This window comes from Amphiura filiformis, chromosome 4 (assembly GCF_039555335.1).
Source record: "Amphiura filiformis chromosome 4, Afil_fr2py, whole genome shotgun sequence".
In the NCBI taxonomy this organism is placed as follows: domain Eukaryota; kingdom Metazoa; phylum Echinodermata; class Ophiuroidea; order Amphilepidida; family Amphiuridae; genus Amphiura; species Amphiura filiformis.
The window spans coordinates 61,182,501-61,254,589 of NC_092631.1; the positions used below are offsets into that span (position 1 = coordinate 61,182,501).

At 37.0% G+C, this 72,089-nt stretch overlaps 1 protein-coding gene across 2 annotated transcripts; it reads right to left on the reverse strand.

Moving 5' to 3' along the window:
- Positions 1–9,464: 9,464 nt before the first annotated feature.
- Positions 9,465–56,594, reverse strand: LOC140151164 (endonuclease V-like). 2 transcript variants are annotated; one of them, XM_072173384.1, is made up of 9 exons: positions 56,534–56,594; positions 42,833–42,902; positions 41,102–41,276; positions 37,158–37,292; positions 35,733–35,772; positions 34,361–34,473; positions 15,441–15,509; positions 13,519–13,647; positions 9,465–10,348 (listed from the first exon to the last, which is right to left on the reverse strand). In XM_072173384.1, exons 2-9 carry the CDS (start codon positions 42,877–42,879, stop codon positions 10,151–10,153), a joined length of 906 nt encoding a protein of 301 aa, XP_072029485.1. In that variant the 5' UTR covers positions 42,880–42,902; positions 56,534–56,594; the 3' UTR covers positions 9,465–10,150. The 2 variants fall into 2 exon arrangements, with proteins under 2 accessions (XP_072029485.1, XP_072029486.1); XM_072173385.1 differs by having other exon boundaries at positions 56,530–56,557.
- Between the last annotated feature and the right edge of the window lie 15,495 nt (positions 56,595–72,089).

Here is a 72,089-nt window from a genome sequence, read left to right on the forward strand (position 1 = left end):
GATCAGTGTAAATTGGTAAAAGAACTGTACAATCAATGAAGATTTGTAAAAGAAGTTAGAGCTTGTGTGACTAGCTTTATCATGAGAGTAACAACTAGAAAGATCATGAGTAAATAATCAAAGACAATATGTCGTGGCGAGTCGTTTTTGAAAAAGCAGTATAGAATAAGCATATAGATCTAATGGTTGCTTCGAACTCCTTCCTTGATCCAGTTTTTCATGTGGTAGCTATTGGAAACACCTATCAGAACACTGTTGCACACATTACCACACCCCCGGACCACACCAGATGGATATCAGGAAAGTAGGAGGATATAGGCCCACAAACAAATATAGACCTCGACTTCGCTGATGACATATCTCTATTGGCCAACAGTTCGCCAGAGACTGCCAAAGAGCTACTCCAAGTCCATCTTGTTGAAGCTGCAGCACTTAATTACATTCGGTCTCTCAGCATGAACGCCGAGAAAACAAAGGCTATGATTTGCAATATGGCCCATCCCCAATACAAAGTTGATATTGTAACATTTCAATAGAATTGTATTTCCTTTCCACAAAATGTTAGTCATTTATTTTGACCTGAACAAATGAGGTGAAGGACAGAAAATTGCTATTTTATTTCGTATGCCGATGTGTTTATGACATGTGTAGATACTGTGTTATAATATGAAAATGTGCAGAAATAAATTCTGCTTCCAACGCATTTTACAGATTTGTAATACAATCACCCGTGTTTGAATAATGGTCATTAATTAAGGGGGGTTAGTTACTTTTTTTGAGATGTTTATGATCCTTGTAATGAGTAGGCTAATTGAAAGATGATCAAAAGAGATCAGTGTAAATTGGTAAAAGAACTGTACAATCAATGAAGATTTGTAAAAGAAGCTAGAGCTTGTGTGACTAGCTTTATCATGAGAGTAACAACTAGAAAGATCATGAGTAAATAATCAAAGACAATATGTCGTGGCGAGTCGTTTTTGAAAAAGCATTATAGAATAAGCGTATAGATCTAATGGTTGCTTCGAACTCCTTCCTTGATCCAGTTTTTCATGTGGTAGCTATTGGAAACACCTATCAGAACACTGTTGCACACATTACCACACCAGATGGATATCAGGAAAGTAGGAGGATAGGCCCACAAACAAATATAGACCTCGACTTCGCTGATGACATATCTCTATTGGCCAACAGTTCGCCAGAGACTGCCAAATAGCTAAGCCGCAGCACTTCATTACATTCGGTCTCTCAGCATGAGCGCCGAGAAAACAAAGGCAATTATTTGCAATATGGCCCATCCCCAATACAAAGTTAATATTGTAACATTTCAATAGAATTGTATTTCCTTTCCACAAAATGTTAGTCATTTATTTTGACCTGAACAAATGAGGTGAAGGACAGAAAATCGCTATTTTATTTCGTATGCCGATGTGTTTATGACATTCCCATGTGTAGATACTGTGTTATAATATGAAAATGTGCAGAAATAAATTCTGCTTCCAACGCATTTTACAGATTTGTAATACAATCACCCGTGTTTGAATAATGGTCATTAATTAAGGGGGGTTAGTTACTTTTTTTGAGATGTTTATGATCCTTGTAATGAGTAGGCTAATTGAAAGATGATCAAAAGAGATCAGTGTAAATTGGTAAAAGAACTGTACAATCAATGAAGATTTGTAAAAGAAGTTATACTAAAATGCAGCAAACCTTTTACGAGCGCGACTACCGTGATGTTGCAAATTCGGCGCTAACAACGCGTACGGCGCACAGTTCATTCATAAATTTCATCTCAGCAACAACATATCGCCTTAGCAGCCAATCAGAGACAAGTACGTGCAACGCAGTATATACGCGATGTATCCTTACAATACGCGCTCGTCTAAGGTTTTCTGCATTTTAGTATAGAGCTTGTGTGACTAGCTTTATCATGAGAGTAACAACTAGAAAGATCATGAGTAAATAATCAAAAACAATGTCGTGGCGAGTCGTTTTTGAAAAAGCATTATAGAATAAGCATATAGATCTAATGGTTGCTTCGAACTCCTTCCTTGATCCAGTTTTTCATGTGGTAGCTATTGGAAACACCTATCAGAACACTGTTGCACACATTACCACACCAGATGGATATCAGGAAAGTAGGAGGATAGGCCCACAAACAAATATAGACCTCGACTTTGCTGATGACATATCTCTATTGGCCAACAGTTCGCCAGGGACTGCCAAAGAGCTACTCCAAGTCCATCTTGTTGAAGCTGCAGCACTTTTAAGTTACATTCGGTCTCTCAGCATGAACGCCGAGAAACAAAGGCAATGATTTGCAATATGGCCCATCCCCAATACAAACACTTGATGGTATAGTACTAGTAGTGACCTTGAAATATAGTTGATGATTAAAAATATCTTGGGGCTTGCATTGGTAGCAGTGAAAATTACTTACACATCAGGAAATCATGTAACAGCTAGCATGAGCAAGATCTGGAACAGCAGCTTGCCTTGAAATCTAAGAATCAAGATTTCACCACTACAGTTGAATCACGCAGTCCTGATGTATAGAGCATATCATACATTGTGCCATGATCCGTCACCTTTCTGAACACAAGACCCTTTCAGACAGCCAGCATGGATTCAGGAGGCGGCGCTCCTGCGACACGCAACTTCTCGTCACACTACAAGACCTAGCCAAAGGACTGGACGACAAATCACAAACTGACGTCATCCTACTGGACTACGAGAAGGCTTTTGACAAAGTTTCACATCGTCATCTGCTGTTAAAAGTCGAGCATTATGGAGTAAGTGGGCCAACCTTGGAATCAGTGGATTCGGGACTTCCTACACAATCGCTCCCAGCAAGTCCTCCTAGATGGTCAACGCAGCAGTGAGGCTACAGTATCATCTGGCGTCCCTCAAGGCAGCGTCCTGGGGCCGTTACTGTTTCTCATCTACATAAACGACCTGCCCAACTGCGTTTCCAACTCAACCACTAGATTGTTCGCAGACGACAGCGTAGTGTACAGGGACATATCTTCACCAGCTGACTCTGCACTCCTTCAGGAAGACCTCGACTCCCTTCAAGCATGGGAAGACAAGTGGCTGATGAAGATCAACGCATCTAAATGCCAGGTCCTGCAGGTCACCAACAAACGCAATCCAATCCCTCCATCCTACACCATCCATGGACACAGCCTGGAGAATGTGAGCTCGGCAAAATATCTTGGAGTGCACTTGGACTCACGACTTAGCTTTAATGCCCATGTTGATGCCATCACCAGGAAGGCTAACTCCACCCGGGCCTTCTTGAATCGCAACCTTAGTCACTGTAGCCGTAAGATCAAGGCAGCTGCATACACAACCTTTGTGAGACCAATCGTCGAGTACGCTGCAACCTCCTGGGATCCCCACACCCAGCGTAACATCCGCAAAGTTGAACAGATTCAGCGAACCTCTGCACGTTTCGTCACCAGTGACTACAGTCGTGAGAGCAGTGTGACTGCCATGCTGAAACACCTGGAATGGCCATCACTACAAGAGAGACGCCAACAAAGCCGCCTTGTAATGATGTATAAGATCCACCAAGACTTAGTCGACATTGATTGGACCAACTACCTTACCCAATCCACATCTCGGACAAGAGGACACAAGTCTCGCTTCTTGTACCCTCAGACCAGCTCATCAGTCTATGCCAATTCCTTCTTCCCACGTACCATCAAGGATTGGAACATCGTGAAGAAGGATCCAGCTGAGTACTCATCCCTCGACGCCTTCAAGATTGCGCTGAGGGATCGTCTCCTGATGTAGCTCCGCACCACCCAGTTTTTAAACCTGGACAATTACATTAAGTTTAGGAAGGCGCTTGATGGTTGCAGCAACACAAAAGCATTTTATGTTTACCTGACAGTCACACACACCACTAGAAGTCTGTACGGCAATCTCTCCCCAATCTCCGAAACATTGAAAACAAAAAAGACAGAGATTTGCTGGACAGAGGCAGGTTTCGGAGTATTGCTGTGGCAGCCTACACTTGGTAAAAGATGAAAACCACGGAAGGACTACATTATGCAACTAACTGCGGATACTGGGATAAAGAGACATTACTAAACTGGCCTCAAAAAGAAACTTATAATTTTTCACAAGGTCATATCTTAAAATTCTGTCCATGAAAATGAACAAAAATTACACACAGGATTACTTCAATACTCTACACCAAACACATGTCAGTAACCAAGCAGTTGTCCAACTGACACAACGGTAAAATGTACTGACACGGTACAACTTCTGGGACCACATTCACAGGCGAATAATTGGAACCCAGCAAAATAAATATGTGAGAATGCGTACAAGATCCATACACAGGTGATTATTTCAAAAGAGTAAGTGGAATAGTGTGGAACGGGGCTGCTGCTGCTTTTCACACACTTTTTTTAAGAAACAGGTCTTGTTCCACATTATTCCATTTACTCACAGATTTCTTGTGTTGGGTGCCAATTATTGGGCTGTGAATGTGGTCCAGGAAGCCGTTCCATGTCAGTGCATTTTGCTGTTGTGTCAGTTCGACAACTGCTTGGTTACTGACCATTGTTTAGAGTAGAGTATTTAAGTATCCCTGTGTGAAATTTTTGTTCATTTTTATGGACAGGATTTTAAGATATGACCTTGTGAAAAATTATAAGTTTCTTTTTGAGGCCAGTTTATATATTCCAGAAAAAAACAGCACTAAGTTTTTGGGATTAAAAAAATATTATCCTGTTTTGTCAAGTGAAATATAGCTAAATCCTAATCCTTTAGCTATTTTTAACTGGCAATAAAGGTTAAGTTTGAATATTTTTGCAATCTGAGAGAAATAAGGCCAAAAGCATGCATTTTTTACAATTGTAGTCAAAATATTCTAAGACTTGGCACAAGTCTAAGGAATCAAAATCTTGAGTAATGGGTGAAGACTTCGCTCATAATTTTAATATTGTATGTTATTTTTGATAATTGGTTATGAAAAAGATTAGAAAATGTGTTTTCCTAAAATTAGAATGCATAACTTGAAATTAGTCTTTTTACAAGTCTTTGGGCTTGACTGTCGTACAGCATATAAAAAACGACTTAAAAATGCATGTTTTGGCCCTTATTTCCAAATTTTACAAATTATTAAATTTGACTTTGACTTGGATTAGGATTTAGCTTTGTTTCATTTGGCTACAAGCCACTGGGGAGGGCTAATTAGCGTAATATAATAATTATAATAATAATAATAACAATATTATTTAACAAAAGCAGTGATTTATAATGCAGTACGTACATTATACAGGCACAACTCCTAGACGTTGATCCACAACCCTCGATGAATAAATCATTACTAAATAGTCTGGTCAGTACAAAAAGCACACAGTTTTTATTCATTTTTTTTTTAATTAAAAGAACCACTTTTTATTCAAGTTACACAGCTGAAGTTGTGATAGTATTGAGATGGTATAAACAAGAATATGTTCGTTTGGTAAATAGTTCTATTACCCTTAAACTATAATTGTGCTATCATCTGGGCTGATGATAATAATTTGCACCACAACTCTGTTCTCAGGTTGCAAAAGAAACAACTCACTCATTAGCACATGCTAGCCAACTGTTTTCATCACTTAAAACATTGAAAACTCACAATTTGTAAATTCTCCCACTTCTGATTTTTATGTGTCAATTTTGGTCTGCTTCCCCACAACCTCCTTGATCAAAATACTTAGCTATCAACTGCGATGTGCATATAAACTATAACACTTGTAATGCAGGTGATATCCATCTATTAACACACAAATCCAAGGTGCATTATTACTATGCATATGTGTAGATCCCAGTGGATGTGGGATAACACCCCTGAATATTTGCTTGGGGGGGATGGTCCATTCAATCATCATCCACAATGCTGATGCCTGTGTGTGGGTTACTGATAATAAAAATAATTAACCTCGTATGTGAGTGAACACTACGAATGAACCGTAAACTCGGCAAATTGTATTTTTCCCCCCATCCAGTTGGCTAAAATCTGTACACAAAAAAGGAGGGCGCACTGTAAAATTGTGGTTTTTCCACTTCAGTGCTTTAAAACAAAAAAAGTCTCAGGTCATCACATATGTTGAAATTTTGGTCATTTAGGGATTCATCCTTCTACTCTTAATTGAGGATAATGTCATTTCACTGTTAATTAAGATTAAAATGGTAATTTTGGCATGATTAAAAGCTTAGTGACGTAGGACTATAGGCCTGGTATCACACATGCAGATAAACGTGCTGTACTATACAGATTGGAGACTGGTCAGACATAGAGACCTATTATAGTCCTATGTGACTTTTGGCATCACACATGCAGATATAATGTGCTGCAGTATATAAACATGATAAATTAGAGACTGGTCAGAGATAACAGGCCTATGCTCTGGCCTGACCCTATGGCCTAAGCCTAGCTAGGTATGGCCTGGCCTTGCTGCATGTGATCCTGTGGCTACTGGATAAGCCTAATAAAAAAGGATAGAAAGATGCTAATTTTCAAGTGTGATTGTCTTTGCAATCGATATTATCAACAAACATTAAAATTAAAGAATGCACATTGCCATCTTTTAAGTTTGTTTATAAGCAAATATTTGACATTGTATCTCTTCTGCTGTCTGTTTGTTTTTCTGACCCAGATAACAAAACAAGTGAAGAAAATGGAGGCCCAGGCTACCCACCCAGATCCACTGTGGTTTGTCCAGGTTCAGATTACAATGCATAGACTGTCCAAGAAGCACAAGAAAACAGATTGCAGAATTTGGAAAGGACCTCGAAAACCACCAACGAGAGCGGGTAAAGCTAAAGCTCCCCGGAGATACTAAAAGAAAGAAGCACATCGCATTGCACCGGCTGCTGGAAGACCAGCCTGGGCAGAATAAACATGTTTCACACAGGTGCCATAACACTCTGTGTGTAAATCCAAAACACCTCAGCCTTGAGGACCCGGCAGTGAACAATACACGTGTACACGGTGTTTGAGAAGTAAGGGGTGTTTAGGCCAAGGTGAAAAAGAGGAATGCATTTTCTATGGTAAGAACTATGTTCATTCAGAGCATTAACAACATGATCAGAATATTGAATACATGTGTTATTATCAATATATCACACATAGGTGAAGATATCAGCAAATTTAAAGCATCAACTTTGATAAGATATAAGGTCTACTATAGGCCTATTCACCATTTTTTTCTATAGGCCTATTCACCATTTTAGCCCCTAAAGTGCAAAATTGTCAGCGCTTCACGCCAATTTATTCCACTTTTGCAGCATATTTCATCAAAAAATTTTCCAACCCCATCCCCCAATGTCAAAAAGAATCCTACGCCACTGTTACTTTATAATAATTTACCATCAACTCTGAAAAATGCATCATCAGTTGCTGTTTTTAAACAACACATGAAAAGAACATTTCTTTTGGAAAATATCTGCCAAGCGATTCGGAACTTCCATCATGTTTCATTGGTACTAATGGTCTATATTGTATTTTGCTGTCATGTCAGCATTTGTTGTCGGCACCCTCATTTTGTGGTACATTATAGTTTTATATTTCATATTACATGTCATTCCACTGTAAATTGTACAGCATTTGGCCATAGCACTTTGGCTTTTCACTATTTCGTCCATGTGTACTGAGTGCAAAATTTTTAGTGTAAGATTGATGCTTGATGGCACTAGAACTGTGTTCATTTTTAAGCGAAGTTGAACACTGGCGCTATTTATCTTAAATCTTGTTTGCATCATTACGAGGGGTAGACACTTGTATAGTGGATTAAAACATCATGAACATGAGTTGCATATAGCAAGGAAATTTTCCAACTACTTATCATGAAATGAAAGGAATGACTCATAATATTGGGCTAAATTTAATTAAAAATATATGTAAATAGCATCCTCAATTTGCACACAAATATACAGTTCATAGAATAAAAATTACCACAAAAATACAGAAAAATATGAAACACTTCATAAAGAAAATAAAATCCAAGTTAAAAAGAGTAAAAATATATACACACATGTATGTGTATATCAGTGTGATAGCTGTTGGTATTGTTCAGATTTCACACCACCAAATAGAATTATATGGTTGTACGCCCTTAATTTCACTTCTCAGAAAAACCCATGCAATTCAAGCATTAAAATGAGCAGAAATTTGCATAATTTTAGCCAAATTTGGATTAGTCATGATTAGTAATATTAATTCCTGCAAGCGTACCACAGATGGGAGAGATCAAATAACTTTTAATGATTTTAAGCAGCCTTTTCTTTACAGAAATAGTAAACCTATATTTTTTCCCAGCTAGAGGGATCAGGCAAGGGCTGATTTCAACCATCATAGCTGTCGCTAAAACTGAGTCGCTCCTATGAAGAAAAAACTGATGTTTTCTTAAGGCAAATTTAGCACATATCTCTATGGGACTCTGATTTGGTGGTGTGAGATCTGAAGGCCTAAAATTGACAATTACGTGATGTTTTGTTAGAAACATTAATAGATGATCATATCAAACAAAGTTCTGTGTTGTATCGTAAAAACTATTTTTTTGTATTTTTTCCTTCTTTGTAGTAAAAACTTAAAACCACAGGCACTGCACCTACTGATCCATCATTTTGCTTATTAATATTTTCATTAAAAAAATAATTGCTTTTCTCATTGTATATAAAAATATATTTGTATTTGCTATTTTTATTGCTATTGTTGCATGATGAATGGATAAAATACAATTGATTGATGGAGTATGATGCAGGCCCAAGACCACGCCCCACCCTCTTTGACTATACACAGGAGACAAAAAATCTCTGATCGGGTGAAAAATCTGTAATCCAACACAGATTTGTCACAGATTTGTCAACCGATCACAGATTTTTCACAGAAAAATGTCTCCTAGTGATACATGGCTCTTATGTATATGATCATATCTTATTCTCTATAAATAAACCTAATAGCAGGTCCATCCCAGGAAAAAACTATCACCTTTTCCTACCAGAACCACACTTGGCAGATATGTTGCTTGGGTTTATATTTATAGGCTAAAAAAGCCCACGGCCCACCTCAATTTTTCCCTAAATCCAAGATGGCACCCAAAATCACCACAAGTACAAAAAATCATTAAAATAACATGTTTTGCCTAAAATGTATCCAGATATAAGCAAAATATACACACTGATTAATTTCAGTCAATATCTCATCATTTGAGTTTGAAATAATCAAAATGGCTGCCATTTGCACAGTATAAAGGTTAATAATCATTGAATCATGTTTTGACATCTTTATGTGAAGTAAATGCCACCATTTTTGCCTAAAATGTATAAGCAAAATATAAAAACAAACTGGACTTCAGTCAATGCCTCATCACTAGACCTTAAAATATTCAAGATGGCTGCCATTTGTACAGTATAACGGTTAATAATCATTGAAAATATAGTGCTTCTACATCTTTATTCCCCCTGAAATGTATAAGCAAAATATACAAACAGATTAACTTCAGTCAATGTCTCATCACTTGACATTGAAATATTCAATATGGCTGCCATTTGCACTGTATCGGGTAAAAATCATTGAAAAATGTTTTGACATCTTCATGTGATGTAAATGCCACCATTTTTGCCTAAAATGTATAAGAAAAATATACAAACAGATTAAAATCTGTTAATGTCTCATCACTTGATCTTGAAATATTCAAAGTGGCTGCCATTTGCAATGTTCATGTTGAAAATCATTAAAAGAAATGTTTTGACATCTTTATGTGAAGTAAAATGTATCTGTTTGTACTATTTGCTTACACATTTTAGGCGAAAATGGTGGCATTTACTTCACATAAATATATCAAAACATTGTTTTTTTCAATGATTTTAACCTGTACAGTGCAAATGGCAGCCATTTTGAATAGTCCAAGGTCAGGTGATGAGATATTGATCAGTTTGTATATTTTGCTTATATCTGGATACATTTTTAATAGTGAAAATGGTGTCATTTGATTCCCATAAAACTGTCAAAACATGCTATTTTGTACACATGGTGATTTTGGGTGCCATTTTGATTTTAACCCAAGCAACATATGTGCCAAGTGTGGTTCTGGAAAAAGTGTTAGTTTTTTCCTGTGATGGACCTGCCTATAACAGTTTTAATGACTCAAGATCTTAAGCAATTATAAATTGCTACAATAATCATATAAATTACAACTAACAACACTCCTTTCATTAGAAAGCTCTTCCTTACACTGCTTATCATGGTATTTAATATTGATGATTTTGATTTCCTTATTTTCTTTGTATCTTCTTCTGTCGCTGGAACATTAAGTCGAAGAAATTCACGAGATCTGATATCCGCCTGTTTAAAAAAAAAACAAAACAAAAAAAAACAAAAAACGTAAAAGCAGGAAATCAGAATTGAATTCTCGCTATTCGCAATAAGGGCGCCACCAGCGGTTTGCGATGTAATCGTGATGTATCATGGGAAAAGGTCGACATCCAAGTCCGCGCAATACGAATATTACCATGCTATTACATAGGAACATGTGACAATATTTTTATAGAATAAAAAAATAAAGGTGTTACACGCGAATCGATACTCAATAATACTTAATAATGTGATTTGAAATGTGCACAATTAATTTTTTCTTTTTTTTTTTGCGTGTAATACCGTTCAATATTGACAAACTAAAAAATATTGTCACGTGTTCCTATGTAATAGCATGGTAATATTCGATTATGCTGGACTTGATGTCGAATTTTCCCATGATACATCACGATTTTCCCATGATACATCACGATTACATCGCAAACTGGCGGCGCTTCTTATTGCGAATAGCAAGAATTGCTAATTAATTCTTCTCTATTATTGGTCACATTTTCTATTTCTTGAGATGGCTAAGGAAGAAAAAAACATTGACTGCACTGGCATTGCTAGCAGACAGGGTCAGATTTACCTTTTGGGGGCCCTGGGTCAGGCCAAGTCTGGAGGACCCATAACTTACTGTGAGGAAGGCATGTGCATTAAAGTGGCTAAGTTTTGGTTAAGGTACGTATATGTATAAGATCGACAGTGGCGGCGGGAGTATTACAATTTAGGAATAGACGAGCATAGATTTTGCTTGGATCTTGCGAAGCGTGCAACATTTGGTGATTTTACCTTATTTGGGCCCAAAACATGTAGTTTATAAGGCTAAAAAGGAAGATGCAAGGGTAATTTGGGGGCCCCAAAATTTGGGGGCCCTGGGCCCATATATGGCCCAATAGTAAATCCAGCCCTGCCAGCAGAGATCTTGGAAAAGACTTAGGGCTGCGCCACTGGATCAAAGTTACAATTTCACTCATGTCATGTGTGCCTTCATGTAGTGGCGCATGATATTGCATCCAGAAAGTATCCAAACACCAAAAAATGGCAATTTTAAAACTAAACCATAGTTAATTTTTTTTAATAGATGAAGGATGTGTATTTATTTAAAAAAAATAATACCTCAATATGGTTTAGTTTTAAAATTATGAACTTTTTCCAGTCACAGTATACATACATATGTAACAACATTTGTAATGTACCATTACAATGAGCTCAAAGTGCTAACAGATAGACCATCCAAATAATTATATGGAGTGAATACAAAACATAATGCAGCTCTGACCAAGTATAATATCAAATGATAATTTGAATCCAATGCCTAAACTTATTGGTCGACCAATTAATTTAGTATTGGTTTTAGATCCAATTTTATCATTATTGTGTTCATTTGCCTCTTGCATACACCAGGCACAAAAAGAAACTCGTCAGTTATATTCATCCTTGCTGTTCAATAGCTTGATAATATTGGATTATTCTGAAATATACATTTTGTTAATTGGACTTTGCTTTCTCATTTGGCACCCTGTTCGTGAAAAACAAACAAGAATTGACCAAGATATGCGTCTCCAAACCCGCAAACCCCAAAAACAAAAGTCGCATTTTCAACGATTTTCAATGGGAACGCATCGTTGTATTCCACACAAGCACCACGGGCCAATCAATAAAGCACACAGTGTACAGGCACAATTGAATCGTTAAAATTGCAACTTTTCATTTTGGGGTTTGAGAGTTTTGAGGCGCATATCTTGGTCAATTCTTGCTCAATGTTTACGAACAGGGTGTCAAATGAGAAAGAAAAAACCAATTAATAAAATGTACATTTCAGAATAATCCAAAATTATCAAGTTATTGAACAGCAAGGATGAATATAACTGACGAGTTTCTTTTTGTGCCTGGTGTATATTGACATGTGAATTCCAAGTTTTGTCAAAACAATCTATTTTGGAAATCTGTACAATTACTAACCGCTTCAGCACTCAGTTATTTGGAAAAGTTATGCAGGTATTTTGTTGCATCCTGTTCTTAATTCTATAAAGAGTTGTTATTGAAATAGATATGGTTCCTAGTGATTAAGATGATTTTCATGTTGCTGCATGTAGGAAGTGTGTCACATCTAGTTTTTTCCATATTTCATAATCAATTTGGCCCACATCAGGCTTATGCACCGCCAGATTACGTTCAAATCACCTATATTGCTAGCAGGCATCACATTTAAAAGCATACAAGTAGTATTTTATGTGTGATGTACTGAGCCCATGTCAAAACAGACAAACACACAGCATAATGTATAAATAATTAAATAATAGATTTGCTGGTGAAGAAATGGATACATTGTCAAAGCCATGTGTTTCTGTTCAGATATGGCTGACATTTACAGAGATCATGCCAAGTTTCAGGCTTGATACTAAGCAATCACCAAAACTGAATAAATTGAATTACATTTGCAAATGCATTTTTTTACTTCACTGAGGCAACTTCTTAATTTTTGTTAAAATTGAGATTAGGCCAAAAATAAATAAACTAGTCTGTTTCCAGAGGCAGGTCTGAAAATACTTTTTCTTGAAATTGATACAACAAAATTATACTGCTGCTGTCTGGAAATATATCTTCACAGTTGTGATGCACACTGTTCACTGCTCAGTGTAGTGAGGTGAGAAATGATCATTATGATCTGATGTCACCTGTCAAACTTGGATTGTGGTTTGTTTTAGATTTGTTGTGATGATTGAAATACAGAATGCACTGGAATATAACTGTGTGGCCTATGATCAGTTTTCCTCTTTCATACATATTATATATGATCGGTTTACCCAATGATCGTAAGTGAGGGTATTCCGTGAAACTTTAAGTAACGGTTGCCTTGCCAGAGGTCTATACTTTGAATTTGTTTATATATATATATATATATAATATATAACCTCTGTTGCACATAGCCTTTTTGTGTGGTATCTTCAAGAGATATTGAAACAATGTTTATTTATGGGTCTTATCTGATGAGACGAGAAAAACCATGCAAATGACCATCCCCAAACCACATTATAAGCTAGGTTTAAAAATGAAATATTGGTTGCTATATATATGCAAGCTACAAAGTAAGAAAAACATTATTAAGAAAGCTAATTAGATTATTTAGGGACTGTGAAGTTGACTTAAATACATACCTGTCTTATTGGTTCTGGGATTCTATACAAGCTGCATTGATATGTTAACCCTACCGCTGTCTCCAGATGAATCCGATGACCAACTGATACATATATAGGATTGCTGGATTTATCACAGCTTCTGACAGCCTGTAACCATGTACATGCATACAAGAAAACAATTAAAAATGTAAGAGAGACTGAAAGTCATGTTGCACATATTATACATTGATATGACCCAGTTGCCAGTGAGTGACACATTAAAATCTGTTTGTATTACATCAGCTAAAAATAACCTTCATAAACAACTTTTCCACGGTGGATCAGCGATTCCAAAGCATAGTAAAAGCAGATATTCTTCAAAATGTAACACACACAAAGCTTCATAGTCTCTTGTAAACATATCACAACAAAACTAGGCCATATAAGGAAGTTGTTCCTGATTTCAAGAGATTTGATCAAACTGCTATTTAACGGAAATGACCAAAAATATATGTAATGTGACAAGAAAAGAAGAGTGTTTTCAATAAGTTCTATAAGTCAGGTTGATTAAACAGATTTTCAGTGATTTAGCAATACAAAACAACCTCTTGATGCTTTGATTATAAGCCTAAATTATTTCAGATTTGGTTGTTACCAAAAAGAAATGTTAGATAAAACCAAGTGAAAGAACTGCTTAGTTTTAAAATGACACCATTATAGTTAAGGGTCCTCAAATATGGATGTCGGATGCAGAACAGTGATTTTGTGTGGCTATATTATATATAGGATAATAACTGCTTATCACTTGTTGGGAGTGAAATTGTACAAAACAGTGCATGTGTATTGATATATTGATATGTCTATAATGCACAAGTCCTGTAAGGGGAGTGCATTGGACGCATCAACATCTCAGTACAAGTGCATTATTCTGTACAAGTGCTGTACTATTTTTATAACAAAATTGTCACTAAAATGTTGGAAAATCCAACCAATTTACCATAAATGCATCAACCTGCAAGAAAAATTAACGCATCTGAATGCACTGTGTGTGCGTAGTAAGGGGACTACGGGGAGTGCGTGTCTGTGCATTATACACAATCAATGCATGGTTCTCATTTGTCTAACATTTGCTCTGATTGGTTCTTGCTATCTAAGTGTGTATGAACATATGACAATATTTACTTTCTAAGCCATGGGTGGGCAGGGGTTAGTCGGACTGTCACTAGAAACCCACAAAGTCTAGAAAATAAAAATTTTAGCTGACGGTCTAGAAAAGCAGTGCTTGTCACTGAAGCAGTATAACCCTCAATAAAGAAAGAATAAATAATAATAATAATAATAATAATATAGCATTAACCTAGGCCTGTCACCCCAAAGATATGCAATTTCCCGCCAAAAATACAAAATCTAGAAGAAAAACAATTAAAAATGGATTGGTTTTCTACACATTTCTATATCTTGAATAGATTTGGTAAACTTCTTGCAAAGTTTTTCAAAATCAATTTTGAATGATTGCAGCATTTGGCTTTAGATCCAGGGACTGCCAAAAAGAAAAAAAAAATTTCTGGGAGTGCCACTCCTGCGGATTTTGAGACTGTGGAAAAGTCCAAAAAGGGCATTAGGCAAAAAAATATTGTTCTGTTGCCCTGAAGTGGGAAGAATGGGAAAGTTGGGTTGGTCGGTCGGATTTCTTGGTCTTAAATAGGTGAGAATAGTCTAGGAAAGTGCAAGTAAATAGCTGTAAATTGATATTCAGCTCACTTAGACATTCTATAGATCTGTGTCTGCAAGATAAAGTAGCACCCTAGTTATTAAATATAATATTGGATAAAGAACAACCCAATTTAAAAAGTTACTAAAACCACCATACATTATGGCTTCATTGGAATACAAGCCCAAACCCCACAGAGGGATATGGCTCTCTTACGTATATTGCTAGGTGAAGCAAAATGGAAACCCACCTTTCCCCATATCTTGCCAGAATCTCCTATCAGTGGAAAACTGTCTCCTGCTTTTATCAGTTCAGCAATCTGCAATAAACAATCAAACATACAGAGATTCTTTAGTTATATTATTTACATTAAGCCATGTGTATGGGTATGGGGGTATCAAAATTCAAACATTTGAATGTACCAACAACAAAATGATGATATGATAGACATGTGTTCTAATGTCATCAAACATATGTCACATCAAGGATCCCCCATACCAGAGGGTGCAACATCTTATATCCCTTAAGGGATGTTGGCTACCATGATAGATTACCTTTTTTGCCCATTTTTGTCAGATTCTTTGATCCCCCTGAAAGTCAACTCCACCCTCCCCTTTAGCAAAATCCTTGCTTCGCAACTGAGTAGGCATACTCATGGCTACTTGTGTTATTTGAATAGATTGCTACATAGTACTCCTAGTCTCCTATGCACTATTTGCGCAATTGTCAGTTTTAATGCATTCATGAAGTCAAGTATTAAGTGACATTCACACTTCTTCGCTGGTCTCAAAGCCCTGTCTAGCAACAACATGCATGCAATTTATTCTCATCAAAAAGTTTGGCAAACAATGTATCTGCATGTCTTTAAATAAATACAGCAGTCCATCAAATTAGGTCATTCCTAATTTACTAATCAAACAAGAACATACATCTATGTGTGTTTTTTATTTGATTACTAAAGTTCCTTCATACTGACTCCGCTAAATCTCCCTAAGCGTCTAATTCATTAGATCAAATTTGCTCGGTACATAATGCAATTTTTTTGCGCGCCTTCATAATCAGAAATACATGTTACTTAATAAAGCAAAGATAACCGTGCAACTTTATGGTTATGTTTAACATTCATGTATCGGTTACTCCTTCAATATTGCAATAATTTACTGTCTTCTATCTGTTATTAAACAAAGTTATAATTTTCTGAAAAGCTCATACAAATTGGATTTACAATTGATTATGAAGCACTATAATAGCTATTATAGTTCTGTGTTTCTTTTACAGAATATATAGCAAATTAAATTCAACATTTAGAGCCGAATCTCAATATCCATTTCATTACATTCCTTTAGAATGCATCTTTACCCGCCTATGACCAATTTGGGAAATAAAACATCTCAGTAAATTTGATATTATTTTACACACATATTTTTATGGTATTTAAAATCTCAACAAATTTGCAGCAAACATAATTAAATTTGTTAAATTAAAGAACAAAGGTATTGTTTTTAGCTGCTGTCGTATAACATGGGTGACATCATTATTTTAAAACAATGAGGCGAAGCCAAGTTGTTTAAAGCCAAAAATAATGATGTCGCCAGTGTTATATTATACAAATAATGAATGTTTATGAGTGCAATGGTAAGAATATTTTCATGAGTTGAAAAATGGAATGTTCCATTCAACGAAGCGAAGCTGAGTTGAATGGAACATTCCATTTTCAACTAATGAAAATATTCTTTCCATTGCACGCGAAAAACATTCATTATTTGTTTTATATGACACCTAAGTAGATCTTTGTTATTTGATTGGTTGATTGTAATGGCTTTGCAGGAGTTAAAAATATTGTACCTACGAATCGTAGACAAATATGGCTTTTTTTAGCAATACATTCTTGTATCACCCCCAAAATAAGCCATTAAAAGTATTATTTCAAGGGCCCGGTCTATTATTATTAATACCAGGCATTTGCTACGCAGTAAAATAGAATTTAAGCTTACCTAGCCACCGGGCCTAACCAATGCGTATGGTAAGCTTACCTTTTCACTTTCTTGTTTTCTACTTTTTCTTTCCCCAAAGAAAAAATAGGAATATGGCTATTCGGGGCTTTACTTTTAGACCTTTAGATTATATTTCTTCAAATAATATTCATCTAGAATTGCCGCAAATTAAGTTTGTTGTTTTAAATATCCCGTAACACGGTAGGGCCTATGTTATACTGTTCACCGATCGGACTGAAAAAAACATGCAATCTAGCCATGCAATAGAACGTCACGAAATATAACATAAATGCACGGTGCATATAACTAAAATGCACGGCTAATATAACCAAATTCCACGGTAGTGACGTAGGCAGTAAAATAGTTTATTTATTGAATGACATGTGACCAACAATCAACCAATCAAATGACAAGGATCTACTTAGGTGTTATATAATAGATAATAGATGCACGACAGCGACTAAAAACATTACCTTTATTCTCATTCTTATACACTTCAATTCAAATAAAAATATTAATTTTAATATAATTCCTACATTTTACAAGGACTTGCCTATATACAACCAGTATCCTCACTACTTCAGGGTCATTTATGAAATCATCTTACCCCAGAGAAAAAGCTTCCCACAATTTATTTCTTCCCTAGCCTGATTTGCTTTTCATGCTATAGTGTGACAAGAAATACCTCAATAGCAAGATCTGGATAAGCTCTGTGAGATATATTTTTGTCACTATCGACCCATGTTGTGCTGAATAGCAAATCAGAGCAGGGAAGAAACTAATTGTGGGAAGTGTCATTACGTTTTGTTACCTGGAGAGATTTGATCATGTCTCACCTCCTTTTTCAACCAAATCGACGGTAATAACTCTTGTAGTGAGGGATCAACAGTTTAATTACCACAAATTGCCTCAGGCAAAAGTCTCTTCCTGGGAACCAAATACCACACAAGGTCATTTTTATGTAATTCATTGAGCCATTTGTGTTATATACTGCCTCTAGCTATAATGACATCCTTGTGATCTGGTCAACTCATTGACAGATACGAACCTCAGGAGGGAATTCAATTTTTGATAAATTCTCTCCAGGTAATGAAACGTAATGTAAGATATCTTCTCTGATGCGACGTACCCTGCCTACTATCATTTCTTTGCATCTTCAAAGCCACAATTACCCTATTTCAAACAGAATAACTTGTGTTATCACCAGCAAATGAAAACCCCAAAAGTAATTTAACACTTTCATTCAATAAAAATTACCTGATAATATCTGCTCTTTAGATATCAGTACCTTAGAATATAAAACAGATTTCAGATTAACCATGTTAACTTCTTGTCAACAAGCCCATACATACAAAATTGAATTTCATAACTTAGAAAAAGATTTTTAAAAAAGCCCATCGTATTAGGAATACCCATCAGCTAGTAATACCAAATGTATTAAATTCTAGGTACATGTAAATGCGTATCACTTGCTAAGAGAGAAATTGGACTCAAAAATGCATGTGCCCTGAGATGCATCAACTTTCAGCACAAGTTCATTCTGCCCAACTATATAGGTAGCTAGATTTGCCAGCCTTTTGGTGTGGAGGTTGGGCAAGGCCAAATCTTGGTCCCCATTTGTTATTTTTTTCTCCCAATTTTAGTCATTTTAATGACAATTTACTATTTGCTGTCCCCATTTTATTCCGGTAAATATTTGGGGGGGGGGGGGCAACATTTTCCCCAGCTCTCCTGGCTATGCCACTGCAAATAGAAGTTATGAAATTTAGGTTTAATATATAAATACCATTTCCATTCCTATATATATGATATATTTGATCAACTTTTCTGAAATAGGAGAAAAAGAGGGCGCAATGAGGGTTCTGGTTTTTTTTGGGACACCCTGTATAATCCTATCTTGTTGGGGGTTGGTGTTGGAGCCATGGACGGAAAAGATAACAGGCTGCGTACAAGCAGTAAAAGTCTGATCAGCATCACCCAATAATAAGGGCCGATTGTTCCATGAAATGCGACAGGCAAAAATGCTACACACTTACTGCATATTTTTACCATTTATCGCTTAATCGCGATGGCACACAAAGCTCTATCACGTGTATATACGCAAAGGCACGCAACGCTGGCGTGATTGTTAGACACGGTACGATCGAACAAACAGTCCTCATGAATATACGAGAATTCACAGCTTACGATACACGGGGACTTGGACTGTTGATACACGGTTACATAGTAGTCTGTGGTTGGAGCATAACTATGGAACATACAAGCTGATTAAAAAAGAAACAAGCAGACTGCCTAATGTGTCTTACCCTATTTTGTGCGGTTTGTATTGCAAGGAGATCAGTGGCTTGTGCGATGCTATTTTGTGTGGTTTACATTGCAAGGAGATCACTGGCTTGGGGTATGGAAGTTAAAACATTATTGTATTATCTTGGAAAACCGGGTATCTTTCCTAAGCCTCTCTCTGCTAGATTGATTAATGAGTGGGATCCAGGGCCCACCTGTGAGGGTCCAGGGGCACAGTGTGGCGAGCGCCACGCAAAGCTACTTGAAATTAGAATGTATAAATTGCCCAGACAAGCTGATTTGCAACATATTTTGGTCACAAAGGAATACATTTTAAAATCCAGGTTTGTACACTACCCAGGTTCACTATGTCTATGAATCTCATTAACATAAAGATTTTCACTTTGTAGACATACCAACAGCTCTTTCTTCTGCTTTGGCATTTTTATGTGTTTTTTTAAGGAAATCTGAATAAAACTTTATGTTCATCATCTGTGGACTAGACATGGGATTGATGGCACCATATCCCACAATGCAAATTGATTAAGGTAACTTTCAGGTGCAGGTGATGTTTACATTTGGCAAAATATCCCGAAAACACCCACTGCATGATGGGATCATCAGAATTTAGATTCCTAAATATTTAGGTATTATTATATGTTACAACTTTCCAACAAGTTTGCCTGGCCTAATTAGATGTAATATTAGCTCTCATTCTGTATACTCAGAGAAAGTTTATGACTACGGTACTTTATAACAATAGGTGCTAATAACTTGTAGAGGCAGAGTGTTTACTCAATTGAATGGCTAGACATGGGATTGATCATCAGAATTTAGATTCCTTGCTGGTATTATTATAATGTTACAACTTTCCAACAAGTTTGCCTGACCTAATTAGGTGTATTAGCTCTCATTTTGTTTACTCAAAGAGTATTAAGTTTATGACTACTTTTTAACAATAGGTACTAGTAACTTGTAGATACAATGTGTTTACTCATTTGAAAAATCAGGAACAATTATATACAGTGTTTCTAAATCAATGGTATAGTTTAACAGTTTTTTCCAACTAAAAGAAACTTTAACTATTAACACCAATTAACAAAATGATTATAACATCAAAAGTAAAACATAATCCGATATAATTTTGTCACACAATGATATCAAATTTATTACATTTATTCCTGTTTAATAGCGACTGCAAACACAGATTTGGGAATGTGGATAGGCCTATAATTTCACAGGAACAAATGGACAGACAATGGTGTTCTTACAGTCTTACAGCTATTCTATAGCGTAAGACAATAAACTCATATTTGAGGGGCTGTAACTACAGATCTATAAGGAATCAGCTGTAAATGGATACATCTATGGAGAGAGCAAATTCAAAATGTCTAAATAAAAAAATAATTGTTTTAATTGTTCATAGCAAACCCAAGTTATACTCATTTGAACAAAACCACCCAGTTTTGTAGGTCCTATAGTTTGATCAGGTCCTATATGTAATAGGTAGGAAATGTTAGGCTATTACCACCACACCGAAAAGTAGACCCACATTAAGAGTGCTATTACATGTAGTTCACCTCTGTGCTCTTTATTTTGTATGTTAAAGAAAGTAGACAAATAGGACATCAATTAATAATTTGTGATGCGTCTGGCGAGATGTCAAAAGAAAATTCTCAAATTTTTTTAAATATTAATCCAAATTGTTATAAGGGCTGCCGATTATGAGCTAATCAAAGTATAGTGTGTTGATTGGTAAGTATCTGACCCCGCTGGAATATCTTATGTGGTTGCATCAAGTTCTAGATATATTCTTAAGGCCCAAATCCAAGTCTTCAAGCATTTTAAAGGCATTTGTTGCACTCATGAGGGATAGGGCAAGAAGATGAATCAACCACCTAGACCTTCAGATTGAAGGCAGAGCCGAACAATAACCGACTTTTGTTAAGTGAACTGAAATCAAATCTGAATGAAGCAAATGGAACACAGTTTTCGATTTAGTGAAACTTGCAAAGCAGCAAATTTGATTTTTTTTTCAAATCTGGTAGCTCTCTCAGCCTTTCCCTCAAGTTATTCTCCAGGTTTTCTAAATAACAATTATGGATTGTTCAAGTTGTGGAATTGTTTTCCCAACATTATGACTGAATGCATGTGTAAAGAAGAAAGTAATATAAAAAGAATCTAAACAAGTGTTTCAATTTCTTTTTTAATCAATACTGAAAAAAAAAAAAAAATGAATATAGGTAGATACACCAATCCGAGAAGCGTTTACTCTATTTGGCCCTCCTTTGACGGAACCACAGCGGCAATCAATTCATGATCGTATATTGAAAATCACTGTTGCATACAATTCTGTATATAGCAGACTAACAAGTAATTGATGGAACCCCCGACCTTGGGACACCACAGTCGACAGGGACACCGCAGTAATGGCCTAGTCAGATTGGTGTATAGATAACATTAGTGTTTTATACAAGACATAGAGAAGAAAGAGGAATCCAACCCAGCTAGATCTTCTGTTTGGCGTGCCACCAAACTGGCTGAGAAGGAAGGGCTAGAGATCCTGGACAAAGCACATCTCCAACGTCTCATCCAGATCAGGACAGAAGCTGGGTGCTCTGAGGAGAGTTTCAAATAAACTTGATGGCAGAGGTAGAGCAACCGTTTACAAAAGGCTCAAGTTTGCAGTGTGATGGAATACGTCTTACTGTCTTTATGAGTGCCAGCGCCACAAACATAGGATCTCATTCCAAAGGAATGCCCTTCGAATCATAGGTATGAGTGAAGAAGAAGCAAAAACAGAGCTGAACATCACATCTCTCCATCAAACTGTCAAGTGGCTGCAGCAACAGTCCTCTACAAAATGCACACCAGTTTGTGCCAACCAGATCTGATGGCACTGCTACCAAAGCCATTTGCAGTCAGAAGAGCTACATGCTTCAGCTTGTCCATGCCTTGCCATGCTCTCAAAGTAGCAGTTTCTTGAACCATATCTATTTATCTATTATTTATATCTTTATAACATTTGGCCGAGGCCAGGCAAAGCCCAAGTCCAACCGGACTTTATGGGGCAGAGATATGGGAAGAGGTCCGATTTTAGATACGGGAGGAAAACCGGAGCACCCGGAGAAAAACCTGCGAGGACGAGCATGAATCGGCAACCAAACTCACATGTGGCACCGCGGGGAATTGAACCCTGGCCTCAGTGGTGAGAAGCGAGTGAGAAGAGACACACTAACTGGCTGGGCCTAACTTACCAGATGGAGTAGTCGGGGATGAATCTGACAACGGCGTACCATATTCTTCAAGAGCAGATATAAGCATCCCTATTTCACATGTCTGATGCTTTACTGTACCCCTTCACTCTTGTTGTTCCTAAGCTGCTGTGAATCACTGATTAGCTCATGTGGTTGTCTTTTACAGTGCCTAGGTGCCTATATAAATGACATCAGGTGACCTTGACCCACTAACCAATACAAACTTGTTCTGCCTGGGGTCAAGATGCACCCACCCACCAAGTTTGAGGAACATGTGACCCCTAGTCTCTGAGAAAAGAGGTAACTAAGGAAAATGGGGCCCCTGACCTCAAATGACCTTTGACCTCAGTATATGACCTTGAACCCCACCCAAAAAAAAGTAGCCAGAGTTTTTGACCATGACCCACCTATCCTGAAAATCTAAAGTCAATCCGCCCATCCATGCCCGAGATATAGCGTCTGGACGGAAGCACGGACATTGCAAAAACAGTATGCCTCGCGGTGGAGGCATAAAAATAGATATACATTGTGCTCACAGAGCATGATCCTTAGCCAGAAATACTGACCTTTTGTATGACCTATCGAACTAGAGGTTTTTTAAAATCCAATTTCTCTTTTTTGATACCCGGGGGCACACGCTTATTTAAAATGGGCTGTATATGCTACGTACTGCATATGCCGTGTCCAAAACATATCACATGAGAACATGTACAGATTTTGCAAACTCATTTCTTGACAAGCTTGCAAGAGTCAAAGCTAAGTATGATGAAGTGAGTTATTGGTGTTTGACAGATTCTCTTCATAACGAGCAAAGGCGAAAAACAAAGAACAAAAAGGAAATCGGACATACTATGTCGTCCAAGATACACTGATCTGCAATATCACTTTGAAGGGCTTCTCCTTATATAAGACCAAGACAGAACTTGTGGATATGCAACCAATTAAAGCTGTGGATGCCCGGGGTGGGGGGGGGGGGTACTTAGGATTATTTTTTGACGGAGATGTACGGCCTGAGCTTCCGAACCCATACCCATTTCTAAGGGTAATTTTGCCGAAAATAGGGACCCATATCTATGGATTAACACAGGAAATAAGGACCCATATCTATGTATTTGAGCTTGAAAATAGTGAAAGAAACATGTTTTCCAGCATGTTTTTTCACACATATAGCACGGAAAATCTAAAAGGGAGACCTATGTCTACAGATTTTCTCTTCAAAACATAGACCCATGTCTCAGGATTTTTTGTGGAAAACCTACCCATTTGGGCGGCACATCCCTGTATAGCATTTGTACACGAGTTAACCCCGATCACCGCTCCAGCTTCAACAACAAACATCTATTAAGACTGAAAAGAGTTTCCTTGTAACCTTTGTAACATAAACCAAAGACAATGTGAATATAATAGATGCATTAGTCCCTCATAGAGATACTTAATGGTTCAAATACTGGTATTAATCTTCAAATTTACATATTAGTATTCAGAAAGACTTGCTATGTCCATTGAATTATGTGGTTCTAGCTAGTATTCAAACCACTAAAAATAATACATTATGAATACATTCTATGAATATATTCAGAATACTTAAAAAGAATACAACAGGAAGGCATTCAAGTTTGGTAAGGGTTTGTACTCATCATGATCTCACTGTTGGCAGGGATGGCAAGCTTGTCATAGGTTCTACAACCACTGATATGTTGTTAATAATCTTACGCATGATGCCCTTTTATCGATCCACGACTATCTGTAGTTACATTTTTCTTGACAGGAAACTAAAATGAGGGGAAGCTGAATTGGATGATTGATATTTATGAAAGGTTGGGAGTGAAACATACATCAGCTACATTGTATATGCTTGGGTTTCATGTATGCTTTCACAGGATTGGACAAACTTTGCTGGCAGGGCAAAGGACTTACCCATGAAAGTTTTCATGTCATGCAATGATCTGATATTAGATGCATTGGCATCATCTGAATACTGCACCATATTTAGATACTGTTGCCTAATTGGAAAAGTTTTGTTCCTTTGCTATACAGGTCCAAATTACACATCAAAGTCAATGAACTATATAATGGTTCCTGTACTTTTGGCAGGGGGAGAAAGTCTTCTGCCAACCTCGGGCTCACCAAATATTATGTGAGAACATTGAAAAATGATATGAATGAATATAGCTCTGAAAGCATCCCATATGCCGTCTTTCTCCAACAGATCAATTATTCTGATACAAGATCGACTCAATGCTCATATCATGCAGTTTTGAGGGAAAAATCACTGTACATGCCTTTAAATAGTAACCTATTAAGTAGGAGATGATTCACTAAAAATATGCATGTTAAAAATTTTTAACAAAGATTTCTTTGAATATTTAAGTAAGATATCCCCAAGAGAAATGTTCAAACTAGAATTGTATTACTAGCTAGCTCAAAGCAATCTCAAATCCCATTAAAAATATGCATCAGCCGTATTTAATTTCTAGGCAAAATCAATGGTTCTCAGTTTCTGCAAACATGATGCATTGATGGTAAAACTGGGGCACAATCTGATAAATATGTCAAAATGTCTCCAAGACATCACATCAGTCAGTCCTTTTATCATACCATCGGATAGTTTCTCATAATTTGATTGGATAAACGCCGCTATTTACTTACTATAGATATATTTTGTATCATATCAGTTGAGAGTGTCTTAATTCTTGTATTTTGTGTTAGGTCAGTGAGGATGGAACTATGCATGTTAACTGAACCCAGAATCAGTCTACAATTGGGCACGACCCAGAATCAGTCTACAGTTGCGCGTAATCACAGCGCAAATTTGCCAATTTTCAACATTCAAGCGAGTTCTGACAAAATTCCACTTTTTTTTCTCACTAATTTTATATTAATACCTGAAAGGTCCTATTACAGCTCATCTAATTTTGTGAATCAGTAAAAGATGAATTTATGCACCGATTGGGCTTCGCAAGGAGAGAAAATGAACAAAGAAGTCACTTGGTACCCCGGGATTCGAACCTCAGACCCCTTGCATGCCATGCAGAAGGGCGTCCACCTCTAGCCATGTGGGATACGGTGGCCCGGCCAGCGATTCCCTGGGTATTATATCACATAGAATGCATGCACAAGCAGTGGTTTTAATAGTGAGCTCTGGTTTGGTTAAGCATCAGTGATGATCTCCTGTACCTGTATTCTTGCGTAATATTTGTTTGTGTGTATTGTATACCATCAACTGCCTACATTAGTACCCAGTTTTAACCACCGTTTATCAGTGGGAGCTGGTACCCTAATGGATAGGGTGTCTAGAGATCGGAAAGTTGTGTGTTCAAATCCCATACCGGCATATTCCCTTGCTTTTTTTTCAAGTTAGGTTGCATGCTAGTCAGGATTTGCGTATTTGTTGTCTTTGTAACACTTTGGGTTGGTAAACTGTTCTTTCTTTCTTAAACACAGAGTAAGTGACGTTAACGTTTTTTTTCTTTCCATAATTTGTTTTCAAAAATCGAAAGGTGGAATGGTCCTAGAGGTGATTTTGCACCTGTTTGTCCCAATCTTTTCGCAGGCATTTTATTATATTTACCTTGTCTTGATTAGTATGTGCAATATTTATATATAATATATTTTGTAATTGTATATGAGCCAGTGATGAAGCATAATAAATAAATAAATAAAATAAGGATTGTAAATGCAATTGTAAATGACCTTTGCATCTAGCACTTCAGTAGCCAACGATAAGGGTTGTTGTTAAACTTGTTATTAACTAAAATCAAATCTATCAATCTGCTAATAATGTATTTTCACAAAACCCTTAGGGGGTAAGAGTGTGTGAGCTATTTCAGTAATTGTAGCAATGAAACTCTGATTCGATAAAGCCTAAAGGTGAGTTGGTTGTCAGCTTTTTTGATCATGACATTCTTGATTTGCTTCTTTGTTAGTTTTGCAAATTGCATTTTCTATTTGATAAAGTAACTGATACTTGTGACTCAATATGATCAGCGAATGGGATAACCAGATGGCTTAAGATATGGATTTTGTTCAAACATATAACACAAGTATAATGTCAATTTTCATCAATTTCATGCTTTTTCAAAACTATCAGATTTTGCTGTGACTGACCAGACAACACATGTCTGGAGCATAATAAATAAAGCACCACCTATTGACAAAACTGCATTAGCTAGAAATAATCATACCAATGGCCAAAAGATTTTGACAGTTTTTAAAACTCCAAAATTTCCCAGCTTTCCCACTGAGCTGTCCCCAGAATCACTTTACTGGTAATGTTTTTTTGGGGAGGGGTTACGCGTATGTGAGGCTGTTAAGAACCCCCCCCCCCCCTTTTCAGTGTTGCTGTCACCCAAAGACCCCATATTTTTTACGAGCACATGCTCTGTCACTCAAAGACCCCCTATTTTTCCATTTGATCTGTCACCCAAAGACCCTTATTTTTCAATTTGAACAGCAACTTTCATTTGTCACTGATTTTGTTACTTATTTAAAAAAACAAAAAAACAATGCAATTTGAAGCCATTTAGAACTAAAAATTCAATGCACGAGGTTTCTGTGGCACTGTTTCAAATCTCACCCAAAGGTATCAATGACCCTATATTATCTACATTTTGCTCTCACCGAATGCCAAAAATCATGCTCTCGCCCAATGACCCCATATTTTTTACATTTTGCTCTCACCCAATGCCCCTTACTGTGAAAGTGTCAGCCCTACACCTATATCCATTTCATATCGAAGTGCCCCGCAAGGGGGGGTGGCTTTGGGGCACGACCCCTCCAGGGTAAAAACAGAAAGCGGCAAAAATCTTCTTCAAACCATCCGAAAAAATACTGGGTCAACCTTTTCAGGCTGTTGATAAAGGGAGGGGCAAATTTCACCCTTTCTCCAGTCCCCAATCTAACTTGAAAATCACTGTTTTCAGAAAAAGAGCACAATGAATGGAGCCTATTTTATACCCCGTTCTGATTCAAAATGTGTTGGCAGTGACAATAATAATAACAGATGGAGATGGGCATGAAAAGCTGAGTAGTGCACTTTGAGGACATCTTCTTGACAACACAATACTGACAAAGGCAATATACAATATGTATAAATAGACTGTAAATCATAATAATGAAACTTTGGCTAAGGTTTCTGATTATGAAGTGCACTAATAACCTCATGTAATATAACACTTCCAACACTTGCATATGTCCATTGTACTTTAATTATGCTAATTTGCCATCAAGTCTATACATCACTATCTCTCTCAGACAAGCACATCAAGGGAACGTCTAGAATAGCCAAATAGGATATCACAAAGGAAATGGGTCACTTGTCTATAACCCAATCCAGCAGTATTTTCCTTAGCCAATACAATCTGCAGCATTTGTTTAAACCACCTAAGTTCTTTCTTATGGCTATACTGTACCGTCAGCCATCACAACCATATGTGTTGAGCCACTGTGCCCATTGGTTGTTAATTTGTTATATAGGACCATTGGGTGGGGACAAAGTCACATGACCATCAGTTAAAGGTCATCCACTGCCAGTTAATGACCAAAAATGTGATTTTCACTAAGTAAAAATGCTTCTCGATCCTTCCACATATTACATAGCACTGTGATGTCACTTGCTCAGATTTCTAGATTATATTTTACTAAACCTTTGACTTTCTTGAATTTAACGCCTCTGAAACACACTCTTAAAATCAAGAACAAAGACCTATGACACTGCTAACATGTAGATGTTAATATATTCATATCTTTTTTGCACATTTCTTGTCATATTACATGAAAGAGAGGATTTTCAGTGTTTCTTACTTTTAACAGGGAGAATGTTATTTTCCTAGTTTTTAAGTCAAAAAGTGATATTCAAATGCTTGCTGTTCTGTTGGACAGCCAAAGTGTTAGCTTGTATCTTGGTTATGCCAACCAGGCATGGCCCCTACAATTGCAAAATAAAATCATTGTGTTTTAGGTTTTTTATTATAAAAACACCAAATCAATAAACATTGGAAATTTCAAAATATTGAATTCTAATTTATACAGTATCGTCCGGATTTTGTCAAACATATTATAAAGCTTCCACGAGTAAGGAATTCAATCATGTTTCACCATTGCTCATCACTGATTAACAACGATGCCTCCGCGTCATCTGTGTGGTTTACTTCAGACGCAGACATGCCGGATGTTAATCAACAGTGATGGACAACAGTGAAACATGATTGAATCCCTTTCAATAACAAAAACAAGCTCAAGATCGTCTAATTCACATGATTCTTTCATTCAGAATGACTGTTTATCATTGGCACTTGTTATATGCCCGCAAAATAATCCATAATATTTATTAAAAGTTACATATTTTGTCATCAGATATTAGTTTTCACTTATTTTGTTATTTATCTCTATTGGTCTGTTCATGGAATGTTCAGGAAACTCATAATGGAAAATGCTAATAATTAAAGTGGTCCAGAAATTCAAATCTATAATTACATGTGGAGATTTCTTGAAACATTTGGATAGTACCTATACTATAATGATCTTGAAGTTTCTGAAACATGGTGGCGCTATTACAGTAACCACTTATACACACTAATGAAATCTGATTGGTTTGTGTTGAGGTAATGTCCTATATTTAGAACTAATTATTATACAGAGTAATGGGCCTGACTGGCTGGCTTGTGGTGATTTCATTCACTCTTTTAAGAAATACTGCAATGTGCCATATGGGATGATTAAATGTTATAATATGCCATAAATAATTGAAGTCTTGAAACTTCAGTTTGCGGTTCTTGTGTTGGATAGAATAAAGCTCAGGATATGGTTATTTTGTCAAAATACTCCCACACAACCCCCTTTCCTATATTCATTCCGATCATTGCATGTCTTTAACTACACAACAACAAGATGGCTATCAAGCAGGGGTATCAAGTTATCTCAATCTTCTTATTTTATTGGTATAAATAAATGAGTTACTCTTTGAGGATCACTTACTGGATGTTTATCTTGTCTTTCTCATATAGACACATCAAGATTTATCTTCCATGGGGCATTGGTTTTCAAAACAACTAAAAAAAAAAAGCACAGTGATTTATAGTGCACTACGCACAGGCACAACGCCTAGATGTTGATCCACAAGCCTCAGCAGACTTTACAGTGTGCTGGAACACAGCCAGGTTCAGGTTATTCTGTACCAAGTATTTTCTAAATGTCAAAACATTACAGGTATTTCCAGAAAAATACAGAACTAATTTTGTTGGATTAAAAAATATTATCCTGTTTTGCCAAATGAAACATAGCTAAATCCTAATCCTTTAGTTAGTCCTAACTGGCAATAAAAGTCAAATTTTAATATCTTTGCAATTTGAGGGAAAATGGTCCAAAACATGAAGATATGCAATTTTGCATGTTTTCTTACAACTGTAGTCACAAAATTGTAAGACTTGGCACAGGTCTAAGCATTCAAAATCTTACGTATAGGGTAAGAGTTAGCTTATAATTTTAATATTGTATGTTATTTTTGCTTACTGGTTATGAAAAAAAATTGGAAAATGTGTTTTCCAAAAATTAGAATGCATAACTTGAAATTACTCTTTGATCAAGTCTTTGGGCTTGATTGTCACATAATACAAAAAAAAGTTGAAAAATGCCATAAAATGCAAAAGTTTTTGGCCCTTATTTCCAAAAATTTAAACAAGGCCAATATCAAAAAATTAAAAAAAAAACCCATTTTCTGGAATGGAGTCTCAAGATTATGAAAAAAAAACTTGGAAAGAGTGTTTTTTTGTTATGATGTACCAAAAAGAAATTTGTCACTTTTTTGTGATTTTCTTCATAATTGTTGTTTTTACAACAAATCTGTATTTATATTAAGATTCACCGATGTCTTGTGTTTCAAAAAATGTATTATTTGTATGTCTTACGCAAATAATTAAAAAGTTATGGCACTTTTACTACATGCATTGTATGATAGTACACAGCTGGCTTTAAGCATAGGCTTAACAGAGCAACTGATATTGCCAAAGAAAACTTTCTTGGAAACAGGGTCAGGCCAAAATGAAACAATGGTGTATGATTAACATGCTAGAGAAAGAGTGTTCAAAACCAGGTGACAAATTTCTAGTACCCAGGACACCCATTACAAGCCAGATATCATAGCCCATGTGAGGTACATGTAGAGTCGAAAGTGGGTGAAGTAGATTATCTTATCAAAACTCCTGGTAGACGCAAGAGCAGGCAGTTATGCCACATACTCCACATACTCAAAGAGTGTGTTGAAAGAAGTGACAGTGGCATTTTAACCTGTCTGTGTAGTAAACAATGCCATGTGGACAAATTTGCCCATGTGATTATATCAAAGAACTTTATCCATCTTCACCAGTATATGGTGCATTTTAACAAGGCAGGCACACTTTCCACTCAGAACATATTTTATTTTTTAAAGCGAGGATTTAAAGTGCCTTTCACACTTGTTTACATAGAAAGCTTGAATCTTAGCCAGATATAGGTCATGATGATAAAATGACTTTTAAATTTGGATGCCCTAGCTGTAACAAAAGAACTGTTTTATTTATTCCAATTATCTAAGGACTAGGTAACGCCTTTCTTAGTTTTAAATCTGTTTTTGTACAATCGTATTTCGTATTTTTCCGACCATAAACCCACCTGATCCTGAAAAGATTATGGTTTTATTTTATTCATTCTGAAAGAATATAGGTTTATAAATATAGCTAGAATAATGTTTATATGTGGAGTAGTATGTAGTCTGATTTTTTCATGCTTTTTTTCTTACAGCAAACCAACTGATTCCCCTTCATTCAATTTTTTTCTTTCTGTCAACCTGCTTAACTTGACATATTTTGACATTTTCATTACGTTGGAGAGAATTAATCCAAAATTGAATTCCTCTCTGAGGTTCAGATTCTGTCAATGAGTTGACCAGATCACAAGGCAGTATATAACACAAATGGGTCAATGAGTTACAATAAAAATGACCTGGTATTTAGTTCCCAGGGAGTGAGTTTTGCCTGAGGCGATTTGTGGTTAAATGTTGATCCCTCACTACAGTTATTATCATCGATTTGATTGAAAAAAGGTGGCGAGACATGGTCAAATCTCTCCAGGTAACAAAACGTAATGTTTGCAGGATTGGTCGGGTTACAGGAAACTTTATTTTTGTTAGGCCTAACGCACCCTCACTTATTGTCGACCCCCATGGGCAACATGCTTACTCCCCATTCCAGAAAAATACAGCACTAATTTTTTTTGGTTAAAACAATAAATTATCAAGTTCTGTCAAATAAAACATAGCTCAATCCTAATCATCCATTTAGTTATAACTGGAGATAAAAGAAAATGTACACTATTTGACTAATTTCTTGCAAAAAGAGCCAAAAACATGCATTTTCTGCATGTTTTCTGACAATCAAGTCACAAAAGTTGAAGTACACTTAACTTTCCTTAATTCAATTTCATCTTATAAACACCTACAGACTCAAATTAAATATGGTCTATTATAGGGATTCTCAACTGGCCATCAGCGCAAGTTTAGTGGCGCAAAATAAAAAACACAAAATAAATTCAAAAAATTTCAAACTTTAAAAAAGAAAGAACAAAAGAAGCAGCAGCTCTAGGCATAACATACTAACAGCTATTGAACAATGATTCATGAAGTCATGAAGAAGCCAGATACACATTTTAGGTTTAACTAGGTATTTTTCAGCATAATAAATTAGAATTACGGCCCACAAGAGCCTTCCTATGCCATTTAAAATACCCACATTCCAGCAGATCCCAGCTGTCCCCATCATGATCCGCTCGCATTGATAGTGGAGCTTTATGAATTTTTCATTCAAAAAGTGGTGCTTATTCAATGTTGAAATCAAATTTTGATGTGTGTAAACCAAGATTATAACCTAAAATAATGTCATTTGTTTGTCACAAATTTGGTGTGGTGAATTACCTTTTAGTTGATGATAAAAATATTAAAACTTTTGCAATAGTTCTTCCCATTCATTTAATTTGATTGACCTTGAAATTAGTCTCTTACGCAGTCCACGTGTGATATGCTTGTGTCTGTTTTGAATCCAATTCAATATGCAATTCCAGGTTGCTAATTACATCCCATTTTTTTACTATATCAACTGTGCATGTTAAAGGAGTATTATGTGATCATAGCATCCTTTTTATGGCATTTTTCAATATATATAGATATCCACGAATAAGATTGTGTGCTGAATGATCTAAAATAGGTATTAAATTTCAGATGCAAGTGACACAATTAACTTGGACACAACTCTGTGGAATATGTTCCTACCCATACTCTGAGGGTAAAGTTAAAAACAGAATTTACTAGGGCTGAACCGATTCAGGGGCGTAGCCAGCTTTCTTGGTCGGGGGGCAAAATAATATGTTGGGGCATAGATGAAAAAAATTGCAGTTGCGTGATGCATACATACAAGCGTATACTGGTTTTGTTTTTTAGAGGTCTTTGCCTTTGGTGCGAGAGGTCCCGGGTTCAATTCCCCGCAGGACAAAAAAAAAAATCTCCGCTCTCCCCGTAGTTCATCTGGTAATGGCGGGGCAGATGATCCATGATAAAGACCTTGTTTACAGGTGGTTCCGATCAGGGTAACGCGGGATTGTCGGCTACACTTGCCCGTCATATAAAAATACCCAGACCAGCTATCTACGGCGACCCCCTTCATTCACCAGGTCACTTGTGCCTGGCGTAAGTTTCGTCAGCGTTATCTCCTAGATTTCAGCTGTAATGCCTAGATATGTCCGAAATAAAAAAAAAAAGAAGAGAGACTGTATGTGTCTTCAAGCTTCCTAAAAGGCTTTACTGGCATGATGTGTGAGTGTAGCGTGCAAAAAATGTGTATTTTACACTATTTTCGCCTATGATAAGGATAAAAAGGGTTTTATTGTGACAATGTGTGTGCGTAGCATGCAAAAATTTTGCATTTTACAATATTTTGTTCTGTACATCTTTTTAAACCTAAATTTTGGATGTTGTTGTACATATTAAACATGGAAATTTTTTTGTCAGAGGGGCACTTTTTGTTTCATTTTTTGTCAGGTGGGCATTCCCCCCCCCCAGTATAACCAAAGCAAATACTATGCAGTTATGTTTTCCATAGCAAGTATTTTACTGTTATGAGTCAGGATGAACACACCTAAAACAGCCTTTAGCATTCAGTCATGAGGCATGAAGAATAACCAATGAAAAAGCACACATTTTGAGGAGTTTTGAGTACAATTTCATCAACAATTTTACCTTCTTTTCTGTTGGCATTATTGGTGCGGAAATTTACCTACCTTTTTGACTAGGCTGCCAACTATATAACAGCTGTGCGATAAAGGTACCATTTTTTCCCATTTCTGCTGTTTTTGATACCATAAATGAGATCCTCTCGAATTGCACCTGACCGTGAAAAAAGATCATTTTTACTTATCACATGGGTGATAAACAACTTGCTATAGAAGTGACCTCTGGGTAACGGATCGGATCGGATATCGGCCGATATTCGCAACATCAATATCGGATCGGTGGACAAAAGTCATTTCGGTTCAGCTCTAGAATTTATAAAATCAGTTTCTCAGTCATCAACCTGCATGTTGACAGATTAAAGGCATCAGTCTAGGACCCCTACCTTAGATGCATGCTGGTCATTCTTTTCCAACCCATCTATCTGCATTAGCTTCTTTGCTACACCAATACATGGAATATCTGCTAGGACACCTAAATGGCTGGCAGTACCAAAACCTACAGGAAAAACAAACAAGCAAACAAAATAAATACACCACATACATAAAAGTATTGATAGTTGGTTTCAGTGATCACCCCAGCAGCGAAAGAGTAGACAAATTCAAACTGAGTCCAAGTTACCAAAAAGTGAAGGATAAGTCATTAAAATTGTCGTTGGTATTTTTAATATGGAAATTTGGCAAAACAACAAACAAAAACAAGGAAAACAGCAGTATAAGCCCAATCGCCATTGTAACTTCTGTTTTTTAAGAGAAGTTTTGGAACACTTTGACTTCTGACATATCTGGAAAATTGCTGTAATTATTATTAAATAAATTATTATTGTCATAATGTTATCATTAAAAATATTTAAATAATTAATTTATTCAATAATAATATTTTTTGGGGTTTGTTTTTATTCTTGTTAAACATTTTACAGTATATTTTGTACACACATAAACCAATTTTTCTGAATTTTCCCAATAGGTCAGAGGGCAAAGTGTCCCAAAACTGCAAAAACTGTCAGGGGGTACACATAATTATTGCACTACCCCTTAGGTACATGAAACATATTAAGAGATTCCCTGTTTGAGGACAATTTTCAAATAAAGGCATGTTGGAATTTTGTAACATCTAAAGAAATGTAACATGAGCAAAAGAAGTGTGGTTGATAGAATTCAAATAATATAGAAAGTTTGGTTAGGGACTTGTGCACCAAATAAAGCTTGTGTGCAAATATTGTCAAACCTTTCAGTATAGAAAATATGGCAATTGCAAACAAAGTGCAACATCATGAGTAACATGGAATTGCCATTTCTCCCAATCCATCAGTCCTAAAACAAATACTTATTATTCAATTCCACAGTATGGTCTCCAGCTCCATCAGATATCAGAGACTCGTATCTCACCTGTAGTCTGCTTTGAAATCTCAACTAAAATCTCATTATATGGATCATGATGATTATTGTATTGATGCCCCCGGAAACCAGGATCGATGCTTTTGTTGTATGTATTCACTCCCACAGCATCCAGTCAACTTGGGCAGTACGCGTACTTAAGTGCATCATTTTCCCCATCAGTCAACATTAATTTATCTATAGAATGTTGACAATATTCCAAGTGAAAATATAAATGTGTTTGTCAATCTTTATCCACAGATCTTTATCAATGTGAATCACTTTCGTTCAAGAATCCTCTATTACTTCTGTCCTCACAAAAATATTGAAAAAAAGAAAAAAAACACAAAGGACAAATAATAAGCTTTAAGCTTAACTTACCTCTTGGGTGTAAAATACCATTACCATCCACCATTATAACCTGCATTGAAAAAAGAAATACTTTCAGACAAAGCAAAAAACAAGCTCAGATTATTTTGATAATATGGAAAGGTTGAAGCATAGTCCACACATTATTAGTTCATCATCATCATCAGTCGGCTGCAAAGCTGTTTGATGTGATCATTTATTAATTTGTTTAACAAAACATTATTATAATGTTCAATTCTAGACCTGAATAATACCAACAGCTATCACACTAATAAATTGTATATGCGCATATATTTTGCAGCAATTTTAACATAGATTTTTGTCAAATTAGTCATCTTTTTCTGTTTTTTATGGCAAATTTAGTTCAATAAACTGTACATTGGTGTGCAAATTGAGGGCGCTATTTACATATATTATAAATTTAAATTAGCCATAAATATGAGTTATACCTAATATTTCATGATGAAAAGTTTTTTGAAAATTCACTTGTCATTTGTTAGTCTGTTTGCAGATATTATAATACCATTTTACAAGTGTCTTCCTCTTGTAAAGATGCAAACAAGGTTTTAGATAAATAGTGCCATCATTGTTCAACTTTTCTTAAAAATGACTCAGTTTTACATGCCATCAAACAACTGTGCCCCCGACACTGCAGCAGTGTCTCCTTTTAGTTATGTTTACACTATTTTATGAATGTAACCAGACCCAGGTAACAAATTAGTGCATCCCCCTGAAACTGACTGTGCGATTGAATTTTATTGGGCCGAGATTTTCCATAGCGATAGTAAAAGGTGGGACTGAGTAAAAATAATAGGGACAGCGGACCCAGCCAGGTCGTCCGAAGATATGGGTAGTGAACACTACACATAGTAAATATTCATGCGAAACATTTTTGTGCATTGTTGTAAAACCCATTTTTTTCATTTTCAGCCAATTTTACAAGTTGACCTCTAATGACCTTTGACCTCATTATGTGACCTTAAACACAACCATTACATGAAAGCTCAGCTCCCATAATGCAGCTTTGGCTCAAGTTTGGTTGTAAGTGCACGTGAACTGTTCATGTGAGACCAGATTTTGTATTTTCAGCTTATGTACAAGTTGACCTCAAATGACCTCTAACCTCAGCATATGACCTTGAACACCACCAATAGATGAGGGTTTCCATAGCGCAGCAAAAAAGCCTTACAAAATTGTTGATGGATGGACACACACAATTTTCAGCCTATTTACAAGTTAACTTCAAATGACCTCTCTCCTCAGTATATGACCTTGAATAGGTTGCAATTGGAACTGTTCATATGAGATCAAAAAGCCTTACAAAATTGTTGACAGACGGACACACACCCGCCACATGGACACACAGACGGACGGACACACGACTCAAGATCCCATAAGGTCTTTCCCTTTGGACGACCTAAAAACTGTATAGCTCACCTGCGGTATATAATGTGATTGTGATTGCCTTAATCTGTCTAAAAGTTTCAAGAAGAAACCCACTTCCCTGAATGCAAGAAACCCTGAGATGTATGGAGCTGTTAATTCTACCATATCACAATCTTCATATACTACCTATGAAAGAAAAAATGTGAGCGGGACATTCTTCAGTTAAATGCAAAATTTCACTGGTACCACTGTATGACAGGGGCATTACATGTATATATGCTACTATAAACCAATCACAGGCTGTAGATTATAGATTATAGAGGTTGTGCATATGCCGTATCATACCATACAAAATGTATATATAGCAGACTACTCAAATGCATTCAACAAAAGCATCTACCGCGACAGTTCGTCTCACACACATAACAAATGCACTACGATCAAATAAGTTGATGACAACATTTGATTGAATGGACTGTACAACGCCATGATGCCATTTCAAATCCTTTGTTTGGAGCCAATCAATAATTTCATGCACAACCTCTATAAAATACACTGTATGATACAGGTATCTTTAATACAAGTTGAGCTCAAATAATCTTTGACCTTGGTATGTGACCTTGAACGCCACAAATACAAGAAGGTTCCCATATATGAACCAATTCTGGTTGCAATATGATTGTAACTGTTCATATCATGTAAAACAAAAGTCTTATGCAAAAGGTTCCCCTTGTTCACCTATGACATAAAATTGGATTGAATAAGCGCTGCTGTCAAATTAGTTTTAAAATATTGGATGAGATAACCAATAAATAGTGGGCATAAAGCATCCATTTTTATCATTAGGCAAAAAAAAAAAAAGGTCTGTTTGCCCTTTAAGCTCAAAATTTATTTGAGTCAGCAGGTCGATCCCAAAGTATTCTGTTGAATCTACAGCTTGCCATATGGACCAATTGATGTCTATTGGTGAATATTCGCCAATATTTAGTGCTGAGAACTACATCAAAATGTTAAAAAAGTTACATGATTTTTGGATTTTTTGGGTCGGCCGGAAAAGGGCAATCAAACCTTTTTTTAGACCTTAATTATTACGTTTTCATACACTCCTATATCAAAGCAGCCAATCAGAAAAGCGGTTAGAAAAGTATGCGGAGTGCATTGATTAGAGAATAAAATGTATTGTTTTTAGCCGCTGTTATTGTGCATCTATCGTCTCATATAACACAGGTGACATCATTATTTTAAGTAAAACAACAAGGCTATAAGCCGAGTTGTTTTACACCAAAAACAATGTTGCATGTTATATGAGATGATAGATGCATGAGAGTAGCTACAAACAATACCTTTATTCCCATTCTTTCACAAACACTTCAATTCAAATAAATATATTAATAATAAGTACCAAATTTGAATCAAATTAAATATACATTTTACAAGGAATTGCCTAAAGCTTAGAATCATTCAGTCTTGTTGTTGCTATACACCTCCGATTGGTTCAAATAGTGTGTACAAGTATCACACGGCTAAGAACCAATTGCAGGAATTTTCTTAAGGGCGTACTACACCCATATATTGGTTTGATTGGTCTAAAAAAATATTTTTTCATTTATAGCGAGGCGATATATGCACGGATCATGTAAAATAAAAAAATAAATAAAAAAAAAAATAAAAAAGGTGTTTTTAAACCATTGTATAGTAAGTCATTTTAGCCCTATATATTTTTTGTTTACCGTATCCTGGTAACTCAGATGCGTGTTTCATAACAAACCATAATTTATTCTTTTCAACATGTTCAAGTAGGGTACATGAATAGAATACATTAAATCCTTTGTTATACTCTCTATAGAAAATCTAGTGGTGCTTGCAAAATATATAACACTGAATAAATTAAATAAACACTTACACAATAGATGCATAGTCATTAGTCAATTTGATATTGATGTTGTTATTGATGTGTTGTTAGGAGAAGAAAAGGCTATTAGGTCACCGTATGTCAGGTTATAGGTCAATTGGTTCAGGTCAAATTTAAGCATCAATTTTGAATACACATGTGAGTCTGTGATACAAAATGTATCATAATGAGGAATAATTTTGATATTCTGTCTTTAACTGGATATATATCGAGAAGTGCAAGGTGGATATACTAATATACCTTGGGATGTAAATGGTGAGTACAATTTAGAATGCCTAGTTGAGATGGATTTCACAAATAAATATAAAATAGTTACCAAAATCACAAAAGCTAAGCTTACGGAAAACTACCCAATATGGTGGTATAGGTGACAAGAAATACAATTTTTTCAACATTGCTGTAGTATGGTTGTGGTAACCTGTTACCTATGGCTTAATTAAGTTTCAGTGAAATAATGTCGCAAGTTAAAAATACAAAATATAGCTCAACATTGAAAATAGAAGCATTTTAACCAGTTCCTTTTTGATAGTTGTGGAGCACCAAGTTCATGAAGTCATAAAAGAAATCAGGAACCACTTATTCCCATTTTACATATCAACTTTATTTCCCTAACGTGTTAGCAACACATATCCAAAATTTTAACGAAATCCGTTGATATTAAGCTTTCAAAATGAAGTGAATTTAAATCATCAGTGATGTACCACCTTTTGGCTTCTACTTTTAAAAGCATGTAAGCTACGTTGATACCGATGCCACCAATAAAACGAGAAGATTTGCCCTTCATTTTGCATACCACTTTGTCCAATTTTTTTTGTAATTTCTTCACAAAATGCAAAAAATGCAAAAAACAATCAATGGGTGTAGTACCCCCTTAAGTGTTTAAAAATTGTGTATATAATGGCACTCTGTGTACTAAACGCATCCCAAAAAGAAAGTATCCAGTTTGATTTTGGTCCATAAGTCAAAGATGTGGTCTTAAATCAAAACCTACCAAAAGTATGTTACAGATGAAGTTATTCCGCACAGTTTGATACCTCATTTGTCCAAATTGATGCAGAATTGATGACACAATGACCTTTTAAATGCAATCACCTCAATTTTAAAAGTTGCAGTAATCCCTATTGATGTGGTTTCCCTGCTTCTCAAGATTCTTAATACGTACACAATAACAGAGGCGGACTAAGACTGTTTTTTTTACTCCATTTCATTTGTTGTATTCAATACAGATACTCTTACTCCTTCCTCAATGTTTTACCCTTCACTCTCCACAGTCAATATCTGGTATGTTCTCCTGCTGCATCAATGACTGCCAGACATCTGCGGTGCATGATCTGAGTGAGACGCCTGATGCACCATGAGTAGCAGGACCAAACCAATAGAAATTACTGCAACTTTTAAAATTGAGGCGATTGCATTTAAAAGGTCACTGTGTCATCAATTCTGCATCAATTCGGACAAATGAGGTATCAAGCTATGCGGAATAAATTTATCTGTAACATACTTTTGGTAGGTCTTGATTTAAGACCCTATCGTTGACTTATGGACCAAAATCAAACTGGATACTTTCTTTTTGGGATGCGTTTACGTGCAGTGCTTTTGCAATCGCGTAGGATTGATTCATTTTTTGGGAGGGTTGATTCATTTATTCGGGTCTATTTTCCAACATTCCAACAGTGATAATTTTGTTATAAAAACAGCAAAAATTTTGTTCTTTTTTAAATGTGTTTCACATGTAGGCCTACTGTGATATGATATGTTGATGCATCTAATGCACTCCCCCCTTTGGAGCTTGTACATCTCAATATGTGTACATTACTTTGTACAATTTCACTCCTAACAAGTGATTTAAGTGTTTATAATTGGATCCAATATTTTCACACACTTGGATTCATCGAAACATTAGGAACAGAATTTCAATTTTTCATGTGAAATTTTAACCAAAAGTCTGTCAAATGGTTGACACACACACCCACAGACTGACTGACCAACACCTCCCCACCTATACAACTCATGCTGCCATAAAAGTGTCTGCTTCGGACCACCTACAAATGATAGTTCCTTCAGGAACTTTATAAATACTTACCTCCATATCCGGGTATCTGCAAATAACAAGTGACGCACAGGCTTGGGTTGTACTGGTCTTCACAAATGAGATGTCAACACCACCAATATAATGGAGTCCCTCAAAAGGGACTCCCTTCTTCTGCCATTCTTCTGTATCATCACAGATCAATCTCTGCTTTAACTCATTTTGCTCACTGTACAATGTATCATTTTAAAAATAAAGTAAGAAAGTTATAAATAGCATAGGCCTATATTCCATGGACTGGATACAAACTTTAGAATGATAAAAAGTAGGCCTATACTACAGGTGTCATACATATGTGACCAGCTCCAACAAAACCCGGAACAAGTCGCCAGGCATATTTTTGAGTTTCTTTTAAAGATGGCATTCCCATAAAAAAAACCACATTTTGGAATTCTTAATTTCATGGTATTTGACCTTGGGACTGAGTGGACTTTCAAATCCTTGAAATTGAAAAGAGGTTTATTTAATCAATAATTGACAGTTGAACTATGATAATTCCTATTCAATCCTGTGTAAAGCAGGAAACTAATAGCCCATTACTCAGATAAGCAGCTCCAACAAAACCTGAAACAAAGTACTTTAATATTGAAAAGAGGTTTATTCAATAATTGACAGTTGAACTATGATAATCCCTATTCAGATTAGCAGTTTGAAAAAAATATCAAGGTATCATTTACAAAATTATCCATATCTTGAAAAGTATTGATGCTATAAAATGTATATTTTTGAAGCTTACATGTATGTCCTGTGCTTATATTTTTATTCAAATCACGAAATGTCAAATGCAACTTGGTCTTGGTTTTGTCAGAACGGGTCACATGTATGTATATGTGATGTGATCAAGCAAAATCAGTCAGAAGTCGGAAATATTGATTTTGAGGAAATATCCTTTTGTTTCCTGTTTTGGAAACTCTTTACCTGCTCATATCTTTTGAACTGGTTGTCCAAATTCAGTGGGGTTTTCTGCAAAATGTAGCTTTGCAAATGCTGTTTACAAACCTATATAAGAAACTGAAAATTGAATATGTCCGACTGATTTTGCTCGATCACACCACACCCCACATGTTGAATTTATAAAGAGATGGATGTTTTAATTTATCAATCACATATAAGATCCATCTCAATACATTGATAGACATTTCTTGTCAAAATGTAAATATTTCTTCTCCAATGGCATTATGTACTAATATTTTTGTTCACATGTAAAATATTCAAATGCCCTGTATTCTATTATTCAGAGCAAAAATTAAGGTTGCAGTCAATTTTCATTTGAAGTCATAAGGATACTTTAATATTTGACATTTTTGGGTCAAAATTAGGAAAAAAACTCATTTTTTAACATATCTTCAAACATTCAGAATCGACAAAGGGCTCTTTAATGGTAATTCTAACATGGCTATATACCTTTGTCCAAAACTGCTGCATGGGACCCTATAAGCACAAAGTGGCCTCTGTACTCTTAATGTACCAGTAATTATGTTTTGGGCCAGTATGTGTAATTGCAAATTGTGCATGTACTGGCCCATACCAAAATCCACCTTCATTTTGGGCTAAAACAGTCTGAAATTGAAAATCATTTACATGCCTCATTCATTTTAAAACATATGTAGGCTATAAATGTCCCAGTAAAAGCGACACTATGTCCGCCCCCCCTCCCTCCAAAAAAAAAAAAAAAGACAGAAAAACAAAAACAAAATTATGATGCTTCTGCATAACAAAACTCACTTTTGCCATCTCTTCTGTTTTTCATCAGTAATGTCACTCCTGTTCATCTCACTGTGTTATTGATGGGAATCTACAGGAAGTATACACAATTAGTGATAGTTTTGTACTTACAAATTATAACTAATGGGCAAGGCTGCGCCAGTTGATTCATAGTTGTGTGCCCTTAAGGTGCACTGAGCCTGGATGGGCTCTCTCTCTCTGTCTCTGCACTCGTGGAAGCTACATGTGCCTGGTTGTGATTATCACATTAGATTAATCCCTAATCCTTTTATTGGCGTGGTGACAGCTTGGATCCGAAACCAGTCATCTCTGAAGTCTCTCAGCTGACCTTCCTGACGAAATTGGTGGTCATCTTGAACCCTAAATGTGTGATCTTTCACAAGACTGTGAGCGACCAGTAAGCTTAAAACAGTAAGCTTAAGCCTACAAGGCTGCATATTAGCTTTTATTCTGGTTCACATACACGAGTGTAAAAACAATCAGCAATGGCCACAACACATCGTGCGCCAAGCAATGGCCTCTAACAAAGAACGAAACAATAAACTCATTTGAAAGCTGGAAACATAATGCACATATCAAATGCAACCCCGGCCCCTGGGGACCCGGGGATGGTCCGGGACTTGACATCATGTGACCCGGGATTGACTCAAAATGTGTCCCGGGGGGAGCCGGATGTTGGCCGGGACTGGTAGAAGAATTGACGTCGGCCAAAACCCGGGAAATTGGGCCGGACTTTACCAGGTCGAGGGCGGGATTATGTCGTACCTTACCCGGGGTTTTCCAACCAGTAAAATGGGCCGTGAACATGCCCGTGGTTTGCTAGTAGTGATGCCCGCATTTATGGGCCGGGTAATCCTATCACTTTTGCCGTGCTTGAGCCGTGGGTGTATATTAATAATCAACTGAGTCGCCACATTAATGTTACTGTTCATATAAATCCATTTTAAAAACAAAATCTTGGGTGTTGTTTCCAAATTTTGCAGCAGGCCATGTATCTGCTATTTAGCGGGCCTCTAATGTTTAACCAGACCTCACTGGCTTCATGACATGCACGTCCAAACGAGAGCCTGCTATATGCTTATTTATGCCAAATGTATTTTATTTATTATAATACAGGGTGGGCCAAAAACAACTTTACCCAATTCAAAAGGTTCATATCTCAAAATTGAAAAGTCTGCTTCAAATAGTTTTCACATATTCATAAAGAACATTTTCTTAAGAGTATTTGGTGAAAAAAACTATCCAAAAATATATTAAATTAAAAACGTGACGCTAGTTTTAAATCAAAGAGTCAAAATTAACTTTGTCCACGCGAAGGCCTACTAGATGTCGCATCGCATCACTTGCAATATCGAGTTCGATAGAGAATGAGAACCATTCAGCATACGCACAAATTTGTTCAGCAATTTTATATAACACAACCAAATAAATCAAACAAACAATTTAAATTTCAAGCTACGATATTTCGTCATAATATGCAGCTTTCATGCTGCAAAGATATAAAAACAATTCTCTTCAAATATGCGCAAAAGCAATTGTAACCTCAGACCTCAATTTGTGTCATATTTTTGATTTTTTTTGTCAAATGTTATCTACAAGAAAGTTTGAACTTTTTGCGTTCGAGGTATATTCGGCCGGCAAATTGTTGCGTCGACAACTGACTCTGGGGTTAGCGGCAAGTTCCCTTTGAACCGCATCAATATTTGCAGCTTAACGGTCAGTTCTTGGACGTCCGCTCCGTGATTTGCATCTATTCATCAGTAGTTGTTCATGTGTAGAGTTATGGTAGGTTTTGGCGGGACTCTTACGTTCGGGAAACGAATCCGAAATTTGACGCTGCACTTCCAAAAAGCTTTCTGTTCTTAAGTATACCTCTGCCATAAAAGTCCCCTCTTGTGTTGTGAATTTCCTTATCTTGACACCTTGCAAACCTATTTAGAAATAAGCCACGCAGTCTCAAATTGCATGAAGACCTATTTAAAATTCAAAACTTGCGCCAGATGAAACCTTTTTAATTGTGTAATTTTTATGCTAAGTGTTGGTCAATGACAGGAGTGAAGTCGAGTACATGACAAGTAAATGGGGATTAAAATCGATTGTATTTCTTTCATCAGTTCATGCATATAAAACAATCATCACTTTTCAAAGACAAGCCAAACGTGTTTACTAATTACCTGTATGCCTAACGCATATGTATGCCTTACTCTTACTAATCGGACAATTAAATCCCATTGAATTACGTGTGGACAAAGTGATTTTTGACCCTCGGACGTAAAACTAGCACCATTTTGTTAATTTAGCTTCTTTTGCTTTCATTTCTCCATCACATACTCTTAGAAAGATATACATTTAGAATATGTAACATTATCATGAACAGCTCTTCTATAATTCGAGCAACCACCCTCTGAAATTGGGTAAAGTTGTTTTTGGCCCACACTGTATTATGTGCTTAAAATGTTTATGCAAAGATCGAAGATCGAGCATTCGCCACTCCCGTATCATGGACAAGTTTTAAACCACCCGCCCAGAGTAAAGAGCTGTATTTTTCTTCTTTAAAAAAATAATTATAGGTATTGAATCCAATGTCTTGTGTTAATATACAGATTTTCAAAACTATATTATATTTTCATGTTGGAAGGATGTTGAAAGGATGTTTTAAATAATATCCAAAATGACAACCTGGTGAAACAAAATAGTATGTGCGCCAAAAGTTTGATAGGTGGTCATTTGATTTTAAACAAGATACAAGACAGGCCTATTTGAATGGGGTTATGGGCCTTTACAGAATAGCCGCATTATAATTGAAGTTTTTGTATTGACATCAAAAAATCATAAATAGGCCTATAATATTATGTGCATAAAATGTTAATGCGAAGATCGAACATTCGCCACTCGTATCCTGGACAGATGTAAATGCTGTGATCTGTTTCTTTCATATCTTTGATGTTTTAATCATAGACCTACATGTAGGTCCTACATCAATACAACATTCCTGGTTTATTCCCGGCATTTTCCGACCCGCCTTTCATGCCTCGTAATATTTAAAACAAGCATGCATATTAAATATAGTGATGGCACACAGGATCCCCTCTGACGTATTTACAATGGAACACACATGTAGGCCTATATGTGAAGCGCTTTGAATCCACCCTGCATGTCCAGAGCTTGGCAGTCCATTGAAGACATACCTGCCGAATTTTGAGCCCGCATGACAAGATTGCCGCAATATTAAAACCATATTAAGATCCAGGCCTATATCCGATGCTCAGGGCCGGGAACTTGGGCCGAGGAATACCCGGGTTTGTATCGGTTTGCATCGGATATTCGCCCGGAGGGCCGGGAGTGGCTGAGAGCTTTGCCGGGTGGGTCCGGGACTGGCCGGTGTTTACCCGGGACTTGAACTTTTAAACCCAAAATCCACGGCTCACGACCCGGCCATCCCCGGGTCCCCAGGGGCCGGGGTTGCATTTGATAAGTGCATAACCTCCAGTATACACTGTCATTAGACCCAAGCTTTTCTCCCTACTTGGTTGAAGGAGCGGTATGGGGCAAAAAGTCAAAAACTTCCCCTCTTCGAGGTCTCACTAACGACGGTGAGGACATACAGGAAGCCCAAAGGAAAACAGCAGTCCAGAAAAATGCTGCATTAGAGCTAATGCTTGGACAAATAGCCAACTATTGTCCAATTATCTCACGAAATACAATACTCAAAAACTGCACCAGCCTGAAAAAGATATGGCAAGCCATCCGTCTCCATTTTGGCTTCCAAACAACAGGTGGCCACTTCCTAGAGTTCAACAATATTACCCTTGGCCCTGATGAACGGCCAGAGGACTTGTACCAGCGTCTAGTAGCATTCACAGAAGACAACCTCATGCGTGAAGGAGGCGGCATCAGTCACCATGACCAAGTCATCGATGAAGATGAGGAGATTACGCCTACACTCGAAAACTTTGTAGTGTTAACATGGTTGCGTCTTATAAACCCTGATCTGCCCGATTAGTAAAGCAGCGACGCGGTACAGAGCTAAGATCCGCACCTTGGCTTCTATCAAAGCCGAAATTTCTCAAGCTCTGGATTCGCTCCTGGATGAGCTGAGCTCAAACGATGCTGCTCGCAGCATGCGCACTCGCAGTCAGCGTAGACCGATGCCTAAATTGAAAGCTAAGAAATCATTTGGTAAATCCTGCCCTCTGTGTGAGCAAGCTGGTCGGCATGACCATGCGCATTTCTTAAGCGAGTGCTCGTACCTCCCTGAAAAGGACAGAAAATACCTGGCCCGCGCACGTCAGCTTAACATCCTTGATGATTGTGACAGCGACTCAGATTTAGCATGCGCCTTTGTTGACCAATCTGACCTTAGTGCGCAGCCCAATGTTCAGACAGCGCTGCGAATTCATGTTGATCAGTCTCCTTATGTAGATGCATTCCACAAGCACCATGCGGTCCGCATCACCATTGACAGTGGATCCACTGGTAATCTCATTCGCGAAAACACTGTCCAACGATTAGGATGCCCCATTCATCAGAGTTCGCAGTCTGCCCGTCAAGCTGATGGGTCATCCCTCTTAAGGTAGTTGGGGAAACAACCCTCACCTTTACTCGTGACAGACACTCCTTTGTCTTTAAAGGTCTAGTTGTTAGAGACCTTGACGAAGAAATCCTTGCAGGTATTCCCTTCATGAAATGCAATGATGTCGCAATTAAGCCCTGCTAAGAACCAAATCATCTTGACAGATGGTACAATTATCACTTATGGCGCCAACAAGAGCCCCAAATCCCAGCACACTGTTCGTCGTGCCCATATACTTCGTGGACCTTCTCAAAACACTACCATATGGCCAGGCTCATACGTTGAGGTAAATCTCCCTGCAGACATCGTTGAATCAGATGCTACTTTTGCCATTGAGCCCGTGTTGATACCCCGCTTTCGGTAGGTTCCTACCGCCCAAACAAGCCTGGCCCAAGCCTGATGTAATCACAAGTATTGCAGGCAGGGTTCGCATTCCCAACAATACTGGTGTGCCACTTGTCATCAGAAAGCATGAACATCTTGGCCAGATACACACTGTTTTTTCACCATCACTAACTTCTAAGCCATCACACACTGCTGCAGCAGCATCAGTCAATGTCCCAAAGCCCAGTTCACCGGTTAACTACTCAGCTGCTGTTGCCCTTGACCCAGATGGTATACTTGGCACTTGTGAGCAATCCAACTTCCGCAGTCTTCTCGATGAGTACGATGAGGTTTTTGACCCTAGTTTCCCAGGTTACAATGGTGCTGTCGGCCCTTTCAAATCTGTGGTTAATATGGGACCGGTCCAACCCCCCAACGCAAAGGTCGCTCCCATTGTATGCACAGGATAAACTCCAAGAGTTGCAATCAAAGTTTGATCAGCTTGAAAAAGCAGGCGTCTTTGCTAGACCTGAAGATGTCGGTGTGTGTGTCGAATACCTTAACCCGTCCTTTCTTGTCAAGAAGCCTAATGGAGGCTTTCGTCTGGTTACTGCATTTGCTGATGTCGGTAGATATAGCAAGCCACAACCCTCTCTAATGCCTAATGTGGACTCAACATTGCGTTCAATTGCCAAATGGAAGTATTTGATTGCCACTGACTTGACTAGTGCTTTCTACCAAATCCCTTTATCCCATGAGTCCATGAAATACTGTGGTGTTGCAACTCCCTTTCGTGGGGGTGCGTGTGTATACACGGTGTGCCATGGGTATGCCAGGTTCTGAAACAGCCCTTGAGGAACTGATGTGTCGTGTCCTTGGTGACCTCTTAGAGAAAGGTGTCGTAGCAAAACTCGCTGATGACTTGTACTGTGGTGGTAATACTGTGGATGAACTTGTTGAGAATTGGCGTCGAGTTTTGCAAGCTTTGTCTAAGTCTGGGTTACGTCTTTCTGCTTCCAAAACAGTGATTTGCCCCCAAAAGACAGTAATTCTGGGTTGGATTTGGTCAAATGGAACCCTTTGTGCCAGCCCCATAGCATCGCCACACTTTCCAGCTGCTCGCCTCCAAGCAAAGTTGGTGGCATGCGGTCCTTCATCGGTGCATACAAGGTTCTGGCCCGTGTCATTCAGAATTGTGCCAGTCTGGTAGCCCCATTAGATGATGCTATTGCAGGGCACCAATCAACTGAAGAGCTTACATGGTCTGATAGTCTGCATACTGCTTTTCACAAGGCTCAAGCAGCACTGTCTTCCGCTAGGGCAGTCACACTTCCCCATCCCAATGATCAGCTTTGGATCATTACTGATGGATCCGTGAAGAAACATAGCATTGGGTCGACATTGTATATTTCCGCAATGACAAACTCTTCCTCGCCGGGTTCTTCAGTGCTAAATTGCGTGATCGACAGCCAACATGGTTACCCTGCGAAATTGAGGCGCTGTCTATTTCTGCCTCCACCAAGCACTTCAGTCCCTATGTTATTCAGTCCAAACACAAGACATGTATCCTCACTGACAGCAAACCTTGTGTTCAGGCATATGAAAAGCTCTGCCGGGGTGAGTTTTCAGCCAGTCCTCGCGTGTCCACATTCCTCTCCACTGTCAGTCGTTTCCAAGCATCTGTTCGTCATCTTGCAGGATCAGCTAACACCCCTCAGACTTTGCTAGTCGTAATGCCCCTGACTGCACTGAGCCCACTTGTCAAATATGCTCCTTTATCAAACGTGAAGAGGAAGCAACTGTCCTTCGTGTTTCCGCACATGACATCCTGTCCGGGAAAGCTAAGCTCCCCTTTGCCAGCAAAGCAGCCTGGCATGCTATTCAGCAGGAATGCCCGGACCTGCGACGAACACATGCTCATCTAGTTCAGGGCACTCGCCCTTCAAAGAAAGCTACTTCTGTCAAAGATGTGAAGCGCTATTTGCAGGTTGCATCTATCGCTAGAGATGGCCTACTTGTTGTTCGTCGTGATCAACCATTGTCCCCAACTCGCGATTGTATTGTTGTTCCCAGACAGGTCTTAAATGGTCTTCTCACTGCCCTGCACATCCAACTTGACCATCCCTCCAAACATCAGCTCAGTTTGGTGACCCAGCGCTACTTTTATGCTCTTGATATGGACAAGGCTATTGATCAAGTGACATCAACTTGTCACCAGTGTGCTTCTCTGTCCAATGCCCCTAAGACATTGATCGAGCAGTCCTCAAGTGACCCTCCCGATGCAGTTGGCATTTCTTTTGCAGCTGATATCCTGAAGCGTAGCCGCCAGCTAGTCCTTGTGCTGCGCGAAACCTCAACGTCCTACACAGCTTCTTGCATTGTCGAGAATGAACAACATGGCACGCTTGCGTGATGCCCTGATTCAATTGTGCATTGAACTTCGTCCCACTTGATGGCCCCCTGCAGTCATTCGTACTGACCCAGCACCAGGGTTTGTTCGACTCGCCAATGACAAACTTCTCACACGTTACCATCTATCGGTTGAGATCGGTCGTATTAAAAATAATAACAAGAATCCTGTTGCTGAGAAAGCCATTCGTGAGCTTGAAGATGAGTTGCTCAGACAAGATTCTACAGGTGGTCCGCTACCGCATTATCACTTGCCATTGCTACTGCAGCCCTTAATACTCGCATCAGATCCCGAGGTCTTTCAGCCCGTGAGATGTGGTTTCAGCGAGACCAGTTTACCAATGAGCAGGTTCCTTTCACTGATTGTCAAATGATTCAGGCCCAGCATGCCTTGCGAAAAGCCAACCACCCACACAGTGCTCATTCAAAGGCCCCATTAGCCTCTGCCTCCCCAGCAGCAGAGTTGGAGGTTGGTGATCTTGTCTACCTCTACTCAGATCGCAAGAAATCTCATGCTAGAGATCGCTACTTAGTCACTACTATCGAAGGCCCATGGTGCAACATCCATAAATTTGTGGGTTCTCAGCTTCGAATACTTCTTATCGTATCAAGAAATCTGAGTGCTTTAAGGTCCAGTATTATCCTGACCTGGATTCTCGTCCCTTTCCCAAGTCATCTCCACCCACCGAGGATTCCGAGTTTGTTGAAGTGGTCCCTGAATGTACTCCTCCAGAGCCTCCTTTCATACCTGGCGAGTTGTCCACACCTGCTACTTGTAACCCCCTGCCCAGGAATGCTAATCACTCACACCCCAGTTCTGAGTCAGATCCTCGCGATCCCTTGCGCGATAGCGGTCATAGCTCCAGCAATACCTCCGGTTTGGTTGCACAGTCTAATCCATGTACCGGTAACAGCAGTGAGGTTAGTGAAAGTATCCCCCAAGCTAGTATGGTTGGCCCTGAGATCATGCCACCATTGCTCACACAAAGGCGTTCAGCGCCTCACAAACTTCCTGAGCACCTGTAAGACTATGTGTTAAACTAAATGGACAGGTCACTGTGTACTATGACATTAATCCATCATCGGTGTCCTCCTATATGGTCACTTCATTGAACTTTGAACTGATTTACGTATGTCATTTGGAATTCTAAAACTTTGAACCATTTTACATTCATGTTGAATGTCAGTTTGTCATTGCAGACAAAAAGACTCTTGAACTGTTGATGTTATTGACTGTTGGCACATTGCCTATTTTGAGTGTTCTAAACCAACAGTGTCTTCATTCACATAAGCTGTTAGATTGGTTTCTGCAAGTCAGTTGTTAGTAGTAGTTGTTTAGTAGTGTTATCCTCACTTCCTTGTGAGGAAAGTGATCTTTTTTTTTTTTTTTTTTAAAAAAAACAAAAAGAGAGAAAGAGGTAGTTACGCCAGTTGATTCATAGTTGTGTGCCCTTAAGGTGCACTGAGCCTGGATGGGCTCTCTCTCTGTCTCTGCACTCGTGGAAGCTACATGTGCCTGGTTGTGATTATCACATTAGATTAATCCCTAATCCTTTTATTGGCGCTGCAGTTTTTTTATTTGATTTTTTTATTATTTTTTTTATTCCAAGAACTTCTATACCCCATGATAGTGTCAAAAGAGACCACTGAAATGCTAGACGTAGGTCGTAGCAATCCTATCATGTATTTACAAAAAATCAAAACATGTTTTATGTATATAATTACACAGTGCCGTGAGCCTACTATTACGCTGACTTTCAGATTCGGCGAGGAGGATTTATTTCGACCTCCTGGTTTGTTTACAAACAGAGAGGTAGACAAAAAACCGTTCCGCTTGTCCAAACACACAAGTATCAGAAGGATGGTCCACAATAGCGTGATTCACGTAACCTGAATAGGGATTAAAAAGCTGTCACGTAGAACCATGTGCTTCTATTGTCCAATTTGCCATCAAGATTTCATATGGAAACAGTTCAGACCCAGTAGGCCTACACGATCATGTCAGAAATTAATATTTTGTTCTGGGTCTGATTATTCTGACTAATAATTACATACGTCCAAAAGTAATAAGTTTCCTACTGACCAGTATAGACATACTTAGGCCTACTGCTCTGTTACACAACAAAAAACATGCTATAGATATTAGATTGAACAATTAAAGGTGATAAATTCATAATTCAGAATGGAGCTATGCAAATAATTCACCCCAATTTTTTTTTTGTGTGTGGCGAAATTATTCTAACAATGTTGCTGATTGGTCCAATTGATAATGAATTGAAAACTTCTTTTGGCCAATCGGCATGTATAGTTCTCACAGGGTTAATATTTGAAATCCTGTGTTTTAAGCTGAATTTATACTCGATCGATTTTGCAGAAAAGCGATTCTCACGCATGCTCAGTGTTTACTTACAGTTAAAATGTACATTGCCAGAGCGCCGCAAAAACGACATCGCTTTTGCAAGTTGAAGAAATCTCAACATTCCCAGCGATATCACTTGACACGTGAATGCGTCAACCAATCATATACAACCAACTGGATCTATTATTTTGCTAATTAATTTACCTTTCTCGATTATTAACTTTTTTTGGTGATGAATTCAAAGCAATATAATTATTGACAGCAACTGATGTTTTAAAAATGTATTTTGTGGCATTTAGAATATTTTAATTGTCATCTGCAATCGTTATCGCCGCGATGCATCGCAAAATTCGGCGATTGCCCATCACTTTAAGCGTTTCGTTCGAGTATAAATTCAGTTTTAAAGACAGGTTTTAAAAATGCGAGCTCCTTATTAAGCAGGGGAGTAATTAACAAAACTCCTGCATTTTTCAGAAATAAAGATAGATCTGCCTATGGCACCTGCTACAACTTGAGAAAAAGTCCTCAAAACGTTCGAAATTTACAAATTACAGTACAACAACTGCTCCAGACTATTGTTATTTCACTCCAGAAAATTGATTTCAATTCTATTCAAATTCAATTCTTTCTACACCCAGAGTCTTGCTATTCAATTCCAATTCAATCCACCTTGCTTTAGAATTAATTCAATTCGATTCCAATTCAATTTTTCAATTTTAAAATCATTTCATTTCAATTCCAATCCAATGCAGTGAAATTAACAGCTAATCAATTTCAATTCAATTCTCAGCATTCATTTCAATTCCAATTCAATTCCAATTCCAATACAGTTGCAGTTTGTGTTACTTGACCAAAGGCACACTGCAAAAACTGTGTCTAGAGATTGAACTTTTTTGCCCTCGATTTGTATAACACATGTAAAATCTAAACACAAATGTCAAACTTCAAAACATCAGGTGTTTAATATCTAAACACAAGGCTTCAAATTACTAAACATGTTTAGCATTTAGACAAGATTACAAATTGAGGACAAGCTTGATGGTGTCTAGAATGGTGTTTTATCTAGACACTGTTTTTGCAGTGCATGTTTTAAATTTTACTACCAATTTTATAATACTTGAGGGCTGGGGTATGAACGTTTGGACAGTATTTATTTTGGGACATCAGAGCACATCAGACATATCGAATTGCATTCTGAATACGAAGAATGTCATTCTGATATCAAATAATTTTGATTTTTGAAATTACGCAATTTAATACACATTTTATGGCAAATCATTAAAATTGATATTTTTGATATTTAACAGTACTTGAAGTAATCTTTAGAAATCTGATGATTTATACTTATAGTGTATGTAGGTGGGATGAAAAGCCGACGATCAATTGAAAATTTTGACCTTTCGTATTGAAGATATCGATTTTTTTCCCAAAACACCAAAAAAATTAGGTCTTTTGGGGAAAAAATCCATATCTTCAATATGAAAGGTCAAAATTTTCAATTGACCGTCGGCTTTTCCTCCTAGCTAAATACACTTTAAGAATATAACATTAGATTTATATAATTTACTTCGAGGACTGTTATATATCAAAATTTGAAAATATCAAATTTTTATAATTTGTCATAAAATTTGTATTATATTGTGATTTTCAAAAATGAAAATTATTTGATATCAGAAAGACATTCTTCGTATTCAGAATGCAATTCGATAGGTCTGAGGTGCTCTCATGTCCCACAAAAAATACTGTCGAAAACGCAATAAACGCTCATTTTGGATCCCTTGAGTCAGCAACACAATGTCAAAGTCAAGTACACTACTTGTTATAAAAGCATTTCAGATACTTTATTGTTATGTTAACTCACTTTTCACCAGTGGCATAGATTTCTTTTTGACATGGGGGGGGGGGGATTCTTCAAGCATAGCCATAGTGAATCCAGCACCTTATGGCGATTAAATAAGTTCATGGTACAAATGCGCACGAAGTGCGCAAAAATTTGTGCCATATTGAAGCTAAAATATGATGCAGAAGTGGAATATATTGGCACTTTTGGGGCTAAAATGGCCAAATATGAGGTTAATTTGGTCAGAAACCCACATACAGGCGTCAACATTGGTTGGGGGATGATTTAATGGACCATCTCTTCCTGGCAAAATATTGGGGGATTTATTTATCCCCCGGATCTATGCCTATGCTTTTCACATGCAAACAATGCGAGTGATCCTTGACCTCTGGGTCCTATTTTATGAAACTTTGGAACATCTTAGTTCTCACTGAGGTGACTGACTTCCTAATATTTGTCCACCTTGTCCACCATGCACATTATTTTCAGGTGTGTGGTACAATCGATAATGGGACCCTGTCCCACACTGAACTCAAAGATGTCAAAAATCAAGGTTTTGATACTATTAGATAGCCTCTACTTGACTCCAGCTCCTCCTAGGATTTTACACCAAAATCCTTGTACTTTTGAAAAAGTGTGAAAAAAGCTGTCAAAGATATAAGTATTTTCTTTAATGGTTTTCTCACAATTTGTTCAAATGTACAATGACTTTTGAGCATAAAAATTAGGAACTTGAGAAAAATAGGGGCTTTATGATTATAGTGCCAAAAGTTTTTAATGTGTGTCTCTTGTGTGTCTATAGACCTGGAAGTATATCAGAATTCATAACGGGGGAAGGGCACTTTTTACAGATGGAATGATCTGGAATCACAGACATCTGCTTGTGAATTGAAATGCTGAATTGAAATTCAAAGCTGAATTTCATTTAAATTCCACTTCATTCTTCATCACTCAACATGATTTCAATTCCAATCCAATTCAATTCTTCATTGCTCACGATGATTTCAATTCCAATCCAATTCAATTCATGCCCAAGCCCACTCATTTCGATTCCAATTCAATTCCAATGCATTGAAATGAAAATCGCCCAAAATTCATTTTAATTCAATTCGATTTCAATGCATTGAATTAAGGTGGCACACAGGATCACTCAAAGTCAGAAATTTTAGACATTGTTTTGTATTGTATCTTTAAAAGTAATGATGATAAATGCATAAAAGTATACATTTTCAGAAAGGAAATGACACATTTTTGAATCCAACTAACGCTTTGAACTTACTGCAAAATCAGTCCCAGATTTTGAAAAAGAAAAAGTCTAATTTGATTTTTTGATGCCATATTTTTCCGCCATAAAACTTACTCTAAATTCAAAATTTAAGAAAACACTTTCAGATTTGTGTTCTTTAGAACACAAATCATGAAATGTTTCATCAAATTTTGATATTTAGGTAAGTTTTAAAATATACCTTAAAATATCCCAGATTTTGGTCATTGAAAAAAGTCAATTTTGATCGCTTTTCAAAAACTATGATTTTTAAAAGCAGAAGTCTTCAAAAAAACGCTTGAAAAACCTTGTGTCATTTCCTTTCTGAAAATGTATACTTTATGTACTTATCATCATTACTTTTAAAGATACAATACAAAACAATGTCTAAAATTTCTGACTTTGAGTGATCCTGTGTGCCCCCTTAACATTAAGACTTAGTGCCGTACTATTACGCTGACTTTCAGATTCGGCGAGGAGGATTTTTTCGACCTCCTGGTTTGTTTACAAACAGAGAGGTAGACAAAAAACCGTTCCGCGTGTCCAAACACTAAAGTATCAGAAGGATGGTCCACAATAGCGTGATTCACGTAACCTGAATAGGGATTAAAAAGCTGTCACGTAGAACCATGTGCTTCTATTGTCCAATTTGCCATCAAGATTTCATATGGAAACAGTTCAGACCCAGTACAAGATCATGTCAGAAATTAATATTTTGTTCTGGGTCTGATTATTCGGACTAATTAAGACTCACCTCCAGCCATGCCAGCATTTGTCCAGTTTACCGTTAAAACTATTCTTTGGAATATTCAGAAGGAACCAAAACCAAATATTGTTGCTAGTTGTTATGCCTGCGATAATACTCGGAAATCGAGGTACCGGTACAGCTGTTATAGGAAGAAGAATTAATTAATTTAAGCTTTAATACCTACCTTATCATGTGCCATTTATCACTTTGTTTACATTTACAGGAACCGGAAGCACTTTTAGGCACCACGAAGAGCAGGTTATGAATATTAATGAGATTCTGTGAGGCCCTTCCATGGAGCAATCGTGTTGAGATAAAATCATTATTATTTATTACTCGAGAATCCTTGATAAAATTTAGAACTTAATTTCTGTTGAGATTAGGCTAATGAAATGAAATTATTAGTTTCCCGTCACCCGCCTTCATAACTTTTTCAATTTGACCAAAACTTTCATTATTTTCATATAAAAGTCAATAAATTATCTGAAAATTTAGATGGAAATATAAATCAAAATTGAAATTCTCAAAATGTGTTTTAAATTTAAATAAAAACAAATTAAAATCTTTTCTCAATCTGTTGCAAAATGTCTGTATAATGTAGGTAATAGCCATATAATCGAAACTTTTGACAATGATGAAATTTTCCAAAATAATGAATAATGAAATCATGACCTCATATTTCACTGAAAAAATGTGACTAATCATTTCATTTCATTAGCCTTATCGTGTGGCCAATTTGTGTAATGTCTTTGAAATATGTAGGCCTATTACAATTTTGATACTGGAGATACTTAGTTTAGGCCTATTTATTGATTGATTGATTTACTTTGGAATAAATTATAAATTATAATGAAAAGATGAAAATAATAGATAATTTAAAAAATTTAAATTAAAAAAACTTCAATACAAAACTAAGTTTGTAAAAATAGTCAATTCTCTTCTGAAGTAAAATTTCAGTGCTTCATTCCGGGGCTTTATTCCCAGCATCTTTTTGATTTGTTTAATTTGTTTATTTGTCTGTTTGTTTGTTTGTTTGTTTATTTAATGTCTGATTTTTTTTTATTGAAAAACATATTTATATGTTTTTCAATAAAAAAAATATAAAAAAAAATTCTCATGAAAGTAGGCCTATTAAAATAATTTTAGATGAAACTTTGTGAGTTAAAATTTTATTACAAGTTTATTAGACCTATTTGTGTTTTTATATTATAACATTTTCAAACAAAATAGATTAGCATTTCTTTGCCATAAAATGTTAGCTTTTACTGTCAGATATATCCCCTTTTATTTTTGAGCCGAACAAATACGGCAAAGCAAAGAAAATTGGAATTTACTACCAGCGCACATGTCGCCAATATACGTACCACTCCTTCGGTCATGTTGTGGGGCGACCCTTTGTTGTGTATATCACCGTCCCGCACGCTGTGTACGTACTGTGTGTTATGAACATCGTGTATGCGTTCTACTAATAATTCCATCGTAATAATAAAGCGCGGATTCCGGCGTTTTATTCAAAATCACGGATTTTGACAAAACTACAGCACCTAGAGTCTTGATTTTTGCAGGGTATATTGTTTTAATAAAGTACAATTTAATCGTGTAAAAAAATGTTATAATATGGCTTTAAGGCCTATTTATTTATTTATTTATTTATTTATTTATTTATAATATTTATAATATTTAATATAGGCCTATAATCTGTGTCTAAAAAGTTAATACTCGTTTTAAACAAAGATCTTTTAGTAAAGCTAGATCAGAATTAGTGTACATGTTCACGTAACCTCCCTCAACTCATTTGCATAGAATTGGATACCAGGATCGTATTCTGATTCGTTGAACTTCTAATTAGCATACTTTTGGATACCTCCATATTTGGGTTTACCTAATTAATTATTAAAGAAATGGAGCTCAGACAAACTGGCATTATAATATTTAAAGGAGAGAAAAAATCAGAACCGTTCGGATTCGAACCAGTGTGCACTGCACAGTGTCAACACCCTGTATTATAAATATTTTTTTCATAGCTCCATACTCCGTTGGTGAAATCAATATTCTATTGTTGACATAGATAAAGAAAGTTTACATATGCATATTGTGAAATACACGTGTGATCGAATATTCAATACAAGCATCTGGATTTTAGGTGAATTGGCTATTTGTGTTCCTTTATATAATTGTAATTCTCAAAATTAAATATATCACAATTTTAACTTACGATTTAAAAATCGTTACGACAAAAATACAGTAAAAATGTATCCAGAGCCAACAGCATTGGTCGCTAATTAGTGTATTGCATTTCAAGTTAGTGTATTGGAAACAAAACCTGGGGTTTACCTCAAAACAAATCGAATTTCCTTGTAATAGCAACACTATATGGGATACTATAGCATGCGCAAATCGTAATAATTTGTAGAATAGAACTTGGTGGTATATCTCACATGATAGTCGTACTATGCTTAGCCTGAGTCGCTCGGCCTATCTCGAACAAAATCGCCATGCCTAGCTATTGAAAAACGAGAGGATTCGCCGTACTATCACGGCATTTTTTTGTTTTTCCATTTTTATTGCCCTGTACTTGGGACTGGTGGGTGGAGAAAAGATACAGGAAACCACCAGCCCCTTTCTTCATGTCAGCCATACAACATTATAAACAAATATGCAATTATTCCTTTAAGCCCAAATAAAAATTTGATATGTATTATAGCTACACTTGTAATTATTGACACCCACCACTCACAAGTGCTGTGATGTATACACCACACAAGCTGAAGCCAGGACATAAGAAAAAGAATGGTAAAAAAGCAGAAGCTGGACCAGGCCTGACAAAAGCACAAAACAAAGTATCACGGCAATTTTTGACACGAAGATATAGGGATGATGACGCTGTGCACTGACAATTACATGTCGTTCAGCTCACCACCACACGCCACAACAGCTCGTGGTGGATCTGCCGGCGAATTGAACATAGGCCTATATGTAATGATTTTATCGCTCTCGTAAATGTCTCACGGCCAATGTAAAGTAATTTAAATAGAGTGGGCGGCCTATCTGCTGTATCCTAGCAGGACATCAGAATATGAGACATTATTATTAAATGCGAGGATAATAATAATAATAATGAACATTTCTGCACAAATCTGCAAAAAGCACTCATGGCGCAACAAAGAGCTCGAGCAAAAATAGCTGTGAAACCAAACAACAACAAAATATTATGAAAACAAGATACAGATAAACAAGAACTTAATCATAAGCAATACCGTAAAATCCCGTCTACAAGCATATGGTCGAATCCAACCAAAAGTGTCCACGGGCCAAAAATAAAAGTCCGAAATAAAAATGTCTCCACAATTTTTTCCTTTTGCCCATTGATTGATGACATATTGGCCTTATAGGAACCAAACGTGCCAATACTAATCTTGAAAAATAAATCCAGGACGTGTGATAGTAAATGTGATATCAAAACCCAATGTTACCTACGAATACCACTAGGATGCTTTCACTATCGCAATACTAATCAACCTAAAACAAATGGAATATTCCCATTAACGCTTTTTTCGTGTAATGTTAATGTAGACCACAGGGTGTCAGGAAAATGCTAGCTCAACCAGAAAATATTTGTTTTTATTTTTATAACGCGATCAATATGATCTTAGTCAATTTATGCTAGTTTATTTTTGAAAATGAAGTTTAGGTCAGTTTCTTTATTTTATTTATCAAATGAGTATGAATCAATTTACACATTGTATAAGAACGAGTAGGATATATGTTTTCAAGAATATTAGGAATTATACGCATACACCTAACGCTTTATACAATGAAAATTGAAGAAACCCGGGTATTCGTAGGTAACATGAGCGATTTAACAATATCTATATTGAGTTTAGAGGTTTAAATTTTGCTATTATAGTAATGAATGAATAAAATGGTAGTTTTTAGATCTCTTTCAGATGGTAGGCTACGTCCAAATGAATAAATGCTATTACCTTAGATCAAACATTTTTTGATGCTTTTAGCAAGATTTTGACCACTTCATTTTGATATACAAGTAGTTAATCAGCAATTTTACATACTAAATAATTGTTGAATGAATCCGTATATGGGTAATAATAGTGTCCCGGGGTTCCGCTTGAAGTTTTTGACAATTAATTTCCATTGGTAGGGACACTTCATTACACATGTCATGTATTATGCTGTATTCGTAAGTAACATTTCAGTATTTGTAGGTAAGAATTAGACTTTTGGTGGATATCGCAATCAAAACTTCATTTTATAAAGCACTTTGAATGTATTTTTTTCTTTATGTGCGTTTATTGATACTTTAGACCCTATCATGTATTAATAATGTCGGTTCAGAGCGGTTGAAAGAGGATTGAAGTAAGAAACAAAGGCACTAAAGTTACTTTAATTTGCTTAATTGCACACAAATCGCTTAAAACCGTTATTGCAGACTTGTGAAGTCCATCTTGGAGTCAGTTACGTCTTGTGGCCTTTCGTTTGAGGGCAACTACAATTAGCTTTATACCAGGGTCCATCACTGTGTTGTCTAGATCATGAGACAATAAGAACAGTCGTTTTTTCCATGGTATTCGTAGGTAACCTTAGCGAAAACGTCAAAAGTTACCTTCGAATAAATCAATTTGGACACAAATTACTCAGAAACCAGAAGGTCGGTAAACATTTAAAATGAAGCACACATGACAGTTGACACATCCAAGTATTTATACCCTTCTAATCTTCTTTGAATCTGCATTTTCTTTCAAATGAGCAGACCGTCGTCTATTTCAGTACATATTTTTCAACAATTAAGCCGTATTCACTTTTGCATGGTGGGCAGGTATGTGAATTCGCAACTTTCATTGACATATAATTTGATAGCAAACATACAGGCCTTCGTTATGTACCAATATGGGCATTGGCATGAATGGCGGTGTTTCACAATACTGTCATGATGTCAAATTGTATTCGTAGGTAACATTCGGTTACCGAAATTTACCTACGAATACTTGCTTTTATTGTTGTCATCTCAGAAATATTTAAACGCAGGCTATTGAAACTTGGTAGAAATAAAGAGTGTATTACCCTGCACCTATTGCTTAACTATTGTTTACTATTCTCTCATTTTGTGAAATGACACAGCTTTTAACATGTATTCGGAGGTAATGCATATTTTTTACCAAACCTACCTTTGTGCCATTTAGAATTTCTGGCAGCTAAACACAATAATAAAGATGTCCGAATGCAATGCATTTCAGTATTGGACATATCAAAGCTTGTATCAATTGCGCATTTATTAGTGATTTCCATTTTTAAAGATATATCTAGTGCTATGAAAAATTGTATTCGTAGGTAATGTAAAAAATTACCACTCAAAAAATTGTCTCAAAAAATTCATAATTATGTACAAATATGTGAAATATTGAACAGGCAATCTTTGAATACACACCTTTCAGGAAATCAATTTAGATTCAATCCAATGACTTCTTTTCATAACTGATTTAGATGTTTTTAAAAATACTTAAAGAAATATTTTGGAAAAAATGGGTAAAAATAGCATGTTTTGGGGTCTCTGTGTCTAAGTTTTTCACAGAAGGGGTCTTATTATATATGGCGCGAAGCGTATGATCAAGGCAAATAAACACAATACAAAAACGAATGCCAATTGATTAATACTTTTAAGTTATGGCCCTGAACATGCCGTGTACACTTTTCGTTGGATTCAACCATATATATGCCTCTAAACGAGGTTTTTTTGACACAAGAGACAAGAGGCAGACACTCTCAACAAAAACGTTATTTGGAGTTTGAACAACTATATTACTGATAAAGGCGGCTGTACAAACATGTATATTTGTAAGACCAATCTATTGCAATGTTTTTGAGAAGGGTATTGGCCTTTCATATCTTTCGTTAAAAAAACCCTCGTTTAGAGGCATATATGCTTCTAGACGGAATTCTACGGTATTCATAAGATGAGTTTTTAGACAAGATTTAAATGATTCAAGTGAAGACCAAGTACGGATATGATGAGGTAGATTGTTCCACAGATGAGGAGCTGCCACAGCAAATGATCTGTCCCATCCCCCCATGACCGGGATGTTTTTTGTTCAACAAGAAGATTTTTGTTAGCTGAGCGTAAGCCTGTGCGTGGTTAGACTCGACTGCTCTGCATTCCCCCTTTTTTTGAAAAACAATTCATACATTTCCATGCATAAAACATAATACATCTCCAGTGACTGTCCTGCCACTTTTCTCATGGATGGCCGAGCTGTTGGATCAGACCAGGATTGATTTTCCATTTTTTAGGGGATGATAAATTAAAGTGGTCTACTCCAGTAGACTAGTGCCTGGTGAGGCTGGTGGATTGTATGGATGAATAGGGGGCCTATTAAGTTCAGTGATGTATGATGGTGCAGATCCATGAACAGCGCGATATGTGAGAAGAAGGAGCTTATACTGGAGTCTCAAATGAACTGGCAGCCAATGTAAATCATAAAATTGGAGTTATGTGACTGGATGGTTTGGTGCGTGTGACAAGACGAGCAGCTGTATTTTGAATCAACTGTAAACGATGAATTTGTTCTTTTGGAAGTCCAAGAAGTAACGAATTACCAATGTCCAAACGAGACGTGATAAATGCATGCACTAATTGCTCAGTAGCCTGTTCAGTAAGGAATTTGCGAATTTTACCCAAGTTTCTAATATGATATGAAGCAGATTTGGTAACAGAAGATATGTGCGAAGTAAGAGTCATTTGAGCAGGGGCGTAACCAGACCTGACCTTCCGGGGGGCAAGATTGAAAAATTTCCCAATTCTTGACCAAAAGTCGCGAGCGGATTGCCGCGATGCGTTAAACGGGTGGGGTCCAGGGGCAAAGCCCTGAGGGGGTCAAGGGGCGGAGCCCCTGAAGCTCCTGGTTTTGGTATATTAGAAGCTAAAAATCTGTGTTTCAGAGTACAAATTTCAAAATCCCTCTTTCTTTCCCTTTTCTCTTCTCCCTTCCCTTTTCTCTTCTCCCTTCCCTTTTTCTTTTTTCCCCTCTTTTTTTCTTTTCTTCTTTCCCCTTTCTCTTCCCTCTTTTTCCCTTTTTTTCTCTTCTCCTTCCCCTTTTTTCTTCCCTCGTTTTCCTCTCCTTCCCCCCTTTTCCCTTCCCAAATGTTTGCTCTTCTTCCCAGTTTTTTTGTGTCCGGGGGGGGCAGCTTGCCCCCCGGCCACCCCACTGGTTACGCCACTGCATTTGAGCATCCAAGATCACGCCTAGATTGCGAACTTGTTTCACAGGAGAAATAGCAGAGTCACCAATTCTAATTTGTAAGTCTGCGATCTTATTGAGTTGTTGTATTGAGCCAAGTAGATACTCAGTCTTGTTGTCATTAAGCTTGAGATAATTATTTTTCATCCATTGACGGATTTCCTTAATACATGACTCCAGAAGATGAATGGATTTTTCAGCTGCGTTCTGTGATGCTTCAAATGAGATATAAATCTGGGTGTCGTCCGCGTAAATGTGATACTGGAGATGGTATTTGTGTATAATGTGACGTACCGGAGAGGTGTATAATAGAAAACCACTGTGGTCCAAGCACAGACCCCTGCGGCACAGAATAGTTAAGTGCCACAGCTTTAGAAGAAGAGGTGCCGACACGCACACACTGTGATCTGTCAATTAAGTAGGATTCACACCATCTCAGTGCTGCACCTGATACCCCGATGTTATTCTCAAGTCTGTGTAAAAGGATGTTGTGATCTACGGTATCAAATGCAGCACTAAGATCGAGTAATACAAGAGATGTGATCTGTCCACAATCCATTGCACGCAATATGTCACTATATTAACACGCAACAAGGCAGTCTCAATGCTGTGATTGGGCGCGGATCTGTAGGCAGATTGGAAAGGGTCGTGTAAATTTTGCTCAGAAATGACAGACATAAGCATCTTTCCTAGAAACTGCAAATTAGCAATCGGCCTGAAGTTACGGCACATAATCATGCATAACTCGCAAACGCAAAATCGGAATCAACTGAAATTTTGGGAATAGGCTTTTTTCGTGGATATGTACTGAAAATGTCATAAAAAGAGGATGCTAGGATCACGAAACACTCCTTTAAGGTCCTCTTTATCTAGACCAGACTTCTTGAGGAGAGGTCTGATGTAAGCCATTTTAAGTTCACTAGGAAAATGCCTGAAACGAGAGATTTGTTAATAATACATGTTATAGTAGGAACAATCTTATGAACACATTCTTTCAACAACCAAGTTGGTACAGGGTCTAGTTCACATGACTTTGTAGGAGCATTCATCAACATTTTTAACACTTCGTCATTGGTAATAGGTTTAAATTCGGTTAAACGAGTAACACATTGAGAAATATTTAAGTTTTCATTTGGTAACTTACAATGATCATCAAAACCAGTACGAATTTTTTTTTTTTTTTCCCAACAAAGAAATCAGAAAAATTGTTGGCAAGGATTTGGTCAGAAGTACAACTTGGCAGAACAGGTTCTTTACTCTTGTGCAGCAGATTGTTAGCAATACGAAAAAGGCTCTTTTGATCACCAGAGCATTGAGCAACAGAAGACGAATAGTAATCTGATTTTGCCTTCTCAATCATACCTTTGACCACCTGCCTTTGTTTACAATACATTTGACGGTCAACTTCAAGTTTTGACTTTCGCCATTTATGTTCGAGTTCCCTTCTATAACATTTTGCCTCACGAATCTCCCCATTGAACCACGGTGTATTAGGCCTGACAAGAACACGACGCGTTTTTATAGCAGGGGCATACTCGTCAAGAAGGGAACTCAGCAAAGATTCATACTTATCAACACAAATATCAACAGTGTCATTTTCAAAGTCAATTTGTGAGAGAGTCTTAGATATATCTTGACCAAAAGAATTCAGGTCAATAGCTTTTAGATTACGTGTTGTGAATGTTTTCCACTGAAGAGGTGGTTTTTGTAACATCAAACTACAAGTTACGATAAAATGATCTGAAAGACGGAGAGCAGGATGAACACCTGCACTAGACAAAGCACAGTCAGTCTCGCGTATAATTAGTATGTCTAGAGTGTCGCCATGTATGTGAGTGGGCTCAGTGACATGTTGTTTTAACCCATAAGATGTCAGTAAATTCATAAACTGCTTAGATTCGCTGTCGTCAGGATCATCAACCCACACATTGAAGTCTCCAGTGAAGATTATTTCTGAAGGATGCAACTGGTAATTCTCAACCATGGAGCTGAATTCCTCCAAGAACACCTTGAAGGGTAGCTGATGTCCTCTTGTGTCTTTGATTTTTTCAGCTCTATAAACCACAACAATTTTCAGTGAACGAGAATTATTTGTGATTTCTGCTTGAAGGGACTCAAAATTAATGATCTAAATGTCCCTGCATTCTGGACCTTACTAACTGAAAAAGTGGATTTGTAAACAGAGGATACATGCCTGAGAAAATATATAATAATTAAAGAAATGGAGCTCCCGGATGGAGCTCAGACAAACTGGCATTATAATAAAGGAGAGAAAAAATCAGAACCGTTCGGATTCGAACCAGCGTGCACTGACGATTACATGTCGTTCAGCTCCAGGGCTACGAAATCCCGCGCCCCCTCTATTTTTTGCCTAGCAAAGGGCGCCGGCCCAACTTAAAATACAAAAATGAAAGAAATTTAAAAAATGAACAAATTCGGCCATGAGCAGCAAACAATGGGCCAAAACCGTTGAGTTGTCGAGGGGGTAACCCCCTTAACACCATTTTTTCGTTGTTTTCCAAAAGGCGCCCCTCTATCAAAAATTCCTGGATCCGCCCCTGACTACCACTCGTGAAATATTTCCTGCGAACTTGGACGCTAACTGAAAAATAAAACTAAATGCCAGTGACAGGAATGAATATGTAAACAAAGTAAAACAGATACCGTGTGTTGATTTTAATTGCGTATGACTCAATTCACTGTAGTCTCTAACGCTGCTGCGTCAACATGAACTCAGAAAGTAACATGAAGTAACAGAAAGAGCCTAACTGGGATTTCGCCGAGGTTTTTCAACATGCGGTAGAGCCTAACTGAGATTTGTTCCCCAGAAAAGCAGGTTTTTCATTGACCTTCGGAACATGGAATCATATAGAAAACTGAAAATTAAATATGCCCGACTTCAGACTGATTTTGCTTGATCACACCACATATAAAATGGTCACTCAACTTAAGTAAATCATAGTTAAAATGGTGTTATCTAAAGGTAAATGAAAGTGAACTGCAACAAAGAGAGATTGTGAGCTTTATTTATATGAAAATAGTCACTCATTGGGATGGTCAACCAATTCATTCAAGTTTTATTATTTCAATAATTACTAGTACTGTAACAAACACCAATACTTAATATTTTTTAACAGGAGCTAACTGTTTAAGGGATGGGGTATGAACGTTTGGACAGTATTTATTGTGGCACATTAGAGCACATAAGACATATCGAATTGCATTATGAATACGAAGAATGTCCTTCTGATATCAAATAATTTTGATTTTTTTGAAAATCGCAATGTAATACACATTTTATGGCAAATGATTAAACATTTATATTTTGGATATTTAACAGTAGGCCTACTCGAAGTAAACTTTATAAATATGATGATTTATACTTTAGTGTATTTAGGTGGGATGAAAAGCCGACGATCAATTGAACATTTTGACCTTTCGTATTGAAGATATGGATTTTTTTCCTAAACACACAAAAAAAATCGGTCTTTTGGGGGGGGGGGAAAAATCCATATCTTCAATATAAAAGGTTGAAATTTTCAATTGATCGTCGGCTTTTCCTCCCAGCTACATACACTTTAAGAATATATCGTTAGATTTATAAAATTTTCTTCGAGGACTGTTATATATCAAAAATGTGAAAAATATCGAATTTTTATAATTTGTCATGCAATTTGTATTATATCGTGAGTTTCAAAAAATATAAAATATTGGATATCAGAAAGACATTCTTCGTATTCAGAATGCAATCCGATATGCCTGATGTGCTCTCATGTCCCACAAAAAATACTATCGAAACGCTCAAAACGCTCATTCCAGATCCCTTAAGGTTAAGGAATTGAAAATGCAAATAGTCTCCACTTTTCAGAATGCTGTATTTTGCCCATAAAAAATCCGCTAAGCCCTGCCTGGACGGCGCTGGGGCTTCGCCCTGGACCACACTTGTTCAATAATTGTGCTTATACTCGCCCTCCGGCTCCTCACGCTCGCAGAAAATATTTCAAACAACAGTTCACGTTCCCAGAAAGGAAATTATTTTTCGCTGCCCTGTAGACAATAAACCATACTTGATTGACAGAAAGTACTAAATTTGTACCTATTACGGTTTGGTGGCACTTCTCTTCCAAACGCGACCAGGTCAGGGCAGCCCGGTGAAGCAAAATGTGCATTGGCTTAACACGGGAGTTTGGATAAGATTGTAGATTTCCTTTCTCATAAAAATGCATGCTCCCCTGTTATTAAAGCTTGTACCGGATTAAAAATTCAGATATTTTGAAAAGAATAAGTAATTGAAACATAGAGCAAGTAAAGTACTAAAATCAGAGCTTTTATACTTTTTGATATATGACGCTAACTAGTTTATCTCCTATACCCACAGCACAGCGCTACTTAGTACGGGTCAATTACTTATGTGAGTGCCCCTGTGTTGTGTGCATACATGTAGTTAACAATAACTGCATGATCGATGTACCTAACCACAAGGAGGTGAATGGGCTCATTCTGCACGGATAATGATTCGTTAATTCAAAATCATCTTTGCAGCACACTGTGTTTTCTTTCTAGAAAAAAGCGGACTTAATTTTGTCCAGAATGAAAGTGCACAGTGTTGATAATGATATTATGACCCGATGTCAAATAACACATACACGTATGAGGCTAACGGGTATCCATGAAACATCTTTTACTAACCTCATCCGTCGGTCACAACGCATAGTGGCGTAGGGTGATTTTGCGGGTAGTTTTATGAAATTTGGGCCAACGGTTTTATTAAGTTCTTCAAGTACAGAAGTAAGATACTTAATCAATTAATGACTTGACTTAATATGTTAACAATTCCGTAAGAATCCAATATCTTCCGTTTCACAAACTGACGTACGATCAACATCCGCCACTATGTAAATCGGCGAAAATCGGATTTGATGACATTTAGGCACAGCATCAGCATCATCTGTCAATAATGTGGCATATACTTCATAAACGAGCCGAAACCACAAATATTCCGTTTCACATAGTGACAGAAGACACTGAAATTCCGATATGCTCTGTTTCACAAGGTGCCGTACGTGCGACCTAAACTTCAAAAACGGGCTGAAATCCCTTAAACTTCCGTTTCATATAGTGACGTATCTATAAAAGTTATTCCTTTTAAACTATTTCAGTCACAGTTTAATAGTATAATCCTTTAACTTCAATTTCTAATGGAATGATCGGTTTACTGAGAGATAATGTTGGAATAAAAAAACACGTTAATAGCTTACATATTTCTTTAAAATATGAGTCAGTCAGTACATGCATTACTATTGAAACGTTTTGTTGTGATGTTAAAAGCTAAATGGGGTATATAACATGGTGGCAAAGATTGTCAGCATAGAGACACACATCTAGTTTGATTACTACAAATATAATAATTGCGCCCTCGTTACATCTGTTTCTAAAGTCATAAAAATTGTCACATGCTTTCTGATTGCGTATAGATGGCGGAGCTGTTACATACATGTATACATGGACAAAATCAGTATAGACGAATTATAATCAGGGCTGTGACACTCGTATTCAAACCCTGTATAAAAATTGAAGTCACTTTACGGCAACTTAATTGACACATCGGCAGTTTGAGTGACAGTTGCTAGGCTTTTTCAGTACACCTAGTAACGTCCTGGTAACGCTCAGGTACCTTAGCCTAAAATTTACGCACGGTTCGCATAACAACGTTGTGCGTATTTCTGCGACGGTGGAACAGACTTATCCTATATTCAATTGACAAGTTCGTATTTGATTGACAGTTGCTGGGCATTTTCAGTACACCAAATTTATCCAAGATGGCGAACATCGACTGTCAATTTTTCGGACCCTTTCCAGCAAAAATACAGCTTATTTAGCCAGTCTCGTCATAGGGTCATCGAACAGAATATTTTCCTAGCATATTGAGCTAACTCCTCAGCTACTTGGTTTTTCACGATATGATAGTAATAGAAAGATTCGACCAAATGTTCGCCGTTTTTCGCCATTTAATTTTTTTTGAAACGATGACGTAAACATTGCATCATCTCTTCTACAGTCTAATACACGTACAGGGGTACTATGCCATCACATGCGCATTATCGCGCATAGGCTGAATGACTGACTTCATTTGCGCAAACGAGTGGCTTATCCTATAGTATATTAGTACTCGAGAATCCTTGTTATAATTAACAAGGATATTTTACGAAGGGATGAACACAGTTTATTGTTTGGCATACTCCACTAATTGCGCCCTCGTTACATCCGTTTCTAAAGTCATAAAAATTATTGTCACGTGCTTTCTGATAGCGTAGATGGCGGAGCTGTTACATGCATATATACATGGACAAAATCAGTATAGACGAATTATAATTACCAAGGATATTACGAAGGTATGAACACACTTTATTGTTTGGCATACTCCACTAATTGCGCCCTCGTTACATCTGTTTCTAAAGTCATAAAAATTGTCAAATGCTTTCTGATTGCGTAGATGGCGGAGCTGTTACATGCATGTATACATGGACAAAATCAGTATCAATTATAATTACCGAAGATATTTTATGATGAACACACTTTATTGTTTGGCATACTCCATTTTTGGCTAGTGTGCAGACAATTCCTCATTTTAAGTAGAATCGTAGTTTCTCTTTTGTTCAGAAATAAGAAAAAATCAGGGGATTAAAAAATAAGATCAAGAAGTCACTAACAATCAGAAAGCCTTTGTGTTCATGAATTTAACAATCATCGTATCGGCGATCAATAACGCGTGCAAGGTATGTTAAGAGATGAAGTCAAAGCTTAATTGGAAAAGGTGCTATCAGTTTTAGCTAAATCATAAGCGTCATAAAAATGATAGTCTGTTACATTTCTGTTTGATTGTATGCATCTTGGTCTCCTAACTTACCTGATGCCGAATATAGTCAGCTTACATATGGCTCTAAACTGACTATATAGAACAACAGTTTAGGATAACTATATTGGCGCCCTCTGTTTGTCAACGTATATGCAAGTTTTTAACATTAATGCCAAGTTGAAATACTAACCCCGTTAGAAACAGCCCGTCACCCTTGCTTTCTTGCCCTGCGGGGCTATTAAAAATGAGAACTCCATTAGTTGCAAGTCTTCACAAGTTGAAAGTATCCGGCATCAGTCCTACGAGGCATGCGGCAATGATTTTAGAGTCCTGGAGCAAATGTGAATGCGTAACCTTAATCAAACGTACAGACACGTCATCACTCGTTTGATACTTTTAACGGTTTTTTATTACCCCTTAAGGGAGCACACCACTAAATCAATGCGCCTTTTGTGTAACCTTACTGATTTCCGGTAAAATACAAAAGGTTTTTGAGGTACTTTGGGCAACCCTTTAGACTGACAATAAGAGCAAGGAGCGAGTTATAGCTTAAACAAAACTGTAAAGCCTATGCATGAATTTGAGTCGCCAAAAAGTTGCATATTTATAATTATCGAGGAAATAGGTCCGTGAATTAAAAAGTGGCAGAAACATGTTTGCAGTTTTTAGAGAGTGAGGGCGCTGTTTACGGCCACGTACCGAGAAAGCGAGGTGCAAGGCTATCCATACATTGAACCATATGTTAAACTTTCAACGATTTGCAATCGACTGGTTATCATAAAATATCATAAAAAAATGCCCCAAAACGAGCACAGAAAACCTGCATTTTTACTCACATTTCAATGAGGCGATTATTTTAGTGGTGTGTTACTTTTTCTTCATTCCAAGCCCTCTATCGGGGACTACTTTATATAGCAGGGGGGGCCGGCCAAGATTGGCTGAATTTTGACGTCGTCATTGGTTTTACACGTAAACACAAAAATGTCTCAAATTATTCCAAAACTGTACGTATGTTATTAAGCACTATTTTATCAGTCTAAATCCGTTGAGGTTCGCCAGTGAACCTCATTGTAAGTACTGTTTTTTTGATTTTTTTGTATGAATAACGCACGATATGTTACGATATATACTGAAAATTTCCGGTGTGTGTATTAATGAGTTTACGTGGTGTAGTGGTTGCTGAGCTCGCCTCCCACGCAAAGGGTCCCGAGATCGATTCCCATCCCCGGAGATGATTAAAAAATTTTCTTCTTCTTTTTTCTTTGAATTTAAAATTATTTATTTTCATGTGAAAATGTATACATTGCACTGGGAAATATATTTTGTGCATTTTTTTTCTGTAATGGGGCCACCCGGCCAATACAGCTCAAAACGGATCTTGGCTCCGGGAAAAAATAATTGCGTCCATCGTGCAGGCAGTGTTGCCGTCATATTGTCTGTTTTGTTTACGCTTTTGGCTGTTGCCACATTGAATAATGTAGTCCACCATCGTCTGTTATATAGCGATATAGGCCCCAAACGTTAAAACATAATGTCGGTCGTTGCTCAATAAATAAAGCAGCTACATCAACGCCCTGCTTGAGTATACTGATAGCACTTGAGAAATATACTTTATCATATTGTACATGAGAAGC

Coding starts and splice junctions, on each gene's coding strand:
- LOC140151164 (XM_072173384.1), bottom strand. CDS start 42,879: ATGAACAGGAGTGACATTACTGATGAAAAACAGAAGAGATGGCAAAA. Junction 13,648..15,440: donor CTGGCAAGATATGGGGAAAG/GTGGGTTTCCAT, acceptor ACATGGTTACAG/GCTGTCAGAAGCTGTGATAA. Junction 10,349..13,518: donor TCCCAGAACCAATAAGACAG/GTATGTATTTAA, acceptor TTTTTTAAACAG/GCGGATATCAGATCTCGTGA.